The sequence below is a fragment of the Arachis hypogaea genome, chromosome 6, assembly GCF_003086295.3.
Source record: "Arachis hypogaea cultivar Tifrunner chromosome 6, arahy.Tifrunner.gnm2.J5K5, whole genome shotgun sequence".
NCBI classification, from domain to species: domain Eukaryota; kingdom Viridiplantae; phylum Streptophyta; class Magnoliopsida; order Fabales; family Fabaceae; genus Arachis; species Arachis hypogaea.
The window spans coordinates 77,245,373-77,317,461 of NC_092041.1; positions in this window are offsets into that span (position 1 = coordinate 77,245,373).

Consider the following 72,089-nt stretch of genomic DNA (forward strand, 5'->3'; position numbering starts at 1 on the left):
CAGTTATGGAGACTTGCTTCTGACGGACATAGACAGACTACAGGGTTGGCATGTGGAAGTTTGAGTAAAATTCAACTACCCATGAAAGATTGGCCTACCGTGGCTATCTCCATAGAAATTCCCATTGTCTTTGTTCAATTCGGGGCTCAACAAATTCAACAATGTTGGTCGGGAGGATAAGAAGTTACTTATTGTTATAATTCCTCTCAGCCAGGATGGGGAACATCTGCTCATAGTAGCAGTTAGTGAACCGCGCAGTGTCCTTTGCTGGAAAGTCTTTCTCTTTTTCATCGACCTTGATGATCCTCTTGATTCGCTTTGTTGAGGGTTTTACAGCTGTTGAAGATGGCTCTGCCATTAGTGCTCTTTTTGTTCCTTTCCTTACTGGTGATTTGGGAGTAGCTTTCTCTTTACCCTTCTTAGTGGCCATCCTGAAAGGGAAAAGGTAAGTACTTTAAAATTACAAGGGTTAGAGCAAGGAAGAGGATAGGATACATGATAATCAATGCACGATAAAGAAGGATGTCGTTAACACATGGTCATGACTACATGTGATTAGTTCATCAATGAAAACATAGCAAGTGCATGTGATGGCAATTAGATGCAAGATGTTTATTAGCATGCCGGCAAAGGCATGAGTAGCATAGATCAAACATTAAATGTCCAAGTTAGATTATCAACTCTTTCAAACTAACAATCTGTTTGTATTGACAATTATATTTAATCAATAAAATATAAAATGGGTTTTGTGAAAAATAGGCATTAGAGTGGTAGAATAGAATAATTTAAAATAATGCACAATGCCATACGGGCTTTTTCACAAACACTTAGCATGTATGGTAAATATGTTATTGAAAGCATTAAATTGAACATGCAAGCAACCCTTTTAAGAATTAATATTAATTGTCAAGTTGTTCGGTAATACACTCACAAGCAAAATATTGAAGAAAACAATCACCCAATTAAATATCTAACACCAACCAAAAGAATATAAAAAGGAAAAGAAAGAAAAAGAAAACATAGATAATAAAGAAAGAGGAAAAAAGAAGAAGAAAACATAAATAAAAAGAAAAAGAATAATGGAAAAGTAAAGAACCTTGATAATGGATGTGAAAAATAAGGGAGGAGAGAGTGAAAAGTGAGAAAGAATAAAGAAGGAAGAAGGGAGAAGAAAGAAATAAGAAGGGAAAAGAGAAATTAGGATTGGGGAAGAAAAGATAAGATATCTGGCGCTGATCTGGATAAGCTATGTGTCGCATGTGACGCGGACGTATGGAGCATGCGGTCGCGTGGTTTGTGATAATTTTAGGTAATGCGAACGCGTGGGTCATGCGTACGTGTGACCTGATTTGTGCTATTGGTGCGAAAGCAGCATCGCGCACGCACAAGTCCCTGAATCATACGCACATTGCCAAAAATTTAGGGTGACGCGTGTGCGTGGGTGACGCGCACGCGTGAATGGCCTCTACTTGAATAATGAGGCGGACGCGTGGGGCACGCATTTGCGCGATGGGGCTTGTGCTTCCAGCATTAATTCCAGCCCCATTCCATCATAACTTTCTGCCAGACACCTATTTACGTCGATATCGCAGGGTCATGTGTGCGCGTGAGTGATGCGCACGCGTGGATGGCTGATTTTGCAAGTGATGCAGACGCGTCAGGGATGCGTTCATGTGAGCGTGTTCTGTGCCTATGGCACGCCTCCAGCCAAGCTCTCGCGTAACTCTCTGCTTCTTTTCTTCTTGTTACGAAAGCACATATGACGCATGCGCGTTGCGTGCTCTTTTCCCATTCTTTTTTTATTTTTTTATACAGAATGCGAATGCCAATGCAGACTATGTGCAGAGATTATGAGAAGAGTCATTAAGAAAAAATAAAGTAGAAAACGAAAAAATAAAACTAAGGCTGAAACGGAACGATCATACCATGGTGGGTTGTCTCACACCTAGCACTTTGCTTTTACGTCCTTAAGTTGGATGGTCTTTAGGCTCATTCTGCTTCTGTTGGTGGGTCTTCCAGGAGGAAGACCTCTAGCTCTTTGTGATCCTTCATCTTCTCACCATGATAAAGCTTTACGCGGTGTCCATTGACCTTAATGAATTTGGAGCTAGAAGGATGACGCAGGTGAAAAACTCCGTATGGCTCTGCATTTTCTACTCTGTGGGGACCTTCCCATCTTGATCTCAGTTTGCCTGGCATAAGCCTCAGTCTGGAGTTGTAAAGAAGAACTAACTTCCCTGGTCTGAATTCTCTCTTTTTTATGTGCTTGTCATGGATGACCTTCATCTTTTCCTTGTATTGTCTGGAGTTTGCATATGCTTCTAGGCGAAGGTTCTCTAATTCTGCTAGTTGCAGCTTCCTTTCAGAACCAGCTTTCTTAAAATTCATGTTGCATTCCTTTACAGCCCAGAAGGCCTTATGTTCTACTTCTACTGGAAGGTGGCAAGCCTTACTGTACACTAAGCGGAAGGGGCTCATCCCAATGGGTGTCTTGTACGCTGTTCGATATGCCCAGAGCGCATCTTGTAACTTGGCACTCCAGTCCTTCCTATGAGGCTTTACTATCTTCTCCAGAATGCGTTTATTCTCTCTATTAGATACCTCTGCTTGCCCATTGGTCTAGGGATGATAAGCTGTTGCTACTTTGTGACTAATCCCATGCTTCTTCAGTAATCCTTTTAGTCTCCTGTTACAAAAGTGAGTGCCTTGATCGCTCACGATTGCTTGTGGTGATCCAAAGCGACAGATAATATGGTTTCTAACAAAGGAAACAACAGTGTTAGCATCATCAGTACGGGTAGAAATTGCTTCCACCCATTTAGAAACATAATCTACAGCTAACAGTATATAAAGGTAACCACTAGAGTTTGGAAATGGACCCATGAAGTCAATGCCCCAAACATAAAAAATTTCATAGAAAAGCATAGTCTGTTGAGGCATCTCATCCCTCTTGGATATATTACCAAACCTTTGGCAAGAGGAACAAGATTTACAAAAATTAGTAGCATCTTTAAAAAGAGTTGCCACCAGAATCCACAGTCTAAAATTTTTCTAGCTGTCCTTTGAGGGCCAAAATGTCCTCCACTCTCAGAAGAGTGGTAAGCCTCTAAAATGGACTGGAATTCTGATTGGACTACACACCTTCTAATTACCTGGTCAGCACCACACCTCCATAAATATGAATAATCCCATATATAATATTTTGACTCATTTTTTAGATTGTCTCTTTGATGCTTAGTAAAATTGGGAGGGAAAGTATAGCTAACTAGATAATTAGCTACAGGTAGATGCCAAGGAGCTACTTCAGATACGGCATGCAAGCTATCAAATGGAAAAGCATCATTAATAGAAGTGGAGTCATCCTTAATGTGCTCAAGGCGACTCAAGTGGTCTGCCACTAAATTCTGGTTACCACTCCTATCCTTAATTTCTAAGTCAAATTCTTGCAGCAACAGTATCCACCGTATCAACCTTGGTTTGGGCTCTTTTTTAGCTAATAAATATTTTAGAGCTGCATGGTCCGAGTACACTACTATCTTAGTACCAAGTAAATTGGCTCAGAGTTTATCCAGAGCAAAAACAATAGCAAGAAGCTCCTTTTTAGTAGTAGTGTAATTAGACTAAGCAGCGTCTAAGGTCTTAGACGCATAAGCTATTACAAAAGGATCCTTACCTTCACGCTGAGCCAGTGCCGCTTCTATTGCATGGTTGGAGGCATCACACATAATCTCAAAATGCTGGCTCTAGTATGGTCCTCTCAAAATTGGAGCTTGAGTCAGGGCGATCTTCACCTTATCAAATACTTGCATGCAATCTTCACTGAACTCAATCTCAATATCTTTCTGCAGTAGTCTGGATAAAGGTAATGATACCTTACTGAAATCCTTAATAAATCTCCTGTAGAAACCTGCGTGGCCAAAGAATGAACGGACTTCCCTTACAGAGGAGGGGTAAGGTAAACTAGAAATGACACTACCTTTGCTGAGTCTACAGAAATACCAGTATGAGAGACAACATGTCCTAGAACAATCCCTTGTTTCACGATAAAATGACACTTTTCAAAATTCAATACAAGGTTTGAATTAACACGCCTGTCTAATACTTTATCTAAATTATCCAAGCAAAGGCTAAAGGAATCACTGTATACACTAAAATCATCCATAAAAACCTCCATACAGCTCTCAATGAGATCAGAAAAAAGACTCATCATGCACCTTTGGAAAGTGGCTGGTGCATTACATAAGCCAAAGGGCATTCTCTTGTAAGCATAAGTCCTAAATAGACATGTAAAAGTAGTCTTTTCTGATCCTCAAGAGCTATATGAACTTTAAAATAGCCTGTATAACCATCTAAAAAGTAGTAGTGGGATTTACCTGACAGGCAATCAAGCATTTGATCAATAAATGGCAAAGGGTAATGATCCTTGCGAGTAGCTTGGTGGAGACGCCTGTAATCAATACAAACTCTCCATGAATTCTGCACTCTAGTTGTCAGGAGCTCTCCATGCTCATTCTTTACTGTTGTGACCCCAGATTTCTTGGGCTCCACTTGTCCTGGACTGACCCATTCATTATCTGAGATGGGGTAAATAATATCTGCTTCAAGTAGCCTGGTTACTTCTTTCTTGACAACTTCTAAGATGGTAGGATTCAATCTTCTTTGGGGTTGATAGACAGGCTTTGATCCCTCTTCTAAGAATATTCTGTGCTCACAAACTTGAGGGCTGATGCCTACTATATTAGCCAAACTCCACCCAATTGCTTTCTTATGTTATCTCAACACACTGAGCAGCTGCTCTTCCTGTTGGGAAGTGAGTTCCCTTGCAATGAAAACTGGGAACTTCTGATTATCCTCAAGGTAAGCATACTTGAGGTGTGGATGGAAGGTCTTCAATTCCGATCTCTGTTCATGGCTAGGCTCTGGATCATCTGGGGTTATTGATAATGGCAAAGTGTCCTCATTATGTTCAGAAGGTATCCCCACACTTGGACAATGCTCCAAGTGTTTCTCTTCTACTTTTTCTTGGTGAACTTCAGTTACAGTTTCATCAATGATGTCACACTGGAAGATAGAATGATCTTCTGGAGGGTGCTTCATAGCTTCATTCAAACTAAAACTCACTGTTCTGCCATCTATCTCAAAGGAGTAAGTTCCTGAGAATGCATCCAGCTTGAACTTCGAAGTCTTCAGGAGTGGTATTCCAAGCAGGATTGATGACGGTCTTCCTGAGTCATTAGGGGGCATTTCCAGGATATAGAAGTCGATGGGAAATGTGAGCCCCTTAATGCTATCTAATACATCTTCAGCAATTCCAACTACTGTAATAATGCTTTTATCTGCTAAGACAAAACGAGCTGCCGATCTTTTTAAGGGAGGGAGCTGATGAGCGGATAATTTGTATGCTTTTTGGCATTGTTTTTAGTATGTTTTTGGTATGATCTAGTTAGTTTTTAGTATATTTTTATTAGTTTTTAGTTAAAATTCACTTTTCTGGACTTTACTATGAGTTTGTGTGTTTTTCTGTGATTTCAGGTATTTTCTGGCTGAAATTGAGGGACCTGAGCAAAAATCTGATTCTGAGACCAAAAAGGACTGCAGATGCTGTTGGATTCTGACCTCCCTGCACTCGAAGTGGATTTTCTGGAGCTACAGAAGCCCAATTGGCGCGCTCTCAACGGCGTTGGAAAGTAGACATCCTGGGCTTTCCAGAAATATATGATAGTCCATACTTTGCCCAAGATTTGATGGCCCAAACCGGCGTTCAAAGTCACCCTCAGAAATCCCAGCGTTAAACGCTGGAACTGGCACCCAAATGGGAGTTAAACGCCCAAACTGGCACTAAAGCTGGCGTTTAACTCCAAGAAGAGTCTCTGCACGAAAAATGCTTCATTGCTCAGCCCAAGCACACACCAAGTGGGCCCGGAAGAGGATTTTTGTGTCATTTACTCATTTCTGTACACCTTAGGCTACTAGTTTTTCTATAAGTAGGACCTTTGACTATTGTATTAAAAATCTTTTGATCACTTTAGATCTCTAGATCATCTTTGGACATTTTAGTTCTTAGATCATTGGGAGGCTGGCCATTCGGCCATGCCTAGACCTCATGCTTATGTATTTTCAACGGTGGAGTTTCTACACACCATAGATTAAGGTGTGGAGCTCTGCTGTACCTCGAGTATTAATGCAATTACTATTGTTCTTCCATTCAATTCCGCTTGTTCTTGTTCTAAGATATCACTTGTTCTTCAACTTGATGAATGTGATGATCCGTGACACTCATCATCATTCTCACCCATGAACAAGGTGACTGACAACCACTCTTGTTCTACAAGCGATCAAGGCTCTAGTGAATATCTCTTGGATTCCTGATTGCACGATGCATGGTTGATCGCCTGACAACCGAGTGCTCGTCTGACAAACGAGCCAACCATTCCGTGAGATCAGAGTCTTTGTGGTATAGGCGAGAACTAATGGCAGCATTCAAGAGAATCCGGAAGGTCTAACCTTGTCTGTGGTATTCTGAGTAGGATTCAATGATTGAATGACTGTGACGTGCTTCAAACTCCTGAGGGCGGGGCGTTAGTGACAGACGCAAAAGAATCACTGGATTCTATTCCGGCCTGATTGAGAACCGACAGATGAATTCCGCTATGCTGTAACAGAGCATATGCAATCGCTTTCACTGAGAGGATGGGAGGTAGCCACTGACAACGGTGAAACCCTTGCTTAAGCTTGCCATGGAAGGGAGTAAGAAGGATTGGATGAAGACAGTAGGAAAGCAGAGAGACGGAAGGGAAGGCATCTTCATGCGCTTATCTGAATTTCCTACCAATGAATTACATAAGTATCTCTATCTTTACATTTGTGTTATTTTCGTTCATCACCATTACCATTTGAGTCTGCCTGACTAAGATTTACAAGATGACCATAGCTTGCTTCAATACTAACAATCTCCGTGGGATCGACCCTTACTCGCGTAAGGTTTATTACTTGGACGACCCAGTGCACTTGCTGGTTAGTTGTGCGAAGTTGTGTAATGCCATGGCATTGAGCTACCACGTTTCTGGGGCTCATGACCGGGGATTATGAGAGTTGTGAAAAAAGGATTGTTCACAATTTCGCGCACCAGGAGCCTCAAAGCATCATATATAGACAATGGCATTATACTAACACATGCTCCTAAATCACACATGCAGTCAGAAAATAATACACCTCCAATGGTACAGTTAACCATGCATGGACCTGGATCACTACATTTTTCAGATATACCTCCCATTAAAGCAGATATAGAACTACCTAAAGGAATAGTTTCTAATTCATTAATTTTATCTTTATGTATTCATAAATCTTTCAGAAACTTTGCATATTTAGGTACTTGTTGAATAACATCAAAAAGGGAGTACAGTTACCTCAAACTTTTTGAAAATTTCTACCATTTTGGGATCAAGTTCCATCTGCTTTCTGGACACCCGTGCAAGGTGTGGAAATGGGATAGGAATGGCGCCATTTACTACTTCTGCTTCCTTTGGTGCTCCATTCCTGGGGTGAGGTATTTCCTCTTCAACCAAGTATTGCACTTCATCTTCTTCTTCAACTTCCTCCACTTCAACCATGTCCTCTATTGGGGTGTGTTCTAGTGAGCTTGGCTCCTCCGCATTCCTCTTTTGTAGTGTGGTTCCGGACCTCAAAGTGATGACATTGATACCTCCCTTGGGGTTGGGTAAAGGTTGAGAGGGGATTCCACTGGAGTTTGAAGACTGGTTGTTGGAGTTATTCAATGATCCAATCTGTGAGACAAGAGCTTGCAAGGTAGAGTTTAGACCGTTCAAGGTAGAAGTGAGGTTGTTCTTCATGGTCTTTTATCTTTGATCAATCGAGTGTAGTAACTCGTCATTAGAAGAGGAAGGGGGTAAGTAATATGAGGGGTCTGCTGTTGGTTGTTCTGAGGTGCTTGGGACTACCTTTTATGAGATGCTCTATAAGGCTGGTTCTGATTCTACTGTCTGTTGTTATTATTCCACCTCTAATTTCCATTGTTGTCTCTACCTCTTCTATTATAGTTATCCCTCCATCCCTGGTTGGAATTATCTCTCCAACCCTGGTTGGAATTGTCCTGCCAACCTTGGTTAAAGTTTCCACCTTGGCTATAGTTGTTGCCTTGTTGATAGTATCCTTGATTCGGGCGGTCACAAAAATTGTGAGTAGCTGCCAAGGTGTTGTCCTTACGTTGGAGCTATGGGCATTCATCAGTATAATGACTATAATCAGCACATATTCCGCATACTCTCTGAGGAACCATTTGTTGACTACGTTGTGGTGAAGGAGGTTCAGTACGTTGGTCATCTCACATAGTGATTGTGTGAGAGCAGTATTCTCACTGCTAGAGGAAACCTCTGCCATGGCCTTGCGGTGGTTGTTCTTGTTGCGCTTGTGAGTCCGAGCAGACTCAGAAAGGTCGGCGATCAATTGCCATGCTTCATCGGTGGTCTTGTACTTTTTTAGAGAACCATTGCTTGAACCATCTAATGTAGTCTTATCCTGAGGCTTCATGCCTTGTGTGAAGTAGTCGATCAACACCAACTTGTCAATCATGTGGTGGGGGCATACGTCTAGGAGATTAGTGAAGCGCTCTAAGTACTCGTAGAGAGTCTCAGGTTCAGCTTGGATGATCATTGAAATCTCATTCTTTAGTCTATCAGTAACTTCAACTGGAAAGTATTTTTCTAGGAATTCTCTCCTGAGTGGATCCCAGTTAGTAACAACTACTTCAGGTTGAGTGTAGTACCACTCTCTTGCCTTTCCCTCAAGAGAAAACAGAAAAGTGACTAGCAGAATAGAAGTCTCAATCACACCATTACGCCTAACAGTAGAACAGGCTGTCTGAAAATCTCAGAGGTGCTTGAGAGGCTCTTGAGCAGGTAGGCCGTGAAACTTCGGCAGTAGATTAATTAGTGCAGTCTTCAGTTTAATATCTGCACCTAGATTTGGATGACGTGCTTAAAAAGGTGGTAGTGTAAAGTCTGGAGCTCCTGCCTCCTAAAGAATAATCATCTTGGGAGCTGCTATGTCCTTTGCTCTCAAATCAACTGAATCGGTAGAAGAGGAGCCTGTTTTTTCCTTAAATGATGTTTCAAATTCGTCCTCAGGAAGGACTAACCGACACCGAGCCCGCCTTATACGTGAGATAGTTCTTTCAATTTCATGATCAAATACGGGTAGGCTCGGATCAGGTAGTGAACGCGTCATTCAATGAAAGAAACATACAGCTCATGGTAATAAAATAAAATAAAATAAAGTGCAAATAAAATAAAAATCCAACCAATAAATTAGCACACTGTTGCAATTCCCCGGCAATGGAGCCAAAAATTGACGTGGCGGAAAGTCACCGATTAATAGTTTATAGAGAAAATGGCGTTGCAAGTATAGCTCTTAACCAATGAAGATTCCGCGTATCAATTTAGAAAGGGTGTCACTAAATTAGAATGAAAAATACTGGGAGTATGAGTCCCAGGTCGTCTCCCAACGAGTTGCAGAGAGAATGCTAATTTATTAATTAGGGGTTTTCAAGAGAGTTGAGTTTGGATAATGAGCAATTAAATAGTTGTAAATTAAAGAAATAAAAACTAAGAATGATTATTAATATTCTAAATAAAAAGGCCTTGACTGGGGGAATGATCAATTGAAAGTTCTATCCTTGTTGGGATCTCTTAGGTGTAGTATCAAAAAGGTTGTTGTTTTCACTTAGTTAACCCTTACTAAATAAAGGAAAGTCAAGTGATTAAGCTAACTCTTATTCACAAATCCTAGTCCTCTCCCTTGGGAAGGTCTAGCATTAGTAAATACAGAACTAGCCAACAACTTCCAGTTTAATCTTCACTTAAGCCTTCTAACTCAAGTGTCTCCTTTTAATCAACCCCCATGTCAAGTAGGGAATCTACTCCATTGACATAAATATAATACTCAGAAAAATATAAGAAGAAGACATAATAAATTAAATAAAATAGAGACTGAAAATTAATTAAAAATAAAAGTAATCCTCTGTATCAGCAATCCATGAAAATAATCCAACTACTACTTTAAACAAGAATTAAGAATATGGAATAAATAAAGGAGCAAGTAAGGAAACAAACTAGAATAGTATCTTCAACGGAGGTAATGGCTCTTCAATATCCGAAGCAAAAAAACATAGAACTAATAAACTATGAATGTAAAGAGAACCTAGAGGAAGGGTAGTTCCTCTCTAGATTCTGACCTAAAATGCTAAAACTATCCTAATGAGAATGTGTGTTGATGTGTCTCGAGTCTCTGCACGTTTCCTTGCTTTATTCTGTCTTTTTGTGCCGAAAATTGGGTCAAAACTCGGCCCGAAATCGCCCCCAGCATTTTTTGTTATTTCTGCAGATCGCACAAGTCACGCGTATGCGTCGGTCACGCGTGCGCGTCATTCAGCGATTTTCCTTGTCACGCGTATGCGTCGTCCACGCGTGCACGTCATTCGTGCAGACTCCAATTCGCGCGTACGCGTCAGGTGCGCGCACGTGTCACTGCAACTTACTCCATTCCGCACGCTCGCGTGAGCCATGCGCGTGCGTCGATGCTCGCTGGTCATCTCCTTAGTTTCTTGTGTTCCTTCCATTTTTGCAAACTTTCTTTCCATTCTCTAAGCCATTCCTGCCCTGTAAACACTTAACATACGGATCACGGCATCGAATGGTATAAAGGATAATTGAAATACACAAATTAAAGATCTCTAGGAAGTAAGTTTTCAACCATAGAACAAACTTAGGAAGGGATTGTAAAATCATGCAGTTCATATGAATAAGTGGGTAAAGACTTGATGAAACCACTCAATTAAACACAAGATAAACCATAAAATAGTGGCTTATCAGTATGATACATAGAGGTATATATAAGTGTTATAAGAATCAAAGTAATAAAAGCATACAATTTTACAATTAATATACAGATATTCTATATAAATATACATAATATTAATTGATCTAAATTGATTCTAATTTATTCTCCAGCATCCTCCCTCAAACACAAGTGGGAGTTAACGATACCATCTTGATTTTGAATACTAGAGTCTAAAAACGAGTAAGCTAATGAGCCTTTGTGAAGATATCAGCAGTCAGATCCAAAGTTCTAAAGCGACGAGGCGAACAACATCAATAAGGAGACATTGCCAGACAAAGTGACAATCATTCTCAATGTGTTTGGTGCATTAATGAAACACATTATTATGCGCAATCTGAATAGCACTGCAATTGCCTTTAAAGACATCGGTTGGGGATGACTGAGGAGCACTCAAATCTGTAAGAAGCCAACAAATCAAGACAACCTCAGCAGTGGTGTCAGTGAGATCACAGTATTCGCCTCTATGCTTGATCGAGCAGTGAATGTTTAGCTCGCCAAGAAATGAGAGTGTCTCCAAGAAACAAACAATAACTAGTAGTAGACAGCGATTAGTAGGATCACCAACCCAATCAGCATCTGAGTACTCTTGAAGGAACAAAGATGAATGGGAAAAAAAATAAAGACCATGAAATAGGGTACCTTTGATGTAGCGAAGAATGCAAAGAACTACCGCATAGTTAGTAGTATGAGGAGCTGACAAGAACTGACTAAGTACATGAACTGGATAGGCGTGTCTGGTCGGATGACAGTCAAGTAGACAAGACCTCTAACTAACTATTAATAAAGAGTAGGAATCCAAAGCAGTGCCATCCATACGGGTAAATCGAACATTAGGCTCAAGAGGAGTAGACTCAGTGCGACTATCTGTAATCTCGGAGCGAGCAAGAAGATCTAAAACATACTTAGCTTGAGAGAGATAGATGCCATCATTTGTGGATATGACCTCGAGACCAAGAAAATAACTGAGAGAATCAAGATCTTTCATCTCAAAAATACGGTGAAGGGAGGCTTTGAGATTAGAGATACCATCAATATTATCTCCAGTAATGATCATGTCATCAACATAGAAAAGCAAAAGAACAAATCCACGTTCACTTTTACAAATAAATAGAGCATTCTCATGAGGGTTGCAAGTGAAACCGAGATTGCATATAGTGGTGCTAAACTTGTCAAACCACTAACGAGGAGCTTGTTTAAGACCATAAGGTACCTTGCAAAGGAGATAGACTTTGCTAGAAGGACAAGAATAACCTGGAGGTGGTTTCATAAGACCTTCTTTTTCAAATTTCCATTAAGAAATGCATTCTTCACGTCCATCTATCTGAGAGACCATTTTTTGACCGCAGCAATGGCAAGAAGAGCTCAAACAGATGTGAGATGAGCAACAAGAGCAAAAGTCTCTTCAAGTCAATACCATACTCTTCCATACAACCTTGAGCAACAAATCATGCCTTATAATGGTCAATAGAACCATCAAAGCGAGTCTTGATCTTGTATACCCATCTACTATCCACAACTTCCTGATTAGAAGGCAAATCAACCAAATCCCAAGTGTGTGCTTTTTCAAGTGCCTGTATTTCTTCCTGTATTGCTTGTTGTCAATTTGAATTTATGGATGCTTCTCTGAATGACTTAGGTTCATGTTGATAAAGAATAGTATAAAAACAATGATAATCGAGAAGATAAGGAAGTTAATTACTTACCCTAGAAGAACGAGTGAAAGGAGGAGGAATGACAGTAGGAGCAGGATCGTCATCCAGTCTGGAATCATCAGGAGATGGAGAAGGCAGAAGAGCAGGAGGCTGTAGAGGGTGACTCGATATAGAACATGTAGAATTATCACTAGGAAAGTTTTCATGATTGGGTTAGTGAATAAAGGTGACTGAGTAGGAGGAATGGACTTCAAAGGAGGAGAACCAAGAAAACATGTGATTCTCCTAAAAGACAACATTACGAAATATACGAATACATCTAGAGAGTGAATCCCAACAACGATAACCCTTGTGTTCAGTGCCATAACCAAGGAAACAACACATGCAAGCCCGAAGATCAAGTTTACTATGTTTATGAGGCTAAAGAAGAATAAAACAGACAAACTAAAAACTCGAAGGGAACTGTAATCTGGAAAGGTATGTGATGAGCGGATAATTTGTATACTTTTTGGCATTGTTTTTAGTATGTTTTTGGTATGATATAGTTAGTTTTTAGTATATTTTTATTAGTTTTTAGTTAAAATTCACTTTTCTGGACTTTACTATGAGTTTGTGTGTTTTTCTGTGATTTCAGGTATTTTCTAGCTGAAATTGAGGGACCTGAGCAAAAATCTGATTCTGAGACCAAAAAGGACTGCAGATGCTGTTGGATTCTGACCTCCCTGCACTCGAAGTGGATTTTCTGGAGCTACAGAAGCCCAATTGGCGCGCTCTCAACGGCGTTGGAAAGTAGACATCCTGGGCTTTCCAGCAATATATGATAGTCTATACTTTGCCCAAGATTTGATGGCCCAAACCGGCGTTCAAAGTCACCCTCAGGAATCCCAGCGTTAAACGCTGGAACTGGCACCCAATGGGAGCTAAACGCCCAAACTGGCATAAAAGCTGGCGTTTAACTCCAAGAAGAGTCTCTGCACGAAAAATGCTTCATTGCTCAGCCCAAGCACACACCAAGTGGGCCCGGAAGTGGATTTTTATGTCATTTACTCATTTCTGTACACCTTAGGCTACTAGTTTTCTATAAGTAGGACCTTTGACTATTGTATTAGGGAGTCTTTCGATCTTTGGATCTTTTGATCATGTTTTTATGATTGAACCCTCTTTGGGAGGCTGGCCATTCGGCCATGCCTAGACCTTATGCTTATGTATTTTCAACGGTGGAGTTTCTACACACCATAGATTAAGGTGTGGAGCTCTGCTGTACCTCGAGTATTAATGCAATTACTATTGTTCTTCCATTCAATTCCGCTTGTTCTTGTTCTAAGATATCACTTATTCTTCAACTTGATGAATGTGATGATCCGTGACACTCATCATCATTCTCACCCATGAACAAGGTGACTAACAACCACTCTTGTTCTACAAGCGTTCAAGGCTCTAGTGAATATCTCTTGGATTCCTGATTGCATGATGCATGGTTGATCGCCTGACAACCGAGTGCTCGCCTGACAAATGAGCCAACCATTCCGTGAGATCAGAGTCTTCGTGGTATAGGCAAGAACTGATGGCAGCATTCAAGAGAATCCGGAAGGTTTAACTTTGTCTGTGGTATTCTGAGTAGGATTCAATGACTGAATGACTGTGACATGCTTCAAACTCCTGAAGGCGGGGCGTTAGTGACAGACGCAAAAGAATCACTGGATTCTATTCTGGCCTGATTGAGAACCGACAGATGAATTCCGCTATGCTGTGACAGAGCATATGCAATCGCTTTCACTGAGAGGATGGGAGGTAGCCATTGACAACGGTGAAACCCTACACAAGCTTGCCATGGAAAGGAATAAGAAGGATTGGATGAAGACAGTAGGAAAGCAGAGAGACGGAAGGGAAGGCATCTTCATGCGCTTATCTGAAGTTCCTACCAATGAATTACATAAGTATCCCTATCTTTATCTTTGTGTTATTTTCGTTCATCACCATATCCATTTGAGTTTGCCTGACTAAGATTTACAAGATGACCATAGCTTGCTTCAATACTAACAATCTCCGTGGGATCGACCCTTACTCGCGTAAGGTTTATTACTTGGACGACCCAGTGCACTTGCTGGTTAGTTGTGTGAAGTTGTGTAATGCCATGGTATTGAGCTACCAAGTTTTTGGGGTTCATGACCGGGGATTATGAGAGTTGTGAAAAGTATTGTTCACAATTTCGCGCACCACAAAGCGTCGGAAAAGGATCGAAAAAATGAGGCCAAAGAATACTTCCGGGAGGAAAAAAATAAAGGGGTTATGAACGAATTTTTGTGAAAAAAAAAGAACCTATACTCTTGATATCATGTTAGAAACAAGAGAATAATCTGAAGAGTATTTTTGAGTGAGTTGAAATGTACGATACATAGAGATATATATAGGTGCTAGAAGAATCAAAGTAATAAAAGCATACAATTCTACAATTAATATACAAATATTCTATATAAATATAAATGATATTAATTAATCTAAATTGATTCTAATTTATTCTCTAACATATTATAAAATATGTACTAAAAATAATAACAATCTCTTTTTCAATATAAATAACTAAATTATGTGTAAGAAATTAATCATCTTTTACTTTTGGTGTCGTATTTTAACAATTTTTATTGTCAAAAAATTCTTTTTTTTGTTGTTGTTGATTTTGAAAGAGTCAAAACAATGTATATACCAATATGCCAACTAAGTGATTAATTCTTATTTTTCTTGTTTCTTTTATTATGTGACATAACTCAAAAAGTGTTCTAACATTTGAGTATAATTATTTTGATATCTGTAGCAATTGAATTATTTTAATCAGGTTCATTATTTAATAATTAATTAATTAAAATTATAATGAATACAAATTTTAATTTTATAATAAAATATTAGAAGATAATGCACTTGAAAAATAAACATACCTACTTTAGAATTTAAAAATATGAAAATACTAGTTTTAGTGAATTTCTAACTGATAACAAACAACATTTTAAAATATAGTTATAACTAATTCCATATTTATTGGATTTGAATAATCTTTAGCTACATAAAAAGATAAGAAAACTATCTTTATTCTTTGAGTTAAGTGCAAAATTAAATTCAAATTCAATTAGGTAGATAAATTTGTTACAAATTTATAGTAAAAATCGTGCTCTAACTAACCAGATTGATATACTAACAGTATTTTATAAATATCTCAAGTTATAGTTATTCGATTGATTTTTTTCAAAGCTCATTTTAAAACTAACTAAATTATCTATAAATTTGTCTCTAATAGCTATTTCTAAATTCCAAACGTAGAAAATGTTATAAGACTCTCAAAGTGATGATTCAGATTGAAAATTTTAACTAAACGCGAGTTAGATTTCGCTAACACAATTTGCAGATATCATTTGAGTTTTTTCTTTTTCATTCTATTCTCTTTTTCTATACAAAAATTTTAGGTGATATACTTTCTTTATCTTCTATTATTATCACTCGTATACTTTTTCCATTTCATTATAGAAAAAGCTTTTAGTTTTTCTCACTTTCATATTCTCATTCTAAACTGTTCGCTAAACTATTTATAAATTTCCTCATATATTATTCGAAAAGGTATCCTCTCTAAACTATGCAAACTACATATGAATTAGCATTTTTTAGATTAGTTTTTAGGTTTTATAGTAAGAAAAGTTTCAACAACTCTAAATTTTTTTATTTTTTTATTAATTTTCTACAACTTTCCATTATTTTTTTTGTAACATTTGCTACTTTCAAGTGTTTTTTTTAATCAAATTCAAGTAGTGAGTTTCAATATTCTCTTATAAATTCTTGAATTTTTCACAAGTAAGAACATTTTCTTATTTGTTTGCATATCTTTTTCTTTCTACTCTTTATTTTTTTTTCGTGACTTTATATTAATTGAAATTTGAAGTTAAATTTTATAAATTTTTGCACCACGGGTATCTTAGAATTTATATTTTACTGAGCAATTTTTAAATTTCTTGCAATTTTAGGTGAATTTAGAATTTTGTTTTTACATATATTATTATAATGTTAAGTTTTATTTATCTATTCTAAGTGTTTGATGAAACATTTTTAATCATTATGGAGTAAAATTCTTGTTTTGGCTTGAGGGTGGGACCTAAGTGAGTCCTAATTTCAATTGTACTTCATGTTTAATGATAATTAGAATAGTTGAATTAATTTAATTAACTAGACTCTAACTAATTTTTTACATTATTATTAGTTAACTTATTAGAATAACTTCACATTAATATCTTTTGTAGTTTGTAATCAAAGGAAGGTTTTGAATTGACTTAGCTATATTTGCATAACTCCACCTGATGACATTTCACGTTATTGATATTTAACTAGTTGGGACATTATTATTATTAATATATAATAAATTCTATAGACTTTTCACATGATTGATGATTAACTTATTGAGACAATTTACTCTCTCATTGACATAACTTGATATATAGCCCTAAAAATCACCCCTAAGCCAAGACTTTTATTCCATCGATTACATTTCTTTGATTGCTTTTAATTTATTTGTTTTTTTCGTCATTATTCCTTTAATCTCAATTCTTGTACTCACACACAACCCTAATTTCATTTCAATCTAGATATTCCTTCTCCATATACAACTTGAGTTTGAAACTCCTAATTACTAGTTTTGAAAGTTTAGATAACTTTTCTTTTCTCAATTTAAATTTGATTTGTGGTGAACTTGGAGCCACTATAACAACTTAAAAATAATTAACTCCAACCTATCACTCATCACTCTTCTAATGTTTGCCTTTTAATACTGTATCAATATATTGTGGTTAATTCAATAAATCATCGCATAAATTCATTGCGTTGTGGTGGAATGAAATTAAATGGGGCTTTTATTAATGGTGATTCAAGAGTGGACATTCTTTTTTGTCATTCACTTTCTTCTAATTCTAAAAACCATTCTCAATGAAATCATTTGAATATGTGTTGACTGAGAATTCCATCTGAAAGAGATAGCTTGACAAATAATAAATAAAATTATATTTTTTTACGTAAAATATATTTTTTGTCCTTTGATAAAGTATATCCTTAAATTTTATTTTATTTCAATTTTGTCTTAGAAGTTTTTTATTTGCATTAAATATATCTCTGATGGCTAATTTTTTAAAAAATTTAAAATCAATTCAACAACAATTTCATAAGAACAATCCTCAAATCAAGCAAATTAAGCATAATTTTTATGTATTATTGTTAGATTGGTCTTAAATTTTTTGAAAATTTAACCATCCAAGGTATATTTGATGTAAATCGAAAACTTCTTGAACAAAATTAAAACAAAATAAAATTTAGAGGTATTTTTAAAATTTTTACCAAATTTCAAGAACAAAAGAATACTTTATCCTATTTTTTAGAATACCACTCCAACACAGAATGCTACAAGTCAAACCAAAACTTTCAAAATCAATTATTTTTCATTGTGAAAAAATAAATAAGAATAAAGAATTTGCTGATTTGGCCCAATTTTAAGACAAACCTAAAAAATTTTATTTCGTTTAGAAAACTTTCAAATCATTAGTTGAATTGCAAAGTCCATTTCTAAGTGAAAAATATCTATCTCCTTAAAATTAAGTTATGGATGCTTTGTGCAGAGCTATCTTGTTCTGGAGTTAAAAAAATTCATATTTAAATAGAGTATTGAATGATTGAATCATTTAGGATGAATGTATTGACGGTTAAAACATTTTGATTATTTTAATCAGGTGTCTAAAAAAAATATCAATAATTTTTAACTTGCCAAGATGTAAATGAGTTCTTAAAATAGTAATTGAAGTTTTATAATACTTGATGCATGAGCATTATTAATATCTTTTCTATATGATATATATGATATTTTGTTAATTTGTTAGAAGATTTTAGTGAATTATGTCCTAATGGATGCTACTTTGAGTTGTTGTTATATTTTATTTATTACAGATAGCATTCAAGTGAGATCTAACAGATTTCAGAAAGAAGAAAAATAAGAGAAGTTGTTGTTGCAACCTTAGCGCTAAATGCCACCTTGCCGACGTTCACCTTAAAATCCCAATTTCAATTCAGGATAAGTGGCGCTAAACGCCACATCACCATCGTTTAGCGTCAGGGCCATTGATTTGTGTGCAACTATTTTGGAAGGATGACGCTAAACGTCCAGTCACCAGCGTTTAACATTGGGAGTGAATTTTTTGATGCTCTTCGCCCATGCAACAAGTATCAGGGAAGGCCTTCTATTTGATTTTCAAATCAAATAAATCAATAGAAAATATTTGTTAGGTTTTTATTTAAGTTTTAAATAAATTAGAATTAGGACTATAATTAAGATAGAGATTCGCCCTCCCGAGATCTTCTCTTCTCCTATTTCTCATTCTGCAATTTACAGTTTTTTACTCTTAGGTGTTTTTCTCTGTACCATGAGCTATTAAACCTCCATTTTTAAGGTTAGGAGCTCTGTTTACTTTGATAGATTAATAATTATGTATTATTATACTCTTGATTAATGCATTGATTTATGTTTAAGAATTGGTTTCGTTCTTCATCCCACGGATTAGTGTGTATTGAAAAATAACTCTTATCTAAATTGAATTCTTTCGAATCTTGAAAAAGTTACATCACTATAATTAAAGCTTGAAACCCTTTCTCACAACTCCTTAATTGTCTAGATTTAATATGATAAGTGACATATAATTGAATCATTTTTTGGTTCTTAGCATTTGTGTGGCTTATAAACCAGAATTTGAATTTAACCCTCTAATACAATTGATTGATCAAGGAATTGACGGTTGGTTGGGTTAGAGGAAATTGAATTACCTAGGAATAGGAATTCAATCACCTAAAGTTTTCGATAAACTGAATATTTGCATGATCAAAGTAGTTAACTTTGAATGTTAATCTATAAATTTAAACATCTCCAAAGTCTTAACTCTTTTCTCATACTATTATTCTCAACCATTCACAGTTTGCGTTTCTTAATTCACTGCCTTTTATTCTATTTGATGTTCAAAACTCTTATTTTAACTTATCCAAATAGAATAATTAATCAACCATTGCTTGCTTAGTCTATTAATCTTCGTGGGATCGACACTCACTCACTTGAGTTTATTACTTGGTACGACCTGGTACACTTGCCAGTAAGCTGTGGTTTGAAATTTTGCACCAATACTATGTGTCTTTCTTTTATTTGATAATAATTTAAAAGAAAAACAACCATTTATACCCATGAACTTTGTGAACACTAACAAAAGTACCCATCAAACAAGAAAACTAATATTGTACCTATGAAAGATAGATTATGTGTGACAAAAGTAACCAAATTCTTTCCCTCTCAGAGGTTGAATAAGTTGAGGACTGACATCCAAACGTTTAGACAGCTTGAAGGCATGTCTCTCTATGAAGCTTGGGAGATACAAGGCTATGGTGAGAAAGTGCCCTCCTGACATGTTCGCCGATGGGGTACATTTGTAGATTTTCTATGATGGTATCACTCTGGCTTTGAGACTTTCTCTGAATAATTCTGTAGGATATTTTTTGCATATGAAGACCATCGATGATGCCTTGGATTTGATAGAGATGGTGGCCAATAATCAGTACTTGTATTCTTCAGAAAGAACCATGAGCAAGGGTGTGATGGAATTGGATGCCTTAGATGCTATTCTGGCTCAAAATAAGGCCATGTCTCAGCAGATTAATGTCATCACTCAACACTTAGGAGGAATGCAAGTCTCATCTATTGCTACCCAAGATACTTCTTATGACATGAGTGATGGAGTATCTCAATTTGAAAACAATGACTATGAGCAACCCCCTACTGAGCAGGTTAACTATATGGGTAACTCCTTCAGATCATCTCACAATGATTCCTTTTCTAAGGCATACAATCCGAGATGGAGAAATCACTCTAATTTTGGCTGGAGAAATTAGAATCAAAGATAATCCAATTTCAACAACAACAACTTCCCCCAGAATAATTTCAACCACCAACATTATTCTGCTCAACCAGACAATCCACCCCCAGTTTCTCAGAATATTTGATGCGGATATTACAAACCACAAAATACCGGTAAGTACACCGGGTCGTATCAAGTAATACCTCAGGTGAGTGAGGGTCAATCCCATGAGGATTAATGGATCAAGCAAACAATGGTCAATTAACTATTCTAGTTAGACAATCAAGAATAAGAGTTTTCAAATACAATTGCATAAAATGACAATGAATTGAACAAAAGCTAGTTGTGAGTAATTGCGGAAAAAATATGTTTCAATGGAGTTAAGGTTTCAAAGATGTTAAAACTTCCAGAAAAACATCTTTCACTTTCCATCTTGATTAAACAATGATGTTTCTATGGCAAATCATAAGTAATTAAACTCCAATCTCTTGGTAATTTAATTTTTTGAATCCTAATCAATTATCAATTCCTTGATTAATTAATTATGACAAGAGGTTAAGAACTTTCACTGATTTAAAAATCACACAGTTCTCAAAAATTAAAGCTTGGTTGATTCGATGTCACTTATCAAATCCAAGCTCAAAATTTGAGAAACATGAGAAGAAATTTTCAAGCTTAATTCAATTAATCACTTTTCCAAGGTTTTAAAAGAATTCAAGTAAGAAGAGAATTGTTTTCCAGTGATGTGTGAGCATCTTATACCCTTTTTCCTAGCATTTTCTAATCATTATTAGTTAGATTTTGTATAGTTTCACTTGATTTTAGTGCAAAACCCCTTTTTGGATGCTACTTTGAGTTATTTTGGTATTTTTATAATTTTAGGTAAATTTCGGAGCAATTTAGTAGAGTTTGGAGCAAAAAGAAGAAAAGCCTGCAGCAACCCCCTATTGGCGTTTAGCGCCAGCAATGGATTAAGGCGTACAAGAGCTTTACTCCCCATGGAGCGTTATACGCCCATCTCTGGCGTGAAACGCCAAGTGCAGGTTGAAGACATCCTCTCATTGGGCCTCCAAATGGATTTAGCACCTCTTAGTCTTATTTCCTTTTGTAATCTTTATTTACAAACGATATCTTTTTTTTTGGTCTACCATTTATTACTAGGTTAATATATAAGGAATAAGATGCACCCTTTCTGGGCATTGGGCATCATGCATCATTAGGCAGAATTGTGTTTTCTCTGTAAGTATGAGCAACTAAACCTCTCTTAGTTAAGGTTAGGAGCTCTATTTATTTCTATGGATTAGAACTATTATTCTTCTATTTTAATTTATGTCTGATTCAATTTTAAGGATTGTTTTCGTTATTAATCTTATGAACTGGGTGGAACGAGAGTATGACCCTTTTCTACATGAGTTCTTGTGACTCTCAAGAGAGTTATCTTGCTTAAACTACAGCTTGAAAATACTCCTCCTAGACGGCTAATTACACGAACCGATGGGGATAAACAACATCTATTCTACCGATTTTGGGGTGATTAGGGTCTTTTGTGGTATAAGCTAGTTTTCTGAACTTCACCCTCTAATCAATTAAATGACCATGAGAGTGACGGTTGATGAAGGTTAGGGGAGGCTAAATCACTAAGAGGTTAGGGTTTAAAAACTTATGGTTGGCCATAAAATGAATAAGCCATTGTTAAAATAGTTGCTAAGAACATTTAATCTGGAAAGATAAATATCTCTGAGACCTTAACTGTTTTCTCATATTGTTTTCACACCAACTTGTTTATTACTTTCTTTATTTTATTGCTTATTGTTCTATCCGAATTGCACACACCAAACCATTTTTTATGACTCGACTGACTAATCCTTACAAGGCAACCATTGCTTGCTCAGTCCAACAATCCTCGTGGGATCGACCCTCACTCACCTGAGGTATTACTTGGATGACCAGGTGAACTTGCTGGTTAAGCTGTGCGAGTTCTCAATTTGCCCACCAAATGTTTGGCGCCATTGCTGGGATTGTTTGTGATTGACAACTACCAGTTGTCTTGTCACTTAGATTAGGTATTTTTTTAAGTTTTGTTTAATCACTTTTTCCTTTTTGATTTTCGGTTTTTAATTTTATTCCTTTTTCCTTATTTTCGCATTCTGCTTATTTATTTTCATATAATTTTGAATTTTAAGTTTGGTGTCCTGTTAGGATTTTTTCTTTTCTTTTTATTTTCGAAAAATTTTGGGGTTATTTTCAAAAAATTTTAGGGTTATTTTCTTTTTTCTAGTTTTCGAAAATTTTTTATTATTTTCTCACTTTTTGTTTTGAATTTTTTTTAGGTTAATTGCTTACTTTGTTTTACTTTATTTATTTTATATAGGATATCTCACTAGGAGTTCTCTATACTCTGACATAGAGACTCCCACTTTTTCTTATTTCTTGTTTGTTTATGAGCAAGAATAGGGATAAGAAACCCCTTTTTGATTTTGATCTTGAGCCTGAGAGGACCTTGAGGTGGCGCTTGCAACAAAATAAAGCATACAAAGTCGGAGAGAATCTCAAGAAAACCTTTGAGAAGGAAGTTGAAAAGCCCACCATGGCGGTTAATGGTGGAAACGAGAATGTTGGGGAGCAAGCACGGAAGGTGCTTGGCTCATACACTGCACCAACGCCTGACTTCTATTGACGCAGTATAGCTATACCTATTATTGGAGCAAATAATTTTGAGCTCAAGTCTCAATTGGTCACTCTGGTGCAACAGAATTGTCAGTACCATGGACTCCCGCAGAAGGATCCCAACAAATTCATCTCTGATTTCCTGCAGATCTGTGAAACTGTTAAGACGAATGGAGTGAATCCGGTGGTCTACAGGCTTATGCTCTTACCTTTTGCTGTCAGGGACAGAGTAAAGCAACGGCTTAACTCTAAGCCCAAGGAGAGTCTGAACACGTGAGACAAGGTAGTCACTGAATTTTTGACCAAATTTTTTCTACCTCAGAAGCTGAACAAGCTTAGGGTAGATGTCCAGAGCTTCAGACAGAAAGATGGAGAGTCCCTTTATGAAGATTGGGAGAGATACAAGCAGATAATCTAGAAGTATCCTCCTGTCATGTTTTCTGAGTGGACCAGGCTACAGATATTTTATGATGGCATCTCTAAGATGGACACTTCTGAGAGGAACCCTGTGAACACTAGGACTACTAAAAAAAGGAGACATGGAGGTGGATATGATGGATACTATTTTGGCTCAAAAAAAGCTCATGTCTCAGCAAATTAGCATGATCTCTCAACACTTAATCAGGATGCAAGTTTCTACTGTCAACACTCAAGAGGCATCCTGTGACATGATTGGAAGCTACACTCAAGAGGATGTTTATGGCAATGCTCAAGCCACCACAGAGCAAGTTAATTACATGGAAAACTCCTCTAGAAATCCCAACAATGATCCCTATTTAAACACTTTCAATTAGGGGTGGAGGAATCACCCTAATTTTATATGGAAAGAGCAACTACAGAGGCCCCAACAAAGCTTCAACAATAACTAGGGCGGATCTAATCAAAACAGGTTCAATAATAGGTAGTTCCATCCCTCTCAGGAGCAGTAGGAGACCGCAAAACATAACCTCTCTGACATAGCTACAATTGTCTCTAACTTTTCTATGACACTCACAGCTTTATACAAGAGGCACGGTCTTCAATTCAGAACTTGGAAGTGCAAGTGGGTCAATTGAGCAAGAGGATACCTGAGAGACCTTCCAACACTCTTCCTAGAAACACAGAGATAAATCCAAGGGAAGAATGCAAGGCCCTGACCATGGCCAAGGAGGCCGTGACAGAAGAGGAGTATGTTTGATGAGCGGATAATTTATACGCTTTTTGGCATTGTTTTTAGTATGTTTTAGTTAGTTTTTATTATATTTTTATTAGTTTTTATTTAAAATTCACTTTTCTGGACTTTACTATGAGTTTGTGTGTTTTTCTGTGATTTCAGGTATTTTCTGGCTAAAATCGAGGGACCTGAGCAAAAATCTGATTCAGAGGCTGAAAAGGGCTGCAGATGCTGTAGGATTCTGACCTCCCTGCACTCGAAGTGGATTTTCTGGAGCTACAGAAGCCCAATTGGTGCTCTCTCAATTACGTTGGAAAGTAAACATCCAGGGCTTTCCAGAAATATATAATAGTTCATACTTTGCCCGAGATTTGATTGCTCAAATAGGCGTTCCAAGACAGCTTCAGAATTCCCAGTGTTAAACGCCGGAACTGGCACAAAAGTGGGAGTTAAACGCCCAAACTGGCACAAAAGCTGGTGTTTAACTCCAAGAAAAGTCTCTACACATGGAAGCTTCAATGCTCAGCCCAAGCACACACCAAGTGGGCCCGGAAGTGGAGTTTTATGTCATTTACTCATTTCTGTAAACCCTAGGCTACTAGTTCTCTATAAATAGGACCTTTTGCTATTGTATTTGAGGAATCTTTCAATCTCCAGATCATATTTTTATCATGTTTTTATGATTGAACCCTCTTTGGGAGGCTAGCCATTCGGCCATGCCTAGACCTTGTTCTTATGTATTTTCAACGGTAGAGTTTCTACACACCATAGATTAAGGTGTGGAGCTCTGCTGTACCTCGAGTATTAATGCAATTACTATTGTTCTTCTATTCAATTCAGCTTATTCTTGTTCTAAGATATCACTTGTTCCTCAACTTGATGAATGTGATGATCCGTGAAACTCATCATCATTCTCACCTATGAACGTGTGCCTGACAACCACCTCCGTTCTACCTTAGATTGAGTGGATATCTCTTGGATTCCTTAATCAGAATCTTTATGGTATAAGCTAGAATCCATTGGTGGCCATTCTTGAGAATCTGGAAGGTCTAAACCTTGTCTGTGGTATTCTGAGTAGGATTCAGGGATTGTATGACTCTGACGAGCTTCAAACTCGCGATTGTGGGGCGTTAGTGACAGACGCAAAAGAATCAATGGATTCTATTCTGACATGATTGAGAACCGACAGATCAATAGCCGTGCTGTGACAGAGCGCGTTGAACATTTTCACTGAGAGGACGGGACTATAGCCATTGACAATGCTGATGCCCAATATACAGCTTGACATGGAAAGGAGTAAGAAGGATTAGATGAAGACAGTAGGAAAGCAGAGAGACGGAAGGGACAAAGCATCTCCATACGCTTATCTGAAATTCTCACCAATGAATTACATAAGTATCTCTATCTTTATTTTATGTTTTATTCATCTTTTAATTATCAATCCTCCATAACCATTTGAATCCGCCTGACTGAGATTTACAAGATGACCATAGCTTGCTTCATACCAACAATCTCTGTGGGATCGACCCTTACTCACGTAAGGTTTATTACTTGGACGACCCAGTGCACTTGCTGGTTAGTTGTGCAAAGTTGTGATAAAGAGTTGAGATTGCAATTGAGCGTACCATGTTGATGGCGCCATTGATGATCACAATTTCGTGCACCAAGTTTTTGGCACCGTTGCCAGGGATTGTTTGAGTTTGGACAACTGACGGTTCATCTTGTTGCTTAGATTAGGTAATTTTATTTTATTTTGTTCTTCAGAATTCTTAAGAATGAATTCTAGAGTTTCAAATGATGTTTTCATCATCACTAAAGTTGATTGATTCCCATCAATTTAGCTCTTGAATGTAATGTCCTGCTGAAGCTTGGCTAGCCATGTCTAATCTTTTTAGACTGCAGCTTTAGACTAACATTGCATGATTCTTGGAATTCTCATTAAGAATTTTGAATCCTTTATTTTACTTCTCCATATAATTTTCGAAAAAGCACAAAAAAAAATTATAAAATCTTAAAATCAAAAATATTTTTATGTTTCTTGTTTGAATCTAGTGTTTAATTTTATGTTTGGTGTCAATTGCATGTCTTTATTCTTCTAATTTTTGAAAATTACATGCATTATGTTCTTCATTGATCTTCAAGTTGTTCTTGATGATTTCCTTGCTCTAATCTTTAAATTCTCTTGTCTTGAGTGTTTTGTTGTTTCTCATATGCATTCTCAATTTGTTAGTGTCAATAGTATACAAACTTCCAAGTTTGGTGTCTTGCATGTATTATTTATTTGATCTTAGTGGCATTTTGATTATTCCTCATCATTAAAAATTCAAAAAAAATTTTTAATTTGTGTCTTTTCAAGTCAATAATACAGAGAATTGAAGATTCAGAACATGCAGCAGAGGAATTACATAGAAAAAGCTGGGCGTTCAAAACGCCTAGTGAAATAGGAAAACTGGCGTTTAAACGCCAGCCAGGGTACCTGGCTGGGTGTTTAACGCCCAAAAGGGTAGCATTTTGGGCGTTAAATGCCAGAATGGATACCATTCTGGGCGTTTAACGCCAGGATGATACAAGAGGGAAGATTTTGTTTTTAATTCAATTTTTTTTCAAGTTTTCATAATTTTTCAAAATCAAATCTTTTTCAAACCATATCTTTTCAATCATATATTTTCAAAATCAATTTCTTTCCATTCTAAAAAATACTTGCCTTCAATTAATGATTTGATTCAACATTTCAAGTATGTTGCCTTTTCTGTTAAGAAAGGTTTAATGTTTGAATCATATCCTTTAAATTTCTTGTTAGCCAAGTCATTAATTTTAAAAATCAAATCTTTTTAAAATTGTTTCTCAATCATATCTTTTCAATCATATCTTTTTAAAACCATAACTCTTCAATCATATCTTCTTAATCACATCTTTTTCCAAATAATTTTCAATCTTTTTGATTTCTAATTTCAAAATCTTTTTCAAAAATCACTTTATTTCTTTCCCAACTTTAATTTTCGAAAATCATTCTTCAATTTTTCAAAATTTCTTCAAAAATCTTTTAATTTATTTTCGAAAATTCTTCCCATCTTCTCACATCCTTCTATTTAAGGACTAACACTCCTCCACTATCAACAATTCGAACTTTATCTCTCTTGATAAGTTCGAATTCTTCTTATTCTACCTCCTCCTTCTATTCTTCTTTTCCTTTGACATCTCAAGGAATCTCTATACTGTGACATAGAGGATTCCATATTTTCTTGTTCTCTTCTCTTTCATATGAGCAGAAGCAAAGACAAAAGCATTCTTGTTGAGGCTGACCCTGAACCTGAAAGGACCTTGAAGCAAAAAGCTAAGAGAAGCTAAAGCACTACTCTCTGTAGAGGACCTAAAAGAAATCTTCAAACAAGAAGAAGACATGGCAGCCAAAAACAACAACAATGCCAACAATGCAAGGAAGGTGCTGGGTGACTTTACAGCACCTACTCCTGACTTCTATGGGAGAAGCATCTCTATCCCTGCCATTGGAGCAAACAACTTTGAGCTTAAGCCTCAATTAGTTTCTCTAATACAATAGAATTGCAAGTTCCATGGACTTCCATTGGAAGATCCTCATCAATTTTTAGCTAAATTCTTGCAAATCTGTGACACTGTCAAGACCAATCGGGTTGACCCTGAGGTCTACAGACTTATGCTATTCCCTTTTGATGTAAGAGACAGAGCTAGGATATGGTTGGACTCACAACCTAAAGAAAGCCTGAACTCTTGGGAAAAGCTAGTCAATGCCTTCTTGGCAAAGTTCTTTCCACCTCAAAAATTGAGTAAGCTTAGAGTGGAAGTCCAAACCTTCAGACAGAAGGAAGGTGAATCCCTCTATGAAGCTTGGAAAAGATACAAACAATTGATCAGAAAGTGTCCTTCTGACATGCTTTCTGAATGGAGCATCATATGTATCTTCTATGATGGTCTGTCTGAACTGTCCAAGATGTCGGATCTCTTCATCTAAAGAAAATGCCTGCAAAAGCTCAAGAACTCATTGAAATGATTGCAAATAACCAATTCATGTATACTTCTGAAAGGAATCCTGTGAACAATGGGACGAATCAGAAGAAAGGAGTTCTTGAGATTGATACTTTGAATGCCATATTAGCTAAGAACAAAATATTGACTCAGCAAGTCAATATGATTTTTCAAAGTCTGTCTGGAATGCAAGCTGCACCAGGCAGTACTAAGGACGCTTCATCTGAAGAAGAAGCTTATGATCCTGAGATCCCATCAATGGAAGAGGTGAATTATATGGGAGAACCTTATGGAAACACCTATAATCCTTCATAGAGAAATCATCCAAATCTCTCATGGAAGGATCAACAGAGACCTCAACAAGGTTTCAACAACAATAATGGTGGAAGAAACAGGTTTAGCAATGGCAAGCCTTTTCCATCATCTTATCAACAACAGACAGAGAATTCTAAGCAGAGCCACTCTGACTTAGCAACCATGGTCTCTGATCTAATCAAAACCACTCAAAGTTTCATGATTGAAATAAGGTCCTCCATTAGAAACTTGGAGGCACAAGTGGGTCAGCTGAGTAAGAAAGTTACTGAACTCCCTCCTAGTACTCTTCCAAGCAATACAAAAGAGAATCCAAAAGGAGAGTGTAAGGCCAACAACATGGCCGAATTTAGAGAGGAGAAAGAGGCAGTGAGCGCCACTAAGGAAGACCTCAATGGACGTCCACTGGCCTCCAATGAGTTCCCTAGTGAGGAACCATGGGAATCTGAGACTCACACTGAGACCATAGAGATTCCATTGGATTTACTTCTGCCATTCATGAGCTCTGATGAGTATTCTTCCTCTGAAGAGGACGAAGATGTCACTGAAGAGCGAGTTGCTAAGTACCTTGGAGCAATCATGAAGCTAAATGACAAGTTATTTGGTAATGAGACTTGGGAGAACGAACCCTCTTTGCTCACCAAAGAACTGGATGACTTGATTAGGCAGAAATTACCTCAAAAGAGACAAGACCCTGGGAAGTTCTCAATACCTTGTACATTAGGCACCATGACCTTCGAGAAGGCTCTGTGTGACCTAGGGTCAAGCATAAACCTCATGCCTCTCTCTGTAATGGAGAAGCTAGGGATCTTTGAGGTACAAGTTGTAAGAATCTCACTAGAGATGGCAGACAATTCAAGAAAACAAGCATATGGACTTATAGAGGATGTTCTGGTAAAGATTGAAGACCATTACATCCCTGCTGATTTCATAGTCCTAGAGACTGGGAAGTGCATGGATGAATCCATCATCCTTGGCAGACTCTTCCTAGCCACAGCAAAGGCTGTGATTGATGTTGACAGAGGAGAATTGATCATTCAAGTGAATGAAGAATCCTTTGTATTTAAGGCTCAAAGATATCCCTCTGTAACCATGGAGAGGAAGTATGAAGAGCTTCTCTCAAAACAGAGTCAAACAGAGCCCCTACAGTCAAACTCTAAGTTTGGTGTTGGGAGGCCACAACCAAATTCTAAGTTTGGTATTGAACCCTCACATTCAAACTCTAAGTTTGGTGTTGGGAGGTTCCAACATTACTCTGAACATCTGTAAGGCTCCATGAGGGCCCTCTGTCAAGCTACTGACATTAAAGAAGCGCTTGTTGGGAGGCAACCTAATGTTATATTTATCTATTTTCCATTGTTATTTTATGTTTTCTATAGGTTGATGATCATGTGAAGTCACAAAAATAATTGAAAAAGCAAAAACAGAATGAAAAACAGAAAGAAAAATAACACACCCTGGAGGAAAAGCTTGCTGGTGTTTAAACACCAGTAAAGGCAGCAAATGGGCGTTTAACGCCCAGTCTGGCACCATTCTGGGCGTTTAACGCCAGAAAAGGGCACCAGACTGGCGTTTAACGCCAGAAAGGGGCACCAGACTGGCGTTTAACGCCAGAAAAGGGCAGCAGCCCGGCGTTTAATGCCAGGATTGGCAGAAAGGGCATTTTACACGCCACTTGGTGCAGGGATGAGCTATCCTTGACACCTCAGGATCTGTGGACCCCACAGGATCCCCACCTACCCCACCACTCTCTCTCTTCTTCACCCATTCACCAATCACCTCAATACCTCTTCCCAAAAAAAAAAAACCCTTACCTATCAAAATTTCACCATTCTCTTCACCACTCACATCCATCCTTCATAAAACCCCACCTACCCCACCATCCAATTCAAACCACTTTCCCTCCCAAACCCACCCATAATGGCCGAACCTACCCCTCTCTCCTCCCCTATATAAACCTTACTTCACTCCTTCATTTTCACACAACCTAAACACTACTTTTCCCCCTCCATCTCCTCTATTTCCTCTTCTTCTACTCTTTTCTTTAATCTTTTGCTCGAGGACGAGCAAACCTTCTAAGTTTGGTGTGGTAATAGCGTTACTTTTTGTTTTTCCATAACCATTTATGGCACCTAAGGCTGGAGAAACCTCTAGAAAGAGAAAAGGGAAGGCAAAAGCTTCCACCTCTGAGTCATGGGAGATGGAGAGATTTATCTCAAGGGTGCATCAAGACCACTTCTATGAAGTTGTGGCCATGAATAAGGTGATCCCCGAGGTCCTTTTCAAACTCAAAAAGAGTGAATATCCGGAGATCCGACATGAGATCCGAAGAAGAGGTTGGGAAGTTCTTACCAACCCCATTCAACAAGTCAGAATCTTAATGGTTCAAGAGTTCTATGCCAATGCATGGATTACCAAGAACCATGATCAAAGTGTGAACCCGAACCCAAAGAATTGGCTTACAATGGTTCGGGGGAAATGCTTACATTTTAGTCCGGAAAATGTAAGGTTGGCATTCAACTTGCCCATGATGCAAGGAGATGAACACCCCTATACTAGAAGGGTCAACTTTGATCAAAGGTTGGACCAAGTCCTCATAGACATTTGTGAAGAGGGCGCTCAATGTAAGAGAGATTCAAGAGAGAAGCCGGTTCAACTGAGATGGCATGACCTCAAGCCCGTGGCTAGGGGATGGTTGGAGTTTATCCAACGCTCAATCATTCCCACTAGCAACCGGTCCGAAGCTACTATAGACCGGGATATCATGATTCATAGCATCATGATTAGAGAGGAAGTAGAAGTTCATGAGGTTATATCCCAAGAACTTTATAAGGTGGCGGACAAGTCCTCTATCTTGGCAAGGTAAGCCTTCCCTCATCTCATTTGTCACCTCTGTAATTCAGTTGGAATTAACATAGAGGGAGACATCCTCATTAATGAGGACAAGCCCATCACTAAAAAGAGGATAGAGCAAATAAGAGATCCCACTGATGGATATGAGGAAATTCCTCATCATGAAATCCCTGAGATGCCTCAAGGGATGCACTTTCCTCTACAAAACTATTGGGAGCAAATCAACACCTCCCTAGGAGAATTGAGTTCCAACATGGAACAACTAAGGGTGGAGCACCAAGAACATTCCATCCTCCTCCATAAAATTAGAGAAGATCAAAGAATCATGAGAGAGGAGCAACAAAGGCAAGGAAAAGACATTGAGGAGCTCAAGCACTCCATAAGATCTTCAAGAGGAAGAACAAGCCGTCATCACTAAGGTGGACCCGTTCTTTAATCTCCTTGTTCTTTATTTTTCTGTTTTTCGAAAATTATGTTTTATGTTTTATTTATGTTTGTGTCTTATGATCATTAGTGTCTTAGTGTCTATGCCTTAAAGTTATGAATGTCCTATAAATCCATCACCTTTCTTAAATGAAAAATGTTCTTAATTGAAAAAGAGAAGAATTGCATGAATTTCGAATTAATTATTTTGATGTGGTGGCAATACTTTTGGTTTCTGAATATATGCTTGAACAGTGCATATGTCTTTTGAATTTGTTGTTCATGAATGTTAAAATTGTTGGCTCTTGAAAGAATGATGAAAAAGGAGACATGTTACTGAGGATCTGAAAAATCATAAAATGATTCTTGAAGCAAGAAAAAGCAGTGAATTCAAAAAAAAAGGATAATAAAAAGGATCCAAGGCTTTGAGCATCAGTGGATAGGAGGGCCTACAGGAATAACATCCTGGCCTAAGCGGCTAAACCAAGCTGTCCCTAACCATGTGCTTGTAGCGTGAAGATGTCAAGTGAAAACTTGAGACTGAGCGGTTAAAGACGTGATCCAAAGCAAAAAAAGTGTGCTTAAGAACCCTGGACACCTCTAATTGGGGACTCTAGTAAAGCTGAGTCACAATTTGAAAAGGTTCACCCAGTTATGTGTCTGTGGCATGGATGTATCCGGTGGTAATACTGGAAAACAGAGTGCTTTGGGCCACGGCCAAGACTCATAAAGTAGTTGTGTTCAAGAATCATCATACTTAACTAGGAGAATCAATAACACTATCCGGATTTTGAGTTCCTATAGAAGCCAATCATTCTGAACTTCAAAGGATAAAGTGAGATGCCAAAACTCTTCAGAGGCAAAAAGCTAAAAGCCCCGCTCATCTAATTAATACTGATCTTCATAGATGTTTTTGGAATCCATTGTATATTCTCTTCTTTTTATCCTATTTGATTTTCAGTTGCTTGGGGACAAGCAACAATTTAAGTTTGGTGTTGTGATGAGCGGATAATTTATATGCTTTTTGGCATTGTTTTTAGTATGCTTTTAGTATGTTTTAGTTAGTTTTTATTATATTTTTATTAGTTTTTATTTAAAATTCACTTTTCTGGACTTTACTATGAGTTTGTGCATTTTTCTGTGATTTCAGGTATTTTCTGGCTAAAATCGAGGGACCTGAGCAAAAATCTGATTCAGAGGCTGAAAAGGGCTGCAGATGCTGTTGGATTCTGACCTCCCTGCACTGGAAGTGGATTTTCTGGAGCTACAGAAGCCCAATTGGCGCGCTCTTAATTGCGTTGGAAATTAGACATCCAGGGCTTTCCAGCAATAGATAATAGTCCATACTTTGCCCGAGATTTGATGGCTCAAACAGGCGTTCTAAGACAGCTTTAGAATTCCCAGCGTTAAACGCCGGAACTGGCACAAAAGTGGGAGTTAAACGCCCAAACTGGCACAAAAGCTGGCGTTTAACTCCAAGAAAAGTCTCTACACATGGAAGCTTCAATGCTCAGCCCAAGCACACACCAAGTGGGCCCGGAAGTGGATTTTTACGTCATTTACTCATTTCTGTAAACCCTAGGCTACTAGTTCTCTATAAATAGGACCTTTTGCTATTGTATTTGAGGAATCTTTCAATCTTCGGATCATCTTTTGATCATGTTTTTATGATTGAACCCTCTTTGGGAGGCTGGCCATTCGGCCATGCCTAGACCTTGTTCTTATGTATTTTCAACGGTAGAGTTTCTACACACCATAGATTAAGGTGTGGAGCTCTACTGTACCTCGAGTATTAATGCAATTACTATTGTTCTTCTATTCAATTCAGCTTATTCTTGTTCTAAGATATCACTTGTTCCTCAACTTGATGAATGTGATGATCCGTGACACTCATCATCATTCTCACCTATGAACGTGTGCCTGACAACCACCTCCGTTCTACCTTAGATTGAGTGGATATCTCTTGGATTCCTTAATCAGAATCTTCGTGGTATAAGCTAGAATCCATTGGCGGCCATTCTTGAGAATCCGGAAGGTCTAAACCTTGTCTGTGGTATTTTGAGTAGGATTCAGGGATTGAATGACTGTGACGAGCTTCAAACACGCGATTGTGGGGCGTTAGTGACAGACGCAAAAGAATCACTGGATTTTATTCCGACATGATTGAGAACCGACAGATGAATAGCCGTGCTGTGACAGAGCGCCTTGAACATTTTCACTGAGAGGACGGGACTGTAGCCATTGACAACGGTGATGCCCAACGTATAGCTTGCCATGGAAAGGAGTAAGAAGGATTGGATGAAGACAGTAGGAAAGCAGAGAGATGGAAGGGACAAAGCATCTCCATACGCTTATCTGAAATTCTCACCAATGAATTACATAAGTATCTCTATCTTTATTTTATGTTTTATTCATCTTTTAATTATCAATCTTCCATAACCATTTGAATCCACCTGACTGAGATTTACAAGATGACCATAGCTTGCTTCATACCAACAATCTCCGTGGGATCGACCCTTACTCGCGTAAGGTTTATTACTTGGACGACCCAGTGCACTTGCTGGTTAGTTGTGCGAAGTTGTGATAAAGAGTTGAGATTGCAATTGAGCGTACCATGTTGATGGCGCCATTGATGATCACAATTTCGTGCACCAATGTTGCTAAGGAATTGAAAGAAAAAGAGGCTCAAAAAGAGACTAAAATTACATTGATACACGCCCCAGTAGTGGTGAAGGAGCCTTAAGGACAACAACCTCAGAAATTGCAAGAGGAGACCAAGGATAAGCAACTCACTCAATTCTCTAAAATCTTTAAGAAGTTACAAATCAATATTCCTTTTCCTGAGGTGTTAGAGAAGAAGCCTCCCTATGTGGCCTATTTGAAAAGCGTATTCTCTGAGAAGAAAGCCTTAAGGGAAGATGAAACTGTGGTGCTGACCAAAGAGTACAATGCACTAGTACAGAAGAAGTTACCTCAGAAGATGTTGGATCCTAGAAGCTTCCTGATGCTCTGCACCATAGGGACCATTACATTTGAGAAGGCATTGTGCGACCTTGGGTCAAGCATAAATCTAATGCCTCTCTTTGTGATGAAGAAGCTGGGGATCTAAGAGGCGTAGCCCATAAAGATCTCATTAGAGATGGCAGACAAGACCCTGAAGTGGGCATATGGATTGGTGGAGAATGTCCTAGTAAAGGTTGAAGACCTTTACCTCCCTCCAAACTTTGTGATACTTGATACGGGAGAGGAGAAAGACGACTCCATCATCCTAGGAAGGCAATTCCTAGCAACTAGGAGAGCCTTGGTTGATGTTGAGAGAGGAGAGTTAGTCCTGAGGATGCATGAGGACTATATGCTGTTCAAGATTTTTAAACCTCTTCCACTCTCTAAAGGAGGTACTTCCATGTAGAATTCAGAGCTTCAGCCCTCCCACTTGGTGGAAAGCTATACAGTACCCCCTGACATCAAACTTGAGTTTGGTGTTGGACATTCACCACCCACCATTGATGGAAGAGGCCCCAAAAAGAAAGTACTCAAAGGTTGGAGGAATAAGAAGATTCATACTAAGGACTTCTCACCTGGCATGAGAGTAGTCTTCACTCAGAGTCCAGTCATACCACAAATTGTGAACAGAATCCTATCTCTGGAGCATGTTGAACAAATTCATGAGAGCACAGGGAAGATGTTCACTATGAGGGGTAAAGATTTGAGCTCCTATGATCCTCCTCCTTAAAAGAATGGCCCGTCAAACTAATGACGGTAAAGAAGTGCTTATTGAGAGGCAACCCAACCATTAGTATCCTTACATTTGCTTTTTCAGTTTTAATTTTAGTTTGATTTTATTTCATTTTATTCTTCATTGTTTCTTATAGTTTTCCTAGTTTTTCTAACATTTGTGATAATGTGTAGTGTTTAGAACCGAAATAGGAACATTTAGGTGAGAAAACAACACACACTAGAGAGGACATGCTGCTGGCGCTAAACGCTAGGGAGGGCGTTTAGCACCAAGGAAGGAGGAGTTGGCTTGGACGTTTAACGTCCAAAGGGGAGCACCCACAACAAAATTTTTTCTCCCCCTAGGGCGTTTAACACCCATTACTGGCATTAAACGCCAAATATATATATATATATATATATATATATATATATATATATATATATATATATATATTTTACCCCCTGCTGCCGTTAAATGCTAGACCCGCGTTTAACGCCTAGAGGGGGCAACGAGCATAGAAGGAAGGCTTTGTACCGATGGTTAAACCCCAACCTCAATCACTTTTGACTAATGCAAACTTCATCCATTCGCTGTCCTTTTTCACCCACTTTTCCATCCACATTCATCCATCCCATCAACCAACACTCCCATAGATTCCCTCAACCCACCTCTCACTCCACCCAATCACCTCTCATCAATCCCATCCATCTCTCCTCCCAACAACCCAAATTCAAATTCACCTCCCCTCCCACCCTTCCCTATAATCGAAACCATTACCCTCCACACCTATAAATACCCCATCTTCCTCCACTTTCACCATACCTCACACTATTCTATCCTTCTTACTTCCCTTTTACCATACACACTTTCTTTTCCCCTTATCCCACCACCAATACCAAAGCCCTTCCCCCTTTCTCATCTATCTTTTTCTTCTTATTATTTACCTTTCTTTTCCTATTTTCCATTTTTGTTTTGCTCGAGGATGAGAAAAGCTTTTAAGTTTTATGTTGGGCGCTCCACTTTGGTCGTTCATTTTTTTACTATCTCCATGGCACCAAAGACCGGAGAATCCTCATCAAGAAAGAGGAAAGAAAAGGCCCCCCACATCCGATCCTTGGGATTTTACTAGGTTCTCCTCTTTGACACATGAAGCACTTTTATGAGGTGGTGCACAAGAAGAGGGTGATTTCCGAGGTCCCCTTTGATCTGAAGGATGATGAGTACCTGAAAATCTTATATCAGATTCTGAGACAGGATTAGGAAGTTCTGGCCAACCCCTTGACCAAGGTTGGAGCACTGATAGTGAGATAGTTTTACGCCAATGCTTGGGTGGCATACAAGCATGCAAGAGGCGTGAACCCGGAGCCAAAGAACTGGCGGACTATGGTCAGAGGGTACATCTTAAATTTCAACTCAAAGAGTGTGAGGGTGGCGCTACAGTTACCACCATCCGGAGAGAATCCCTCACTCAGACACTTGGAGGGTCAACACTAACCAGCAGTTGGATTAGGTCCTTGAGGACATTTGCATACCCAAAGCTCAATGGAGGAGGGATTCTAAAGGTTAGCCATACCAGTAGCTAGAGGATGGTTGAAGTTCATCCAACGCTCTATCATCCCTACTAGTAACCATTCTGAGGTTACATTTGAGTGAGCAGTGATGATTCATTGTATAACGCTCGACAATATGGTGGAGGTACATGAGGTGATACCTCAGGAGATTTACAGGATAGCTAAAAAGTCCTCCACCACCGTGAGACTGGCCTTCCTTCTTCTCATCTACCGACTATGTGTAGCAGTTGGAGCTCACATTGAGGGCAATACCTCGATTGGCGTTGAGAGGCCAATCACAAAGAAGGGTATGGAGGATGCTATAGAGCTTGGGAATGGACCGCAGTAGGAGCCAGTTCCACCACCTTCACAGGATATTCTGGAGATGTCTCAGGGGATGTACTTCCCTCCCCATGACTACCAGGATAAGTTGACCACATTTATAAGGCAACTGACTTTATCAGTTGATCAGCTGAGGCTGGAGCATTAGGAACATGCTGCACTCCTTCATTAGATGATGGAGGAGCAGAGGAGGTAAGGGCATGACATAGAGGAGCTTAAGTGCTCCAGAGGATTCTTCGAAGGGAGTAGTAGCCGCCATCACTGAGGTGGTTGAGTTTCATTCTCCCTCTCTTTTATCTTATTTCTGTCTTCAGTACTTCAATTTATTTTCCATTTTCTTTTCTAAGTTTGCATGATCATTATTAGGATTTCCCTACTTCTAGTTTAGTTATTTATTTTAGTATTTTATGTTTATTTTTAAAAGATGTCTCATGTATTATGCTCTGAACTTAAACAAAAATCAAAAGAAAAAGAAGTAGTAAAATACATGAGATTTTGGATTATATATTGTGCATTCTAGTTAATTTGATGTGGTGGCACTATCTCTTTTGAATGTATGAACTGAACAGTGCATATTTGATATTAGAGTTGAGAATATTGGCTCTAGAGGAACAGGAATTTAGAGAAGTATTATTGATTCTCTCAATTAAAGAAACAGATTGATTCTTGAAGCAAAAGAAACAACAAAAAGAATTGAAATAAAAAGAAAAATCAAAAGAAAAAGGTCAAAGATTTTGAGCATTAATGGTTAGGAGGGTCAAAACTTATCTAAAGCTCAAAAGAGTAGTTTTTCCTAACCATATGCTTGTGGTGTGAAAGTGTCAAGTAACCCTTGACACTAAACACTTAAAGTCGTGACCCATTGCTGTTACAGAGTATGCCTAAGGCTCTGAGCACCACTGTCTGGGAGAAATAGAAAGAAAAATTTGAACCCAATGAAGTTCCATAGTTAAGTGCTTGTGGTGTTTTTGTTTCAAATTAAGCTTGAAAACAAAACACTTAGAGTCATGGCTAGGCTCAAAGGTGCAAAGCACCAAGAAAAAGAAAAAGCTGTATTCAAGAATCAATTAGAACCTAAAGAAGAGAATCTATAAAAACATCCGAGTTCTAGTTCTGAACGATGCTAATATTTCTTACCTTCAAGGATAGTGAGATGCCAAAGCTATTCAGAAATAGAGTATCATAAACCTCATTCAGTAACAAAACCTGAGCCTCATTGACAACTCAAAGTCTTAAGCATTTTTTTCTTCTTGGTCCTATATTGTTTTGGTTGCTTGAGGACAAGCAATGGTTTAAGTTTGGTGTTATTATGCATGAGGATCTTATACCATTTTTCCCAGTATTTTTTAGTCATTATTAGTTAGATTTTATTTAGTTTCACTTAATTTTAGTGCAAAACCCTCTTTAGATGATACTTTTAGTTGTTTTAGTATTTTTATGATTTTAGGTGAAATTTGAAGCAATTTGGCGGAGTTTAGAGCAAAAAGAAGAAAAGGCTTTAGCAACCCCCCTGGGCGCTAAACCCCTAACTGGCGTTTAGCGCCAACAAGGGATCAAGGCATATATGAGCTTTACTCCCCATGGGGCGTTATACACCCATCTCTAGCGTGAAACACTAAAAGCAAGCCGAAGACATCTTCTCATTGGGCCTCTAAGTGGATTTAGCACCTCTTAGTCTTATTTCCTTTTGTAATCTTTATTTACAAATGATATCTTTTTTTTTGTCTAGAATTTATTACTAGGTTAGTATATAAAGAATAAGATACACCCTTTCTGGGCATTGGGCATCACACATTATTAGACAGAATTGTGTTTTCTATGTAAATATGAGCAACTAAACCTTTCTTGGTTAAGGTTAGGAGCTCTGTTTATTTATATGGATTAGAACTATTATTCTTCTATTTTAATTTATGTTTAATTCAATTTTAAGCATTGTTTTCGTTCTTAATCTTATGAACTGGGTGGAACGAGAGTATCACCCTTTTCTGCAGGAGTTCTTGCGATTCTCGAGAGAGTTATCTCGCTTGAACTATAACTTGAAAACACTCCTCCTAGACGGCTAATTATGTGAACCGATAGGGATAAGCAACATCTATTCATCCTATTTTGGGGGTGATTAGGGTCTTTGTGGTATAAGCTAGTTTTCTGAACTTCACCCTCTAATCAGAATTAAGTGACGACGAGAGTGGCGGTTGATGAAGGTTAGGGGAGGCTAAATCACTTAGAGATTAGGGTTTAGAAAGATTGAATCAGTCATTGTTAAAATAGTTGGTAAGAACTTTTAATCCGAAAAGATAAACATCTCTGAGACCTTAACCATTTTCTCATATTGTTTTCACACTAATTTGTTTATTGCTTTCTTTATTTTATTGCTTATTGTTCTATGCGAACTGCACACCCCAAACCCCTTTTTATGACTCGCCTGACTAAGTCCAAAAAGGAAACCATTGCTTGCTCAGTCCGACAATCCTCGTGGGATCGACCCTCACTCACCTGATGTATTACTTGGATGACCCGGTCCACTTGCCGCTTAAGTTGTGCCAGTTCTCAATTCACACACCAATGTGAAGAACGAAAACTTTTTCTGAAGAACACATCAATGCATAAATCAAGATAGGAAAGCTATAACATTAATTCATAGGAATCAACAGAGCTCCTAACCTTAACCAAGGAGATTAGTGACTTATGCTTAACAAAAACAAAAACCAAAAATTTGAGAAACTGTAAGGGTTCCAAAGATCCTTTCATAGTGTTTTTAGAACCCTTATATACTAAAGAGAAACTAAACCTAATTATTAATTTCAAACTTAAATTCAAAAAATAAAATAAATCAAATCTAATCTTCCGTATTAAAATCTTCAGCTTTGTATGTTTCTTCAAGGCTTTACTGGTCCCAATTTGCATTCTGAATGGGCTTGGGGTGTCAAAAAGTATTAATAGCGAAGGTTGGGTCAAGTGGCACACTTTTCATATGAAACTGATATATGAAAACTTGTCTCTCAACAAATTTCCCTTTGGCAAGTATACCGAATTGTCGTCAAGTAAAAACTCACAATAGAGTGAGGTCGAATCCCACAGGGATTGATTGGTCAAGCAACTTTAGTTAGAAGAGTGTGCTAGTTGAGCTAAACAGAATGTAGTTGATATTGCAGGAAATTAAATGGCGGGAAAGTAAATTGTAAAAAATAAAGTGCAGAATCTTAAATGGGGATTTGGGGAGATGAACATGGAAATAAACGGTAGAAAGTAAAGAGAATGGGTAAGATCAGAAATGGGAAATTCATTGGGCTTAGGAGATGTTATATTCTCTATATCAAGTTCATTCTCATCTCTTCCTCAATCAATGCATTCATTGGTCTCCTTGGCAATCTTAAGTGATTGGATCCCAATTCCTTGGCAATCCAATCTCTCTAAGCTTGAACAATTGCCCAATTCCTTGATTTAAGTGCTCATGAGAAGAGATGAAGTATGGTCACTGATTATACCACATGTATTTCCAAATCAAAGTGTTGGGAGGATTACATGTCACTATATCCGCCCAAACCCCAATTTGGTCCAACATGAGAAAGCATTTCTAGCATGATCTCCTCATCCCTTTTCCAAGGCTCAGAGGAGATCCAATTAGGGAGAGTTTCTTTTCCAAGACAACTAATCAATTGAATTAAGATCGAAAGCTTTCTAGTAAACCAAGAGAAAAGAAAGAGGAAGAAGAATGAAAACTATAATTGATCCATCAAATTACAATAGAGCTTCCTAACCCAATGAAAGGGGTTTAGTTGTTCATAGCTCTAGGGATCGAAAATGGTAGTGAAGAATACATGCTTAACTAGAAAATGCAAAAAAGTAAATATACAGTGGGTAGTTCTCCAAAGTGTCAAGCTTCTCTATAGTTCAAAAATATTCCTATATATACTACTCTTCTTTATCTTCTAGTGAGTTCTTCAAGTTTTGAATGTGGGCCTTAGTTCTTGAGTTGAAGTAGTTACAATCTTCGATGGGCTCAGCTTGCAGAAAAGTGTGAGTTAGGCATGGGCGTTAGATAGGACGTTAGTGGTGTTAACGTTAAGTGAAAATGTGGGTTCGAGAACGTTAGTGGCAATCACCTTTTTCACTAGCATTCCAACCCCAAAATGGTCCACGTTAACTTCAACGTTAATGGCACTAACGTGACCACTAACGTTGGCTCATTATGCTTAGCTCCACGTTATCTCTCACGTTAGTGGTCTTAACGTGACCACTAACGTGGGCAATGTTGGCTTAATCCAACGTTAGTGACAAAGGTGAGTGTCACTAACGTTGGCGTTCTCTTCCCCTTCCACGTTAGAGTTCACGTTAACTAAGTTAACGTGAATCTTAACGTGGCCAATTGCCAATTTGGAGCATTAGTGGTATTCACTTTTACCACTAACGCTGGAGCTCCCTTTTTCTCCACGTTAACTACCACGTTAGTGTAGTTAACGTGGCAATTAACGTGGGCTATGATGGCTTCGAAGACGTTATTGGCGATCACTTTTCTCATTAACGTTACAAGCTCATTCCCATTCCACGTTAGTTGTCACGTTAATTGGATTAACATGGCTACTAACGTGGTCCTTCCTTGCTTCCTTTGTCCTGAAATCAAGCAAATAAAGTGCATCAAAGCTCTAGTCCAAGTAATGAGATTATGCATCAATAATTTGTCATTCAATCCTTGCATAATCCTTATGAAATCATGTAAAATTCACAATAGTTGCTTGAATCAAGGTTTAATTGTAATTTCATCCAAAACTTGCTTATTTCCTAAGAAAATGCATGAAACTACTCTAAAACAGTAAAGAAAAGGTCAGTGAAACTGGCCTAGATGCCCTGGCATCACAACACCAAACTTAAAGCTTGCTTGTCCCTAAGCAAGTACTGAAACATGAGAATGATGAATGAAATGACAAGAGAAATGAGTCATTATTGTGGAAGTCAAGTCCTTGGTTTTATGGGGTTTCATGCATAGCAACTTAGGTTCATTCCTTTACTGGTTTCCAGGCCTTTATCATGCCCTTGAACACTTGCTTGATTGTATCCTTTGAGACTTCTTATTATTGATCCTTCATTCTTTTCCAAAGTTTATTGCATTCCTTTTTAGGCTAAGTGCTCTGTAAGAGGGCAACTCTTTATGATAAGCTTTCAGCCAACACTCCCGAACCAGTTGGTTCAAGGTGCTAGGTGTTGAGACACCCCTAAGGACTTACTCCCTCAAGTCTCTTTCCCCCATACATACACACCACAGGCACATGGTTTGTTATTTTTCTTTCTTGAGACCTTGGTGTCCAGCACCTCTTTGGGTCACTAAGTGCTCTGTAGCAAAGGTTGCTCTTGATAGTGGACTTTCAGTTGGTAATCCTGGATTAGTTAACCCAAGTTACCAAGTGATAAGGCACCCCTAAGAGCTTATTCATCCAAGCATATCCCTTGCATAGGAACACCACAGACACATGCCTTAATATTCAAACCCTTGGTGCCTAGCATTATGTCTTATTATTTTTCTTTCTTTTTCAACTCTTATTGCTCTTTCTCTTTTTGTTTTGGATATTATTAATTAGTTAGTCTCATAGGGTGTGTTTCAAGCATATGATTTAGGACAGATAGTTGCCTTCCTACCTTGAGGGTGAACCAACCTAGCTAATTAATCACCCTACCACAAACATTCAGGATTCACTTCACAAGATAACTCCACTCTTGTTCTTTTCATAACATCTTCTTTTTTATTGACTTAAAGGACAAGCATATATATAAGCAAGATGAAAATGAAAGCTAGGGACCTAGACTAGCACACTGGACCTAAACAACAAAATTTTAAAGATATAATTGAAAGTTCCTAAGCTATTATGGAAGCATGTTCTATTTCATACATGATTTTCCTTATTTAAAGTTTTCAAAAGATAAAACAGGGAGGGAACTCCACCACCTTTTACTTATCAGAATGCTCATGTCCCCTTGTCTTGGGATCCTCCTTGATTGCTTGAGTCCCTATTTCCTTTGCGCTTCCCGATCAGCTTCTTCTAGAAAACAGCATCCTCCATCTTCTTCTTTAATGCTTCCTTTTGTTGTTTCACCTTTCCCTCTTCTTGTTCTGTTAAGTCTTTGCAGATTGCATCATAACTTGGGATGGCAGGGTGCAAGTTATGCATATGCCCAGCCACATAAGTTAACTTGGCTTGAGTGTTTATGCTAAACTCTTCCCTATGCAGTTGCCGTCCTTCATTGAGCATGCTGAACTCGTTGAATGCTTTCATCTGAGCTATCTAACGTTGGTTGAGTTCTTGAAGTCATTTGTCTTGGAGCTCTTGCCTTTCGGTCACTTGATTGATGGCTTGGGTAATTTGGGAATAATGCTCCTGTTGCAACTCCATTTGTTGTTTCTGCCACTCCTTTGTTGATCCACCCAATTAGAGAGTAGTTCTTCTTGATGATCCATCCTTTGAGATTGAACCCATAGTTGTTGTTCTTATCCCTCCATATATCTCCTTGCCAGATCCTCAATGGCTCCTTGAATGTGAAACAGATTTATGTTGGTAAGATCATATTGCTCTTCTTGCTGGTACCCTATTTGTTGGGGTTTTTCTTGGTTAGGCTCTTCTTGTGCAGTTCTTTTCCTTATCTGAGGCCTTCTTTGTTGTTGAGCGGGTGCCACATAGTTTATACACTGGAGCGTAACTAACCTCCCAGGGTTTACCCATGTTGGATTGTTATCTTCGAATACTACCTTGGCTTTCATACATGGTCTAAGGATGGTGCTGGGGTACCAAAGTCTAGCACCCGGATCATTCTTCTTGGCTGAATCCTGGATTCCTTCAGCTATAATTTTGTGCACATTGATGTCCCCACCCTTTACTAAGCAATGTACCATGGTAGCTCGAGTAATGTTGACCTCAGAATTGTTTGCGGCTGGAAGGATAGACCTCCTTACGAGCTCAAACCATCCCTTGGCTTCTGGGATGAGGTCTCCTCTCCTAATAAACTGCGGCCTCTTATCCGAGTATCTTTCCCAATCAGATCCTATAACACACATATCATTCACGATTTCTTCAAGTTCATCTTTGTCAGGGGCATTACTTATTCTTACTTGATAACTGAGCTCATCAAAATGTGGCGATCTCCGCTGAAGAGTCCTTGTTATAGCATTGGGGCTGAAGTCCACCTCTGTTCCTCTCATGTAGCTTTTGAAGGTGGGGGCCCTAGTACTGTCTTCTCTAGCCACATTGGCATAGAACTCCATGATGAGGTTCACATTTATCTTTGTTTCTGGGTTCGTGAGCTTTTGCCAACCCCTCTATGCAATCTTCTCTCTAATCTTTGGGCACTCATCCTCGTTGAACTGGAATATCAACTCTGGCAATATTTTCTTATTTTTGATCCATTCATATTGGAGCTCATGGAAGGCGGTCTTGAATCTCCCGGCATCGAAAGGAGGCTGCTCCATAGGCTCCTTCCCTCTTCTCCTTTTAGAGCTCGACGATGCCATGAGTGATGGTTGGTATGTTTGCAGCTCACAAGATGTGGCTATGAGAGTGTGTATGAAACTTTTGGTGGAGGATGGAATGTGTGTATTCGAGAGAAGGAAGAGAGAGATGGATGGGAATGACAATTGCGTATGGAAAGGTGTAAAGTGGAGATCATTTATATAGAAAGATGATGGGTGTTTGAAGGGTGTGGATTGATGGTATGGCTTAGTGGTGAACGACTGGGGTTTTGCATTGGATGGGCACAAGGATCACTTCCTTTATGAGGGTCTTGATTCGGTCTCCAAGGCTATCCTACTCCCAATGTTGCATGGTAGCACTTCCCAAGATACTCCCCTCGAGGACAAGTGTGCATTTTCCTTGGTATAGTGGCCGAACCTACTTTCTTTGGTTGTCCTATCAAGTTCCACCAATCCCCTTTTTGATTTCCTATACAAGATAAAAGGATGTAAAAAAAATCAATTGAATTTTTGGTGGGAAAAATTTAAAGTATGAAATGGCTACTTATAAGAATCTTTTTTTTAAATAACTAAATGCTATTCACGAATGTAAATCAACTGACCATCCAATTACCCATGCATGCAACCTTGGTAACACCAAACTTATTTGTGGTCATATGGTGCTACAAGGTTTAATTAAGACTCTAAGATTAACATGATATGGGTTGTGTTCATGCCATCTTAGTATGCCTTGAACACCAAACTTGTTATTCACTATATGTTGCATATAAAAATTCTTCTAAGTGTTCCTCAAAGTTGATTTAGAATCCATGAACTTTGCCTTATTAACTAATATTAGAGATAAAAAAGAAAGGGCATAGAACATGGGTTGCCTCCCATGAAGCGCTTCTTTAACGCCATTAGCTTGACGTTTGGCCTTTGTCAGGGTGGTCGGTAGTGCTTCAAATCTTCCCCCCTTGCAGTGAATTTGTCTCCATTGGCTTTATTAAGAAGCTCTACATATTCTAAGGACAAAATTTTGTTGATGGTGTACACTGGAGGCAGCTGAGATGGAATGGTGGGGAGATGAGGTGGTATAGATGGAAAGTGGGCAGAGACCACTTCATCTTCTGGAGAGAAACCTTCTATAGGGATTTTCTTGTTTCTCTATCCCCTTGGGGCCTTTTTCCTTGTGTTCCTTGATGTCACTTTGCTCCTTGTGGTTTCTTCTTTCAGGAGGGTTTTGTTGCTTGTCTCATATGACTCTAGTGGGTCTAGTTCCTCTTGGATTACACTTGGCTGTTGCTCCTTCTGATCACATTGGTTGTCACCAATGGGAATTTTCAGGTGTGGTGCTTGTGTTTCCATGTTTGTCTCTTCCATCAGCCCCTCATTGTGATCTTTTTCTGACTCTTTGTTATCATGATCTGCTTCTTGTGATGGTTTGAAAATGTTGAAGGTGAGCTGTTCATCGTGTATCCTTAATACTAGCTCTCCTCGCTCCACATCTATAAGCGCCCTGGCTGTGGCTAAAAATGGCCTCCCCAGGATGATGGGATGGATGGGGTTCTCTTCCATTTCCAGGATAACAAAGTCCGTGGGCAGGAAGTAGTTCCCAACCTTTACTAACACATTCTCAACCACTCCTATAGCCTGTTTTTGAGTTTTGTCAGCCAATTTGATTATTACGTCTGTGGGTGTTAGCTCATTGATTTGAAGCTTTTTCACGAGGGATAGAGGCATTAAGTTGATACTTGCTCCTAGGTCACAGAGCCCCTTATGAATCATTGTCTCTCCTATAGCACAGGGAATGTGGAAGCTCCCTGGATCCTTCTTCTTTGTAGGTGGCTCTGTTTGAATGAGAGCACTGCACTCCCTGTTCATCTATATTGTTTGTCCACCCTTCATTGAACTCTTTTTGGCCAGTAGCTCCTTTATGTACTTGATGTAGGAGGGCATTTGCTGGAGGGCCTTAATGAATGGTGTATTTACATTAAGAGATGCAAACATATCGAGGAATCTGGAATACATTCTCCTTGCTACACCACCTTTGAGCCTTTGGGGAAAGGGTGCATATGGGTTCAGGGTCTCCCCTTTCTTTAGCTCCTCCCTGTGTGTGGGCTGGGGTGCATGGTTTCTTTCTTCATGATTTTCCTTTGGAATGTCTCGGATATATTCTGTTTGTGTGTGTACTTCCTCCACACTCCTCTCATCACTTATAGTGATCATCTTGCATTCTTCCCACCTTACTTTCTTTGTTTCTCCTCTTGGGATTTTCTCTGTGTCACTTGGGAAACTATAAGTGGGTTTGGGAAACTGTTGAGATAGATACCCCACTTGAGACTCCAGCCTCTTGATGGTTTCTCCCTTGGTTTTTGATATTGGCTCGCACTTCATCCTTGAATACTCTGTTGTCTTGGACTTCTTTACATATGTCTTCAAGTAGATTCTCAATTCTGGAGAGCCTATCCTCTGTTGGTGATGGTGGGTTGAGATTAGGTGGTTGAGAAGGGTGGTTAGGTGGGTGTTGATAGGATCTTTGTGAGGTATGTTGGTGAGTTGCATTGTTGTTGGGATTGTGGTTGTGGCGTCTCTGGTCTTGGCCTTGGTCTTGTTGATTTCCCCACCCAAAGTTAGGGTGGTTTTTCCAACTAGAATTATAAGTTTTTGAGTATGGATAATGGGTTTGTCTGGGTGAGTTTCCAACATAATTGGCTTGTTCCCAGTCACCTTCTTCTTCTACATTCACTCCTTCTTGAGTTGGTAATGAAGTGATGACTGCTGCGACTTGGTTTTCTTCCACCTTCTTGGTGAGATCTGCTAGCTGCTTAGTGATCATCTTATTTTGAGCCAGCAATGTATCCATGTGGTTCAGCTCCATTACTCCTCGAGTGTTACTTCTTTCAGAAGCATAGAAATAGTCATTCTCAGCGACAGTCTCAATGACATCTATGGCTTCTTCAATGGTTTTCTTCTTGTTCAGAGAGCCTCCTGATGAATGGTCTAAAGCCTTCTTTGACTCATAAGAAAGACCTTCATAGAAAATGTGAAGTTGAACCCATTCATTGAACATGTCTGGTGGGCATCTTCTTGTTAAGTCCTTAAACCTCTCCCATGCCTCATAGAGAGTTTTCCCATCTTGTTGCCTGAAAGTTTGCACCTCAGCTCTCAGCCTGTTAATTCTTTGAGGAGGGTAGAATCTTGCCAAAAATTTGTTCACCACATCTTCCTAATTTGTTAAGCTTTCCTTCGGGAAAGATTGCAGCCACTTAGATGCTTTGTCCCTGAGTGAAAAGGGGAACAAAAGCAATTTATAGACATCCGAATGAACACCATTAGACTTCACAGTGTCATATATTCTCAGGAAGGTGGTTAGATGTTGATTGGGGTCTTCCTGGGTACTTCCTCCAAATGAGCAGTTGTTCTGGACAAGGGTGATGAGCTGGGGTTTTAATTCAAAATTGTTGGCATGTATGGTAGGCTTTTGGATGCTACTTCCACAGTTTCCTGGGTTTGGATTGATGTAAGAGCCTAGAACTCTCCTTTCTTGCCCAACATGATTCACATGACCTTCTCTGGCATGGTTGTGAGTTTCTCCTTCATGGTTATTTTTCAAGTTCTCCTCCATGTTTGTTTCAAAGTACTCTTCCTCTTCCTCAGCACCAACAACTCCTTTTTCCTCTTGCTTCCCTCCTTAATCTACGGAGTGTCCTTTCAGGATCTAAATCAAAGAAAGTTGAAGCTCTGCTTCTTCTTCCTGTCATACAACTAACAGAGCACACAACAAAAAATAAAATGAAACGGTTATTCTTGTTAGAGTGGCTATTAGTGTGAGTGGTGCAAATTATCAAACAGTTAGTGGGTTAGTGAGCAGAATTATAGATAATAACAAAGAAAAAAAGAAAACGATGAGGGGTGAGGGGATGAGAAAGAAACTGAATAAACTGAAGGTAAATGACTAGATAAAGTAAACAAACAAACGAAAAAAATGCTCAATCTAGTGAATTTCCAACTTAATCATTGTTGATACAAAATTAATCCCCAACAACGGCGCCATAAACTTGACAACAATTCGGTATACTTGCCGAAGGGAAATTTGTTGAGAGACAAGTTTTCATGATCAAGTTTATTTGTTGACCATGCTTTTCCTATGCACCGCCATGCTTTGCATGAAGGAGTGGTATGCTTTTCTAGAGCTGGTCTTTGTTGGTGTGCAACGCCACCCTTAGGCGTGTGGAAGCCCAGCTTTCTTCATTGGCGTGTAGCACACCATGGGTGGCGTTAAACCCCATGTGTTCTGGTCCCTGGAACTCAAAATGGGGTCTTTAAAAGTCTTCTAGAAACTTGGCCCAGCATGTAACGTCGGGTTGTGGCGTGCGACACGCCACTCAATTAAACAAGGACCTAGGAGTTGAACTATGGCGTGTGATACGCCCAAAATATGGTGTCACACTCCCAAGTATTTTGCACCAAAAGGGCCATCGAATGTGTTTTGAACTCACATGCCCATTCTTTTGTGGCGTGTAAGATGCCACTATTCACCATGTCATGCGTATGCATGAGGCATGCATACGCATGATCCTAACGAAAACCTTCAATTGCGTGTACGCATCCAGCATGTGTACGCATGAACCCTCATTTTCCCAGCTTTTGCAGCCTCAATCACTGTATTATCGTTTTTGCAAACATAACTTGGGTGAGAGGGCTTACTATTGACCAAAAGAATCTTACTCCTAATCAATTGTCGAGCGCTTGAATCTTCAATTTTTCATATCTTATGCGTATTCATGTAGCAAGCGTACGCATGAACTCATTTTTTTAGGTGTTGAGTGTACGCATGTGGCATGCATTCACATGAGTCCAATATCGAAGTCGTTTCCATTCTACACTCTCATTCTCCCTGGCGTGTGGAATGCCAACCATGCACACATCTAGGGAGTCTTTTTCTTGTGGCATGTGACACGCCACTTTCTTGATGTGTTGCATGCCTATTTTTTGCTCAAATTTTCTTGAGTCTGATCCTCTAGAAAGCTGGCCCAATGTACAACGCCATGTTTTATGTGTTGCACGCCATGTTTTTCACTGGGCATTTGAAACACCAGTTTCTCGGCGTGTCAAATGCTACAAAATAATTCATTGGGAGTAGGTCTCTGCTTGGCGTGTGAAACGCCAAGTACGTGTTGTGCCAAACGCCACCAATCATGCATGTTTCTTCTCCCTGGAGTGTTGGTCCGGGGTGCAACGCCCCATGTGGCGTGTGACACGCCAAGGTCTCTATTTGGGAATACTTGGGCATGTTGCACACCCTTGTCTGGTGTGTAAAACGCCATACCTCTGCCTCCTATTGGATGCTTTCCTGGTTGCTCTCTTTTGCTTTTACTTTGCTCCTCTTTTTCTCTCCTTTTCGTACATTTGACAAAAATTCAAAAGAATCAAAGTACTAATAAAAATCATCTAAAAGCATATGATAAATAGGCATAAAGGCCATACATTTTATCTATAACTTCCCAAAAAAAGTACTTAAGATGCTCATGCGTCAATACCTCAGCATTGGAAGCAGCCTTGGCAGAACTCTCTAAAACCAAAAATAGTTTCATGCAGAAAACTAGAGTTTTATTCCAAAATTTGGAGGTTCAAATGAGTCAGTTGAGCAACCAAGTTGCTGAGAAGCCTCCTAATACCTTTCCCGGTGATACAGTTCCAAATCCAAGATAGGAATATAAGGCCATCTATGTAATAAGTGAAAAAGTGGTGGATGCTCGCCTTTCTAACAATGAGGAGTAAGCTGAAGAAGTTATGAAGTTTGCCACGAACCTTGAGGAGCACGCTCTCTCTCACTGATGTGAGAATTATTGCCAGTTTAGAATTAATCAAAATAAGAATCACTTCGTTAATAGCATAGTCCAAACCAACAATGAACTCTCACAATCAAAGTTTCATTCAAAGATGTCACAACCAATACAAAATAACCGGGAGTTTTTAAGTCCCGGTTCATCTTCCTAGGAGTTACAATTAAGTGATCAATTATTGGCTATGGGAGAATGGGGGTTGAGATAACAATTGATAGGAATTTAAAGTGCAAGAAAGTAAATAAACATGCAAGGAATTAAATGAAAGCAATTAAATTCAAGACAATTAATCAAAGAAAAGAAAAATTTAAGTGCTAAGAAACCTCTTGGCAAAGATTGAGGGTCAAGGTTACCTATCCTAGCTATTGACCACAAACATATAATGATTATGAAGAGTTTATCCCACTTAGTTAACCCTAACATCGAGGATAAGTCAAATAGGCATAGCTGACCTCAATCCACAAGTCCTAGCCAACTATATTAATGGAAGGCTTAAAGTAAGTGGAAACCAAATCAACTAACTACTCTAATATATCAATCAAGAGTGGACATCAATGACTTAAGGGTAACCAAAATCCTCAATTCCAAGCCAAGAGTAAGGAAAAACTAAATAAAAACAAAGCCAAGCATTTTTATCAAATACTTGGTGTACATGAAAATAAAAGCATATTAAATTGCAATAATAATAAAATCTAAAGCTACCATGTATGATAAACCACTATTTCATGGTTTATCTTGTGCTAATTTAAGTGGTTTTTATCAACTCTTTACCCACTTATTCATATGATTTGCATAATTTCACAATTCCTTCCCAATTTTACTCTATGGTTGAAAACTTGTTTCCTAGACATTTAAATTATATATTTTTAATTCTCCTTTATACCATTTGATGCCGTGATCTGTGCGTTAAGTGTTTTCAGGCTTTATAGGGCAGGAATGGCTTAAAGGATGGAAAGGAAGCTTGCAAAAATGGAAGGAAAGCAAGGAAACAAAGAAGCTGACCAGCAAGGAACGGTGCGCATGCGCACATTAGCGCATTCCCATATTGATGTTCACGCGCACCTGGCGCGGACGCGCAATAAGCAAAAAGCACAATCGACGCGCGCGCACCTGGCGCGCGCGTGACATGCGCGACCTGCAGAAATCGCAGAAATCACTGGGGGCAATTTCGGGCTAGTTTTAGACCCAGTTTTCGGCCCATAAACACAGACTAGAGCCAAGGAACAGTAGAGACTCAAGACATATTCACATTTTGCATAGTTTTAGTTTAGTTTTGGAATGTAGAGAGAATTCTACGTCTTCCTCTAGGTTTTCTTCATATTCATAGTTTTAGAGTTTTAGTGCTTTGCTTTGATATTGAGAAGATTCATTACCTCCGTTGGAGCTTCCTCATTCTAGTTTGTCTCTTTATTCTTTACTCTTTTATTGCCCATTGACTCTGTTTAGATAAGTATGTTCGTGATTTTGGAATGTATTAATGCAAAGAACCATTTTTACTTTTGATTGATTTTTAGTTATTAATTATCATGTCTTCCTTTTATTCCTCTCTTAATTCTGTGAAAGTTATATTCATGATAATGGAGTAGTTTCTCAACTTGATTGGGAGTTGATTAAAAGGAAAACCTTGAGTTGAAATACTCGTGTTAATATTAATTGGAAGTGGTTGGCTAATTCTCCTATCTTCGACTCTAATCCTTTCTTAGGAAAGGATTAGGACGCAAGCGATAGGATTAGTTTGAGAGTACTTGACTTTCCCTTATTATATAAGGATTAACTAAGTAGGATAACAACTCTTTTATTATTACACTTGAGAGAGTTCAACAGGGATAGAACTTCCATTTAATCTTCTCCCGGTCAAGGCTTTTATTTAAATTACATAAATTTCAATCATTTATTTCTCTGTTTCTCAAACTCAAAAACCTCTTGGAAAATCTCTGATTAATAAAATAGCACTCTTTCTGCAACTCGTTAGGAGACGACCTAGGATTCATACTCCCAGTATTTTATTTCTAAATTTTGTGACAACTCCTTCTAAATTGATACGTGGAATCAACATTGGTTAAGAGCTATACTTGCAACACTCTTTTCTCTATAAACTCTTGATCGATGATTTTTCCGCCATGTCAATTTTTGGCGCCGTTGCTGGGGATCGAACCCGGGTCATCCGCGTGACAGGCGGGAATACTCACCACTATACAACAAACTTTTGGCATCATATTTGTTCTTAAAAGATTTATTCACTTTTAACAAAGTAGGTAGAAGCATTTTGCATTTAGTTGGATTCATACAGATAGGTTGCATCTCATACTGTCTACCATTCCTCTTTACTCTTATAGCCTCTCTTGAGCTTAGCATGAGGACATGCTAATGTTTAAGTATGAGAAGATTTGATGCACCACTATTTCGTGGTACATCTTGTGCTTAATTGAGTGGATTTTATCCACTACTCTCACACTTATTCATTGAATTTGCATGTTTTACGTTTTTCCTTCCTGATTTTGTGCTATGATTGAAAACATGCTTCTTTGGTCTTAATTTAGCTAATTTTAATCCTCTCTTATTACCATTTGATGCCGTGATATATGTGTTAAGTGTTTTCAGAGATTACAGGATAAGAATGACTTAGAGGATGGAAAGGAAGCAAGCAAAAGTGGAAGGAATACAAGAAATTGAAAGAATCGCAAAGTTGTCAAGCCTGACCTCTTCGCACTTAACTGACCATAACTTGAGCTACAGAGGTTGGTGCACGAAATCACAATCACACTTTTGTAACTCCGCACAACTAACCAGCAAGTGCACTGGGTCGTCCAAGTAATACCTTACGTGAGTAAGGGTCGATCCCACGGAGATTGTTGGCTTGAAGCAAGCTATGGTTATCTTGTAACTCTTAGTCAGGATATCAATAATCATCAGATTTAATTGTCAAAAGTAAAAGAACATGAAATAAATACTTGTTTTGCAGTAATGGAAAACAAGTTGAGGTTTTGGAGATGCTCTATCTTCTGAATCTCTGCTTTCCTACTGTCTTCTTCTTCAAGCACGCAAGGCTCCTTCCATGGCAAGCTGTATGTTGGGTTTCACCGTTGTCAATGGCTACCTCCCGTCCTCTCAGTGAAAATGTTCAACGCGCTCTGTCACAGCACGGCTAATCATCTATCGGTTCTCGATCATGTCGGAATAGAATCCAGTGATTCTTTTGCGTTTCTCACTAACGCCCCATAATCGCAAGTTTGAAGCTCGTCACAGTCATTCAATCCCTGAATCCTACTCAGAATACCACAGACAAGGTTTAGACCTTCCGGATTCTCAAGAACGGCTGCCAGTAGATTCTAGCTTATACCACGAAGATTCTGATTAGGGAATCTAAGAGATACACACTCAATCGAAGGTAGAACGGAGGTGGTTGTCAGGCACACATTCATAGGTGAGAATGATGATGAGTGTCATGGATCATCACATTCATCAGGTTAAAGAACAAGTGGTATCTTAGAATAGAAGCAAGCGTAATTGAATGAAAAACAGTAGTAATTGCATTAATCCATCAAGACACAGCAGAGCTACTCACCCCCAACCATGGGGTTTAGAGACTCATGCCGTAGAAGATACAATGTGAAACGTGTAGTGTGTCCTGAGGTCCAGATACAATAGCAAAAAGTCCTATTTATGGTGAACTAGTGACCTAGGGTTTACAAGAATGAGTAAATGACGTAAAAATCCACTTCCGGGGTCCACTTGGTGTGTGCTTGGGCTGAGCATTGAAGCTTTCATGTGTAAAGACTTTTTCTGGAGTTAAACGCCAGCTTTTGTGCCAGTTTGGGCGTTTAACTCAAACTTTTGTGCCAGTTCCGGCGTTAAACGCCGGGAATTCTAAAGCTGATTTGGAACGCCGGTTTGGGCCATCAATTATTGGGAAAAGTATGGACTATTATATATTTCTGGAAAGTCCAGGATGTCTACTTTCCAACACAAATGAGAGCGCGTCAATTGGGCTTCTATAGCTCCAGAAAATCCACTTCGAGTGTAGGGAGGTCAGAATCCAACACCATTTGCAGTCCTTTTTCAGCCTCTGAATCAGATTTTTGCTCAAGTCCCTCAATTTCAGCCAGAAAATACCTGAAATCACAGAAAAACACACAAACTAATAGTAAAGTCCAGAAAAGTGAATTTTAAATAAAAAATAATAAAAATATAATAAAATCTAACTAAAATATACTAAAAACATACTAAAAACAATGCCAAAAAGTGTATAAATTATCCGCTAATCACAATACCAAACTTAAATTGTTGCTTGTCCCCAAGCAACTAAAAATTGAATAGGATAAAAAGAAGATAATATACTATAGACTCCGAAATATCAATGAAACTTAGCTCCAATTAGATGAGCGGGACTAGCAGCTTTTTGCCTCCGAACAGTTTTGGCATCTCACTTTATCCTTTGAGGTTCAGAATGATTGGCATCTATAGGAACTCAAAATTCAGATAGTGTTATTGATTCTCCTAGTTAAGTATGTTGATTCTTGAACACAGCTACTTTATGATTCTTGGCCGTGGCCCAAAGCACTCTGTTTTCCAGTATTACCACCGGATACATACATGCCACAGACACATAACTGGGTGAACCTTTTCAGATTGTGACTCAGCTTTGCTAGAGTCCCCAATTAGAGGTGTCCAGGGTTCTTAAGCACACTCTTTTTGATCTGGATCACGACTTTAACCGCTCAGTCTCAAGTTTTCACTTGACACCTTCACGCCACAAGCACATGGTTAGGGACAGCTTGGTTCAGCCGCTTAAGCCAGGATTTTATTCCTGTGGGCCCTCCTATCCACTGATGCTCAAAGCCTTGGATCCTTTTTATTTTACCCTTGCCTTTTGGTTTAAAGGGATATTGGCTGTTCTGCTTGCTTTTTTTTCTTTTTTTTGTATTCACTGCTTTTTCTTGCTTCAAGAATCAATTTGATGATTTTTCAGATCCTCAATAACATTTCTCGTTTTCCATCATTCTTTCAAGAGCCAACAATTTTAACATTCTTAAAACAACAAATTCAAAAGACATATGCACTGTTCAAGCATTCATTCAGAAAACAAAAAGTATTGTCACCACATCAAAATAATTAAACTAGTTTCAAGGATGAATTCGAAATCATGTACTTCTTGTTCTTTTGTAATAAAAACATTTTTCATTTAAGAAAGGTGATGGATTCATAGGACATTCATAGCTTTAAGGCATAGACACTAAGATACTAATGATCATGTAGTGAAGACACAAACATAGATAGAACATCAAGCATAGAAATCGAAAAACAGAATAATAAGAACAAGGAAATTAAGGAACGGGTCCACCTTAGTGATGACGGCTAGTTCTCCTTCTTGAAGATCCTATGGAGTGTTTGAGCTCCTCAATGTCTCTTCCTTACCCTTGTTGCTCCTCTCTAATTTCATGGAGGATAATGGTTGCTTTCGTTGAGGTCCATGAGTGGGCTCTTTTGTTTGCTCCATCCTCTTTCTTAGTGATGGGCTTTTGAGATGAATCTCTCCATCTCTCATTACTCGGAGTTGGAAGCAACTGCCTTCTCTTTCCTCTTCCTAGAGGTTTCTCTGGCCTTAAGTGCCATCTATGGTTATGGAAAAACAAAAAGCAACGCTTTTACCATACCAAACTTAGAAGGTTTGCTCGTCCTCGAGCAAAATAAGAAAGAATAAAGGAGAAGAAGAAAATGGAGGAGATGGAGAGGTGTGAGTGGTTAAGAGGTGATGGGAAAGAGTATTTGGGGAAGGGTATTATTGAAATGTGTGAAGAAGAGAGAGTGTGAACTGAGGTTGGTGGGGATCCTGTGGGGTCCACAGATCCTGAGGTGTCAAGGATTTCTCATCCCTGCACCAATTAGGCTTGCAAAACGCCCCTTGCTGCCAATCCTGGCATTAAACGGCAGGTTGCTGCCCATTTCTGGCATTTAACGCCAGCTTCCTGCCCTTTTCTGGCATTAAACGCCAACTCTGTGCCCATTTCTGGCGTTAAACGCCCAGAATGGTGCCAGACTGGGCGTTTAACGCCCATTCTGCTACCCTTACTGGCATTTAAATGCCAGCAAGTTTCTCCTCCAGGGTGTGCTGTTTTCCATTCTATTTTTCATTCTGTTTTTGCTTTTTCAGTTGTTTTTGTTACTTCACATGAACATCAACCTACAGAAGACATAAAATAACAATAGAAGCTAAATAGATAGAATTGGTTTACCTCCCAACAAGCATTTCTTTAATGTCAGTAGCTTGATAGTGGGCTCTCTTGGAGCTTCACGGATACTCAGAGCATGATGATGGCCTCTCAACACCAAACTTAGAGATTGGTTGTGGCCTCCCAACACCAAACTTAGAGTTTGAATGTGGGGGTTTTATTTGACTCTGTATTGAGAGAAGCCTTTCATGCTTCTTCCCTTTCCTGTCTGCAAACCATGGTACTTCCTGAATGGCGAAGAGTTGCTCATTCGGAAAGGTTTCAGAGATCTCAATAGGAGAGTGGGGCACTCCTGCTACTAGTTCTATCCGAGACAGGTGATCAGCTACTTGATTCTCTGTCCCTTTTCTATCTCTTATTTCTATATCAAACTCCTGCAGAAGCAAGACCCATCTTATGAGCCTGGGTTTTGAATCTTGCTTTGTGAGTAGATATTTAAGAGCAGCATGGTCAGTGTACACAATCACTTTTGATCCTACTAGATAGGATCTAAACTTGTCAATGGCATAAACCACTGCAAGTAACTCTTTTTCTGTGGTAGTGTAATTCTTCTGTGCATCATTTAAAACACGGCTAGCATAATAAATGACGTGCAGAAGCTTGTTATGCCTCTGTCCCAACACTGCACCTGTGGTATGGTCACTGGCTTCACACATTAGTTCGAATGGTAATATCCAGTCTGGTGCAGAGATGACTGGTGCTGTGACTAGCTTAGCTTTCAGAGTCTCAAACGCCTGCAGACACTCCTTATCAAAGATAAATGGCGTGTCAGCAGCTAGCAGATTACTCATAGGATTGACAATTTTTGAAAAATCCTTTATAAACCTTCTGTAGAATCCTGCATGCCCCAAAAAGCTTCTGATTGCCTTAACATTGACAGGTGGTGGTAATTTTTCAATTACCTCCACCTTAGCTTGATCCACCTCTATTCCTTTGTTCGAAATTTTGTGCCCAAGGACAATTCCTTCAGTCACCATAAAGTGACATTTTTCCCAGTTTAAGACCAGGTTAGTCTCTTGGCACCTTTTCAGGACAAGTGCTAAATGATCAAGATAGGAGCTGAATGAGTCTCCAAATACTGAGAAGTCATCCATGAAGACTTCCAGGAACTTTTCTACCATATCAGAGAAGATAGAGAGCATGCACCTTTGAAAGGTTGCAGGTGCATTACACAGACCAAAGGGCATCCTTCTGTAGGCAAACACTCTAAAAGGACATGTGAATGCTGTTTTCTCTTGGTCCTGAGGATCTACTACAATTTGGTTGTAACCTGAATAGCAATCCAAAAAGCAGTAGTATTCATGACCTGCTAGTCTTTCTAGCATTTGGTCTATGAATGGTAAAAGGAAAATGATCCTTTCTGGTGGCTGTATTGAGCCTTCTGTAGTCAATACACATACGCCACCCTGTAACTGTTCTTGTAGGAACCAGTTCATTCTTTTAATTATGAACCACTATCATGCCTCCCTTTTTGGGGACAACGTGGATAGGGCTCACCCAGGGGCTATCAGAAATAGGATAAATAATCCCAGCCTCTAGTAACTTAGTGACCTCTTTCTGCACCACCTCCTTCATGGCTGGATTTAGCCGCCTCTGTGGTTGAACCACTGGCTTAGCATCATCCTCCAATAGGATCTTGTGCATGCATCTTGCTGGGCTAATGCCCTTAAGATCACTTATGGACAACCCAAGAGATGTCTTGTGTGTCCTTAGCACTTGAATTAGTGCTTCCTCTTTCTGTGGATTTAAAGCAGAGCTTATGATCAATGGAAAAGTGTCACCTTCTCCCAGAAATGCATATTTCAGGGATGGTGGTAGTGGCTTGAGCTCGGGTTTAGGAGGCTTATCCTCTTCCTGAGGAATTTTCAGAATTTCTTTTATTTCCTCTGGTTCCTCTAGGTCAGGCTGAACATCTTCAAAAATGTCCTCTAGCTCTGATTCGAGACTCTCAGTCATATTAACCTCTTCCACCAGTGAGTCTATAATATCAACGCTCATACGGTCATTTGGGGTGTCTGGATGCTGCATAGCTTTGACAACATTCAACTTAAACTCATCCTCATTGACTCTCAGGGTTAATTCCCCTTTTTGGATGTCAATGAGGGTTCGTACAGTTGCTAGGAAAGGTCTTTCTAGAATGAGAGTTGCACTCTTGTGCTCCTCCATTTCCAGTACTACAAAGTCAGTGGGAAAGGCAAATAGCCCAACCTTGACAATCATGTCCTCAATTACGCCTGATGGATATTTAATGGAGCCATCAGCAAGTTGGAGGCATATTCGGGTTGGTTTGACTTCTTCAGCCAAGCCAAGCTTTCTGATAGTGGATGCAGGTATTAGGTTGATACTTGCCCCAAGATCACATAGAGCTTTCTTGGTACAAGTACCCTCTAATGTGCATGGTATCATAAAGCTTCCAGGATCTTTAAGCTTCTCTGGTAAGCTCTTTAAAATGAATGCACTGCATTCTTTAGTGAGAAAAACTTTTTCAGTTTCTCTCCAATCCTTCTTATGACTTAAGATCTCTTTCATGAACTTAGCATAAGAGGGTATTTGCTCAAGTGCCTCTGCAAACGGAATCTTTATTTCAAGAGTCCTGAGATAGTCTGCAAAGCGGGCAAATTGTTTGTCTTATTTCGCTTCGCGGAGTTTTTGAGGATAAGGCATCTTGGCTTTATACTCTTTAACCTTAGTTGCTGCAAGTTTATTTCCTACAGAAGTGGTTGGAGAAGCCTGCTTAAGGGGGTTGTTATCAGCACTTGCAAGTGTCTGACCCCTTTGTGGCGTTTGAACGCTAGGATTGGGTGCTTTTTTGGCGTTTAACGCCAGATTGCAACCCTTTTCTGGCGTTTGAATGCCAGAATTGGCTACCCATTGGGCGTTTAACGCCACTTTCTTACCCTTTTCTGGCGTTTGAACGCCAGAATCATTCCTCTCTGGGCTCTTACTGTCCTCAGAGGAATTTTGGGTAGTTGGTTGGTCATCCTCTGTCAGTTGTTCCTTTCTTAGCTTTCTGCTGCTTTGAGTTGATACATTCAATGTCTTCCCACTCCTTAATTTAACAGCTTGGCATTCTTCTATTATCTGTTTAGATAGTTGCTGTCTTGTCTGATTCAATTGTGCTTCCATATTCTTGTTAGCATTTTTAGTGTCTTGGAGCATCTCTTTAAATTCTGCTAATTGTTTTGTTATAAGGAGTAATTGTTGATTAAGTTCAATAATCTGTTCTTGAGGATTAGGATCAGTAATTACTGCCCTGGCCTCTTCCTTTATATAGGACTCACTGCTAGAGTACAAATGTTGATTTCTAGCAACAATATCTATGAGTTCTTGAGCCTCTTCAATCATCTTCCTCATGTGTATAGATCCACCAGCTGAGTGGTCTAAAGATATCTGAGCTTTTTCTGTAAGCTCATAATAGAAGATGTCTAACTGTACCCACTCTGAAAACATTTCAGAGGGGCATTTCCTTAGCATACCTCTATACCTCTCCCAGGCATTATAAAGGGATTTATTATCCTCTTGTTTAAAGCCTTGGATGTCCAGCCTTAGCTGTGTCATCCTTTTTGGAGGGTAAAATTGATTCAGGAATTTGTCTGATAACTGTCTCCATGTTTTTATGCTTGCTGTGGGTTGGTTATTCAACCACCTCTTAGCTTGATCTTTTACAGCAAATGGAAACAGTAACAATCTGTAGACATCCTGATCCACTTCTTTATCATGTACTGTGTCAGTAATTTGTAAGAACTGTGCCAGAAACTCAGTAGGTTCTTCATGTGGAAGACCGGAATACTGGCAATTTTGCTGCACCATGATAATGAGTTGAGGAATAATTCTCAGATTTAATTGTCAAAAGTAAAAGAACATGTAATAAATACTTGTTTTGCAGTAATGGAAAACAGGTTGAGGTTTTGGAGATGCTCTATCTTCTGAATCTCTGCTTTCCTACTGTCTTCTTCTTCAAGCACGCAAGGCTCCTTCCATGGCAAGCTGTATGTTGGGTTTCACCGTTGTCAATGGCTACCTCCCGTCCTCTCAGTGAAAATGTTCAACGCGCTCTGACACAGCACGGCTAATCATCTGTCGGTTCTCGATCATGTCGGAATAGAATCCAGTGATTCTTTTGCGTTTCTCACTAACGCCCCACAATCGCGAGTTTGAAGCTCGTCACAGTCATTCAATCCCTGAATCCTACTCAGAATACCACTGACAAGGTTTAGACCTTCTGGATTCTCAAGAATGGCTGCCAGTAGATTCTAGCTTATACCACGAAGATTTTGATTAGAGAATCTAAGAGATACACACTCAATTGAAGGTAGAACGGAGGTGGTTGTTAGGCACACGTTCATAGGTGAGAATGATGATGAGTGTCACGGATCATCACATTCATCAGGCTCAAGAACAAGTGGTATCTTAGAATAGAAGCAAGCGTAATTGAATGAAAAACAGTAGTAATTGCATTAATCCATCAAGATACAGCAGAGCTCCTCACCCCCAACCATGGGGTTTAGAGACTCATGCCGTAGAAGATACAATGTGAAACGTGTAGTGTGTCATGAGGTCTAGATACAATAGCAAAAAGTCCTATTTATGGTGAACTAGTGACCTAGGGTTTACAAGAATGAGTAAATGACGTAAAAATCCACTTCTGGGGTCCACTTGGTGTGTGCTTGGGCTGAGCATTGAAGCTTTCATGTGTAGAGACTTTTTCTGTAGTTAAACGCCAGCTTTTGTGCCAGTTTGGGCGTTTAACTCCAACTTTTGTGCCAGTTCCGGCGTTAAACGCCGGGAATTCTGAAGCTGATTTTGAACGCCGGTTTGGGCCATCAATTCTTGGGTAAAGTATGGACTATTATATATTGCTGGGAAGCCCAGGATGTCTACTTTCCAACACAATTGAGAGCGCGCCAATTGGGTTTCTGAAGCTCTGGAAAATCCACTTCGAGTGTAGGGAGCTTAGAATCCAACAGCATCTACAGTCCTTTTTTAGCCTCTAAATTAGATTTTTGCTCAGGTCCCTCAATTTCAGCCAGAAAATACTTGAAATCACAGAAAAACACACAAACTAATAGTAAAGTCCATAAAAGTGAATTTTAAATAAAAACTAATAAAAATATAATAAAAACTAACTAAAATATACTAAAAACATACTAAAAATAATGCCAAAAAGCGTATAAATTATCCGCTCATCAGAGGTCCAAATGAGGCGGTTTCAGTTGCGTTGAAAAGATGACATCCGAGGCTTCGCAATGATATATAATTTATCATACTTGACTTGGCGTTCAGGGACGCGCACGCGCAAAGCACGCAGATGCGCGCATCTGCGAAATTCCCATCGGCGTGCATGAGCTGTGACCTGTACGTATCAGAAATCGCCCCCAGCAATTTCTCGGCTATTTTTAACCCAGTTTTCGGCCCATAAAACACATATTAGAGGCTACAGAGTGGGAGAATCCATTCATTCAATCACAACTTCTTATTCACACAATTTTTAGGTTTTAGATGTAATTCTCTAGAGAGAGAGGCTCTCTCCTCTCTCTTAGGTTTTAGGATTAGTAATTCTTCTTCTTCTCAATTCCAGGTTCAATGTTCTTTTAATTTAGTTTCTCCTTTATTTGTTTATGAACTCCATGTTAGATTTGATTTCTTTATTTAATGCAATTTGACGTATTTCATATTTATGATTTTAATTTAGCTTTTTACATTCTTAGCTTGTGTTGAGTAATTGGAGACACTTGAGTTATCGAACTCCTTGTTGATTGAAAATTGGAATTCTTTGCTGATTGATTTGAATTCCCCTAGCTCTAGTCTTTTCTTAGGAATTGACTAGGACCCGATGAATCAAATTGATTTATCCACTTAACATACCTTCATAGTTAGAGATTGACCAAGTGGGAGCAAAAGCCAATTCTTATCACAATTGATAAAGATAACTAGGATAGGACGTCCAGTTCTTATACCTTGCAAGGGTTTTCATGATAATTAGTTTACTTCATTCTCATTTACATTCCTTGTTCAAACCTTTCAAAAACCCAAAAAGATACTTTTCTCATAACCGATAATAACACACCTCCCTACAATTCCTTGAGAGACGACCCGAGATTTAAATACTTCGGTTATCAATTTTATTAGGGGTTTATTACTTGTGACAACCAAGTTTTTGTATGAAAGGATTCTTTGTTGGTTTAGAAGCTATACTAGTAACGAGAACTTATTTGTAAAATCCTTTACTAGCAAAAATCCTTTAGTCAAAGTGCAATCAAATAATAACAACTAAAGAGAGCAATAATAACATGGGAACATAAATTTGCATTAAATGAAATTAAAGTCAACAAAAGTGTTCATAACATAAAAATGACAAAATGAAGGAAATAACAAGAGAAATGAAGAAGATCAAGACAAAAGAGCATGAAAACATAAAAGAAACTACATCAAAACAAGAATTAAAGACTGAAATTAAAGAGAAATTAACAAATGAAACCTAAATTCTAGAGAGAATGTGGAGCTTCTCTCTCTAGAAAACTAAAATAACATAACAAAACCTAAAATTAAATGCTCCCCCCTTGCCTCCTCTTGGATTAGGGTTGAAATAGCTTCAGAAATGAGTTGGATTGCATTTTGGAGGCCCAAAATTCGCTGCCAGTGAATTGCATTAATGAGGTCACATGCTGGGACCTGTACGTACGCACACTTTCTATTTCTCCACTTGTGCGTACACACATAAGGTTGTGCGCACGCACACTTACTGACCCTCACTTGTGCGTTGATGAGCGGATAATTTATACGCTTTTTGGCATTGTTTTTATATAGTTTTTAGTAAGTTTAAGCTACTTTTAGGGATGTTTTCATTAGTTTTTATGTTAAATTCACATTTTTGGGCTTTACTATGAGTTTGTGTGTTTTTCTGTGATTTCAGGTAAATTCTGACTGAAATTGAGGGATTTGAGCAAAACTCTGAAGAAGGCTGACAAAAGGACTGCTGATGCTGTTGGAATCTGACCTCCCTGCACTCGAAATGGATTTTCTGGAGCTACAGAACTCCAATTGGCGCGCTCTCAACAGCGTTGGAAAGTAGACATCCAGGGCTTTCCAGCAATATATAATAGTCCATACTTTATTCGAAGAATGACGACGTAACTTGGCGTTGAACGCCAAGTACACGCTGCTGTCTGGAATTAAACGCCAGAAAAACGTCATTATCCGGAGTTGAACGCCCAAAACACGTCATAACTCAGAGTTCAACTCCAAGAGAAGCCTCAGCTCGTGGATTGATCAAGCTCAGCCCAAGCATACACCAAGTGGGCCCCGGAAGTGGATTTATGCATCAATTACTTACTCATGTAAACCCTAGTAGCTAGTCTAGTATATATAGGACATTTATCTATTGTATTAGACATCTTTGATCTCAGTTTTGTTTTATTCTTCATCTTAGGGGATCATTGATCACGTTAGAGAGGGCTGGCCATTCGGCCATGCCTGAACTCTTTGCTTATGTATTTTCAACGGTGGAGTTTCTGCACACCATAGATTAAGGGTGTGGAGCTCTGCTGTACCTCAAGTATTAATGAAATTCTATCTTCTTTTATTCAAATCTCTTTTATTCTTATTCCAAGATATTCATTCGTACCCAAGAACATGATGAATGTGATGAGCCAGATTACCCTCATTATCATTCTCAATTATGAACGCGCGTGATTGACAACCACTTCCGTTCTACATGCAACAGAGCTTGAATGCGTATCTCTTAGATTCCCCAACAGAATCTTCGTGGTATAAGCTAGATAGATGGCGGCATTTATGAGGATCCGGAAAGTCTCACCTTGTCTGTGGTATTCCGAGTAGGATCCTGGGAATCCGGAAAGTCCAACCTTGTCTGTGGTGTTCCGAGTAGGATTCCGATAATGAATGATCGTGACGTGCTTCAAACTTTAACCTGCTGGGCGTTAGTGACAGACGCAAAAGAGGGATTCTATTCCAGTAGGAGCGGGAACCAACCGGTGATTAGCCGTACTGTGACAGAGTGCGTTAGCATAGTTTTCACTGCGAGGATGGGATGTAGCCATCAGCCATGGGTGATGCCTCCAGACTGGTTAGCTGTGCGAGTGACAGCCGCACAGGATATTTCCCCGTGAGGAATGAAAGTAGCCACAGTTGATGGTGAACCCTATACAAAGCTTGCCATGGAAAGGAGTAAGAAGGATTGAGTAGAAGCAGTAGGAGAGCAGGCATCCTTGAGCCATACAGCATCTGCATATACTTAACTGATACCTCTACTAATGAATCTGCATAAGTGTTCTATCCCTTTTATTTCTATCCTTTATTTCTATTTTCGAAAAACCCATAAACTATTTTAATCTGCCTGACTGAGATTTGCAAGGTGACCATAGCTTGCTTCATACCAACAATCTCTGTGGATTCGACCCTTACTCACGTAAGGTTTATTACTTGGACGACCCAGTACACTTGCTGGTTAGTTGAACGGAGTTGTGGAAATAAACAATGTCATCAGAGTATACAAAAAGAATAGTGATCACAATTTCGTCCACCATGCGTGCACACACTTGCTGAAAAGCTCCAAACTCCAATTCTTCATGAATTCTCCACTTTTACATGCTTTTTCTTCATTCCTTCAATCCAATCTTTGCCTTACAAGCCTAAAATCACTCAACAAACACATCAAGACATCAAATGGAATTAAAGTAAATAAAATTTAGCAATTAAGGGCCTAAAAAGCATGTTTTCACTTTTGAGCACAATTTATGGAGAATTTACAAAATCAAGCTATTTCATTGAATAAATGCAAGGAAAGTTGATGAAATCCACCCAATTAGAGCAAATAAATACCATGAAATATGTATTCACCACTTCCCCACATTTAAACAATAGCATGTCCTCATGCTATACTCAAGAAAGAAACAAGGGGTATTACATTTATTCAATGCAAGGAAACTACTTATGTGCAATCTATCTAAATGAATGCGACCACTTAGTCAAAATGAATCAATTTCCAAGAAAGCATATAATGACCTAAAGGCTAAAGCAATCTTAACCAAGTTAAATCCATAATTGATTAGAGTTATTGAAAAGAATTAACAACTTGCAAGAAAGGATATAATCAAAGGTGGAAACATAGAATTTGAGCAATCGAACCCCTCACCGAATGTGTATACACTCTAATCGCTCAAGTGTTTAGGGTTGATTCACTCAATTCTCTTCTAATTAAGCTTTCTAAGATTTGTTTTCCATCTAACAATCAACAATCATTTAATGTATGCATACAAGTATCATGAAGACTTTTCATGGTTGTAATGGGGCTAGGGTGAAGGTAAGGTTATATATGGTTAAGTGAGCTTTATATTTGAATCTTTGACTAACTTAAGCTCTCACCTAACCTACATAACAACCTATACAACTCAAAACAAACCTAACTACCCATTCCTCACTTTTCTTATACACTCATGCATTCTTTTCAATTCACATCCCATATGCATTTTTATTTCTCAAACTTTTGGGGAACTTTTTCCCCTTTTCTATTATTCTCCGTTTTTTCTTAACATGGAAACATAAATTTATATACAAAAAAGTGTCAATGCATATGGTTTAAACAATTGATGCATGGGTATGTACTCAATTTCCAAGATTTTCAACAAAAATACAAAAATCCACTTTTATCTCAACCAAAGTTCCCAAACTTTCCCACACATAGATGATACACACTCTCACTAGCCTAAGCTAATTAAAGACCTAAATGAAGGACATTTATTGTTTTCCGCTTTAAGGCTAGTAATGTGCAAAAATTAAGAACAAAAAGGGGATTAACATAGGCTCAAAGTTAGTTAACAAAGGAAGATAAAAGGGTAGGCTATTTGGGTAAGTGAGCTAAATGAAAAGATGGCCTCAATCATTTAAATACATATATACATCAAACAATGGACATAAAGAATCAAACAAATCAAAGATTGCAGTCATAAAAAGAGAATATCACACACAATAATGAAAATAGTGGTTAATATGATGTAACCACACAATGAGGCTCAAACCTCACATGCTTAGGTGTTCTTAGCTCAAAAACATATTCCACAATATATTTCAAGTAAGTTTCAATGAAAATTTATCACTCAAATCAATTAGGATGTCAATTCCCTATCAAGAATGTTTTTCTTGAAAAATTTCATTAAATTAACTAAGCTTATTATATATATGCAAAGAAATGCAATAGACTATGAAAAATGCAATTAAAACTCTAAAACATATACAAACTAAGAAAAATAAACTATGCAAGTGTTTGGAATTAGAATTTGTCACTCAAGATTGCCGATCGGTAACAACCTCCCCACACTTAAGGGTTTGCACTGTTCGGGGTGCATCCAAAACGAGCAGGGGGGTAAGCGACTTTGGATTGCAACCTTCAGCTGGTGGATCAATCGGCTACGGCGTGCTCTTTCTCCTGCTTCCCTTGTTGCTTATGGTGAATCATGCATAAAAAATAGAAAATAACACTGTAAGATGAGTGAATGCAAAAACAAGGAAGCAAAAATTGTTGGAATGAGGCAAGAATCACTAAAATGAGTGAGTGAATAAGTTTGTTACATGAAGAAAACAAGTGTGTGTATTTTAAGTTGTGCGATTTAGAACACACACACAAGCATGGAAAGCTATGTCACAATTATACAAAAGAACATGCACTTCACTCATTCTAGTGTGCTTGAAATACTTTAAAGAAAACTTGTAGGTTAATATAAACAAACAAGCAATGAAGAAGCATGAAAGCATTCAAGCAAGAATCAAGGAATTGTGAAATGGATCATGAAGCAACACCTAATTGACATGAAGTGGAAAACATGGCAAGCATAGTCCACAAAGCTTAAAAAGCTCAAAAGAAAAAGTCACTAGGTAAGCTTATGATCCAATTCATACTTCCTCAATTTCAATGCATCAACAAGGTGACTTAAATAAAAATCAATCATAACAAGTATCACCTAACAAAAAATGCATAAACTAATAACAAAGTGCCTATCTATAGATAATGAAATCAAATTACATGGTAGCCAAAATATGCAATTTAAAAATCCAAAGACATTCTCAAAGGCAATGTTATAAGTACTTGGTATGGGCAAATATTCAACATTCAAAACTCAATCCCAAGAAACAAAGTATGACTTCAATGAAGATATCCAACAATATTTAGCAACAACAATATCAATAATTCAGTAGCAGTATCTCACAGAATCAACAAATCAACTCAATCATCCAACACTTAGCACCAAAACAGAAAATTAAACAAACTAACTAAACAAATAACTAACTAACTAACAAACTAACTAACTAACTAAATAACCAACTAAAGGAGAGTATGGTAGGTGGTGAATGATAGTGGTGGATGGTAGTTGGAGGAGGGAAAGAAGAGAAGAAAAGAGAAAAGAAGATAAGAAATAGAGATAAGAGAAGAAAAGAAGTATAGTGGTGAGAAAACAGGGTCATGCATACGCACATAGGACCGTGCGTACACACAAAGGATGTAAAATGGGAGTGTGTGCATGCACAAGCTTGTGCAAGCGCTCTGGGCAGAAAGAGAAAATTGGTGTGTGGGGGCGCAAACATGCGTGCGGATGCACAGAAAGATATTTTTTTCGAGAAAATAAAACGTCAAAATTGCCAGCTATCTTGACGTGTGTGTGTACGCACACAGGTCCCTGCGTACACCCAAAACGCAAAGAGAATGGGGATGCAGACGCACAAGGTGTGCGAGCACTGCTAACAAAAGGTGTATAAGTTGGCGTGCGCACACACAGTGGAGTGCATGCGCACAAAACGCAAAAATTGGGGTTGTGTGCGTATGAACAAAGTGCAAAATTCAAAGGGGTGCCCACGCACAAGGCGTGCGAATGCTCTGAACAAGGGCTGTGTTAATGAGTGTGCGTACGCACAGCCTGATACGTACGCACAAAATGCAGATTTTGGGGAGGTGTGCGTACGCATAGGTGTGTGCGCACGCACATGCTCTGTTTTCTCCAAAAAATTTTAGAGTTCTAAGGCACCAAACTTGAGTTCAACAAAAGGGTTTTAACCCCAACACATCCAACATTGCACAACTACATTATTCAAACTAAAATTAACCTAACTAAGCTTGAAATTAAACTAAACATAAGCTATCTACAAGAAACAAAATGCAATGAATTAAAACAATATACAAAGAGAGGCATAGAAGAGTGTTACTATGCTGGGGTGTCTCCCACCTAGAACTTTTATTTATTTTCCTTAAGTTAGACAATTGGGGGAGCTTTGGCTATGGTGGCTTGTGCTTAGATTCTTCCTTGAATTCCTACCAATATTTGTTTCACCAATAGCCTCTAGGATCCCAAATCTTGCGCACCTGATCTTCTTGTTGACTCATGTGACTCCATCCGAGTGGCAAGTATCTAGAACTCTCACTCAAGTATCCAAACAATCCATCCAATTGAGAATTAACACACATTAAAGCAAAATTTTAAAGATTCAACTTCTATGAACTTAGGATCATGTTTTTAACCACTACCTAATTTTCCTTTATTTTCCAATCCATAAATTTTCCTAAGTTGACTATCATTTTCAATCAAACCATTTTCAAGTGGAATAATAAAGCTCAAGGTTAAGAATGTTACCCACTTAAATGAAGGAGGTGATAGTCCTTCTTGTATGATCTCCACCTCTTCAAGTCTTTGAACCCCTCCTTCTAATTCCTTGAATTTAACCTTCTCCACTTGCATCTCATACTTCAATTCCTCTTCTTTCCCTTGTAGTTCCAAGCTCCCCTCCAATCCATATGCTTTAATTGGAGTTGGTTCTTCACTTTCATTCATGGAGGTGCTTGAATTGTTGGAAGAGTTTAGTGAGACTAAGTGGGATAGGGCTCCGGCTAAGGTAGCCATGATATTGTCTTACATCTTTTGGTACTCTTCTTGTTCTAGAAGGAAGAATTGGAAGGCTTCCTCCGTTGAAGGTTGTGGAGGAAAAGAAGGTTCATTATGTGGGAGAGGGTCCTCATATGTTGAAGGTGGTTGGCATTGATGAGAGTATTGAGGTGGTGTGGGGTATTGGTGTTGGAATTGTGGTGGTTCTAAGTATGGTTCATAAGGTTCTTCATGAGGCACATAAGGTTGATGGTATGGTGGGTATAAATTAGGCTCATGTAGAGGTGTTTGGTAATAGTGTGATGTGGCTTGTGAGTAAGATTGATCATAGTGTTGAGGGTTTGATTGGTATTGGTATGCATCAAGAGGTGGATAGTAGCTATAAGGATGTGGAGGAGGTTCTTGCCAAGAGGGTTGCTTAGAAGCATATAGCTCCTCACTCAATTGATCCAACAATTCATGATGCATTCCATCATTGAGGTTCTCATTTCCTACAACATTATAACAACTAAACTCCAAGCCAAAGGGGTGAGAATTCATAAAACAAAGAAGAAATAAAAACAAAATCTACTAAGAGAAACTAAAACAAACTCCTAACAACTAACAAAAATCAAGCAAACAACCAAACAGAAGTAAAATATTTACGTATCAACATATTTACAATAGCCAAAAAATAACACACATTGCAACTCCCCGGCAACGGCGCCAAAAACTTGATGTTAGAATTATTTCCAGTTCAGAATAAATCAAAATAAGAATCACTTCGTTAATAGCATAGTCCAAACCAACAATGAACTCTCACAATCAAAGTTTAATTCAAAGATAGGCAAAAAATCATCTAAAAGCATATGATAAATTGGCAAAAAGGCCATAAATTTTATCTATAACTTCCCAAAAAAGGTACTTAAGATACTCATATGTCAATACCTCAGCGTTGGAAGCAGCTTTGGCAAAACTCTCTAAAACCAAAAATAATTTCATGTAGAAAACTAGAGTTTTAATTTGAAACTTGGAGGTTCAAATGGGTCAGTTGAGCAATCAAGTTGCTGAGAGGCCTCCTAATACCTTCCCCAGTGATATAGTACCAAATCCAAGATAGGAATATAAGGCCATCTACGTAATAAGTGAAAAAGTGGTGGATCCTTGGCTTTCTAGCGATGAGGGGCAAGCTGAAGAAGTTATAAAGTTAACCAAGGACCTTGAGGAGCACGCTCTCTCTCTCACTGATGTGAGAATTATTGCCGGTTTAGAATCAATCAAAATAAGAATCACTTCATTAATAGCATAATCCAAACCAACAATGAACTCTCACAATCAAAGTTTAATTTAAAGATGTCATAACTAATACAAAATAATCAGGAGTTTTTAAGTCCCGGATCGTCTTCCCTAGGAGTTGCAATTAAGTGATCAATTATTGGCTATGGGGGAATCGAGATTGAGATAGCAATTGACAAGAATTTAAAGTGAAAGAAAGTAAATAAACATGCAAGGAATTAAATGAAAGCAATTAAATTCAAGACAATTAATCAAAAAAAAAGAAAAATTCAAGTTCTAAGAAACCTCTTGGCAAGGATTGAGGGTCAATGTTATCTATCCTAGCCATTGACCACAAACATATGATGATTATGAAGAGTTAATCCTACTTAGTCAACCTTAATATCGAGGATAAGTCAAATAGGTATAGCTGACCTCAATCCACAAGTCCTAGCCAACTCTATTAATGGAAGGCTTAGAGTTAGTGCAAACTAAATCAACTAACTACTCTAATATATCAATCAGAAATGGACATTAATGACTCAAGGGTCACCAAAATCCTCAATTCCAAGCCAAGAGTGAGGAAAAACTAAGTTAAAACTAAGCCAAGCATTTTTATCAAACACTTGGTGTACATGAAAATAAAAGCATATTAAATTGCAATAATAATAAAATCTAAAACTACCAAGTGCAATCAAATAACAACAACTAAAGGGAGCAATAATAACATGAAAACATAAATTTGCATTAAATGAAATTAAAGTCAACAAAAGTGTTCATAACATAAATGTGACAAAATGAAGGAAATAACAAGAGAAATGAAGAAGATCAAGACAAAAGAGCATGAAGACATAAAGGAAACTACATCAAAACAAGAATTAAAGGCTGAAATTAAAGAGAAATTAACAAAGGAAACCTAAATTCTAGAGAGAAAT